Source organism: Pongo pygmaeus, chromosome 23 (genome assembly GCF_028885625.2).
Source record: "Pongo pygmaeus isolate AG05252 chromosome 23, NHGRI_mPonPyg2-v2.0_pri, whole genome shotgun sequence".
NCBI classification, from domain to species: Eukaryota; Metazoa; Chordata; class Mammalia; order Primates; family Hominidae; genus Pongo; species Pongo pygmaeus.
In genome coordinates this window covers 50,131,944-50,201,566 of record NC_085931.1, presented here as the reverse complement: position 1 = coordinate 50,201,566, position 69,623 = coordinate 50,131,944, and the positions used below count along the sequence as shown (strand labels likewise).

Here is a 69,623-nt window from a genome sequence, read left to right as displayed (position 1 = left end):
GCAGTGGGTTCCCACTCTGCGGCCCCCTTGCACCCCTGCCCTCCCCGGCCCCCATCTCCACATTCCCTGTGCTCCCTGATTGGGAATGACGTCCAGTCAGATGTCCCCACACCACTGCATGCCAGAGGCTACAGGAGGCTTCATGCCTCTTGGCCCCATTGTTTAGGCCAGGAAGCCACCCCCTCCCTCCTTGGCCAGAGGAGACAGTCTCTGGGGAGAGGGTTCCTTCCCAGAGAAGCAAATGGCCAGGAAGCAGGCCCTGGCTGGGCCCAGGACAGAGATACATGCTGGTCCTTTAAGGGGAAGGGGCCGGGGTGGGGGCTGCATCACTGGGTCCCTTCTTTGGTCATTGTCATTGTTTTTTCGTTTTGTTATGTTTTTTTTTTTGAGATAGTCTTGCTCTGTTGGTCTGGCTGGAGTGCAGTGGGACTAGCTTGGCTCACTTCAACCTCCACCTCCTGGGTTAAAGCGATTACCCTGCCTCAGCCTCCAGAGTAGCTGGGATTACAGGTGTCCGCCACCACACCTGGCTACTTTTTGTATTTTCAGTAGAGACAGGGAGGGGGGTTCTCACCATGTTGGCCAGGCTGGTCTCGAATTCCTGGCCTCCAGTGATCCGCCCCCGCTTGCCTCCCAAAGTGCTGGGATTACAGGTGAGAGCCACTGCACCCAGCCCTGGGTCCCTTCTTATCAGGAACCCTTAGAGGGGGTGGACCAGGGCCAAGGGCAGCTGGCGGCAGCAACTGGAGTTAGGGTCAGGGGCTCTTGCTAAAGCCACGGCTTCCTCCCTCCCTGGGCTTAGTTTCCTCAGCTATAAAATGAGACGGTGGGGCTGGGGTCTTTAGGCTCCTCTCATTCTGTGAGCCCATGACCCCGGGGGTGGGTCCTCCCCTGTTCATTAATAATAAGATGACCACTTACTGGGGTGTCCACCGGCGGCTCTTCCCGTGAAGCCTCACAGTGACCGGGAGGGAGGAACTCCACTACAGTCTGTTTTAGAGGTGAGGAAGCCGAGGTGCAGGGTGGTTAGGAAATGCCTAAGGTCATGCAGCCAGTGTAGGGTGAAGCTGGGGTTTTCTGGGCCACCCTAGGCCAGCAGCCGTCCTACTGTTCTGCAGTCACTGCTGTTTCTTCTTTTCTCTCCTAATCCACGTGGAGCTGAGGGGTGGGAGGTGGCTGGGGTTTGGAGTGCAAGCGGGGGTCTCCGTGGGGGGCAGTGGGAACTCGGGAATGTGTAAGTCACTGGTGCTGGTGCTCTAGTCTCTCCTGCCCAGTTAGGGCCGCACCTCCCTCTGGGCTGGACAGGGGCTCTGAAGCTAGCTGTAAACCCTCCCTGGGGTCGGGGAGTGCTCCCTGGAGGAGGTGGCGTCTCAGCTGAGCAAGAGTAAGCATTAAGCAAGTAAAGGCAGGAGGAGAGGGCATTCTGGGCAGAGGGAGGCTGTCCTCAAATAGGAAACCTCCAACCTGACTTTTGAGCTCTGGCTCCCAGGCCCATGTCCACAGTGGTCTTAGACCTCTGCTGCCCTGGGGACCCTCTGAGCTGCCCCTGGCTGCGGTGGGGCAGTCTGTCCCCCTGCAAGGGTCTCCCAGTACCCGACAGTTTTCCCACTGGACTGTCAGGCAGGTGTGGCCAAAAGCCTGGACTCAGGATCCGGGTTGCTCTGGTTCAAATCCTGCCCCTGTCCCTTGTAGCTCTGTCACCTCAGCCAAGTGACTTCATCTTCTTGTGACTTGTCTCTGGATTACAATCATTAACATCCCTCCAGCCGAGTCAGGAATGGCCAAGACCGAATGAATGTGTGCAGAAAGGACGGCCAAGAATCTCAGTGTGGTGTGTGTCAAGGTAGCCAGGTCGAGCTTGGGCAGAGGGGGTGCCATGACCGAGCTCCAATCCCTGGGGGCCCTCTGGACCTGGGCCCAGTGTGGCCAGGCCTACAGAGTGTTTGGGAGAAGTCAGAAATCCAGACTCTTGTGAAATCTCCCAAGTTTTAAGGGAAGGCCAAATGTTAGAAAACAGTTTGGGTCTGAGGAAAACCAGGACCCTGCCCTTAGAGCTGCTAGATGTCACCGTCTGCCAGCCCACCTGTCCCCAGGTGGGATGCAAATGAGAAGCCATGCAAACGAACACCTCACATTGCATATAACCAAACGCGGAGGTGGGTGAGAATGTGCCTTTCTTCCCATCATGCCTTGTGGTAGAAACGCCTGCAGGGCACAGGCTTTGACTGTCCATTGCCAGGTCTCTGGAGCCCGGACCTGGGCCTGGCACACAGTGGGTTCACCTTCTCTGTTGAATCAAATGAATGAATGAATGAAAATGATTAGAGGGAAACATGATGACGGAGATAGACGAGGGACAGAGGAAGGAGCATGGGCATGGCTGACCGGCTGAGTGGCCATGAGCAGTGTATGTCACCTCCTGGGGCTTCTCTGCTCCTCTGTAGACCGGGCATGGCTCAGGTCCTTAGAAAAGCAACTGGGTTGAGTCAGAAGCATATCACACATGGCTTGCTGACCCAGGAATTCCATGCCAGCCAAGGAGCAACCCCTAAATATGGAAAAAGGAAAGCTATCTGTAGAAAGATATCAATCGAAATATATTATTTATAGCTTCGAAAAACTGGAAATAACTGAGATTTCCAACAATGAGGGAATGGCAAAATAAACCATGGAATATGATTTGACAAAATATTAGGCAGCCAATAAAAATGAGGTTCAGAGAAGAGGAAAAAGAAATGAGATTACAGAGAGTGAAAGAACTAGAAAAGTGCCCATGATATAATGGCAGGTCAAAAAGGCAGGATACCACCTTTTTTTTCCCTTTTAATATACAGTATGACCTCAGCCCCATTTTTTTTTAAAGTCCTCAAACAAAAAACTATGGAAGGAAATACATCAAACCTTAACAATGATTGTCTCTGGGTGGTGGGGCTGTGGGTGGTGATTTTTCTTCCTTATTTTGACTCTTCTGCAATTTTTAGATTTTCATAAATGAACATGTATTGTTGCTTTTATGGTAAAGATATTAAAAATGATTTTTTTTTATGGAGTCTTGCTCTGTCGCCCAGGCTGGAGTGCAGTGGCACGATCTCGGCTCACTGTAACCTCCGCCTCATGGGTTCAAGTGATTCTCCTGCCTCAGCCTCCCGAGTAGCTGGGACTACAGGCATCCGCCACCACACCTGACTGTTTTTTTTGTATTTTTAGTAGACACAGGGTTTCACTATATTGGCCAGGCTGGTCTCAAACTCCTGACCTTGTGATCTGCCCACCTCGGCCTCCCAAAGTGCTGGGATTACAGGCATGAGCCACTGTGCCCAGCCAAGACATTAAAAATGAAAAAATAAAAATCAAAGGAATTAGGGGTGAGGATGGGGTGGATGCTATCTGTGCTCTGCCCTCGAGTCTCTGAGAGGGAGTTGGCATCAGGGAAGGTTCTGGGCTTGGAGGTGGCAGCCAGGTGTCAGGGGCTGCCTGTGTGATCCTGGGCAGATCCCTTTAGGCCTCAGTGGCACATCCTGTCAGATGGGTCCTGGTCACCTCCTTTTTTTTTTCTTTTGGAGAAAGGGTCTCATTCCTGTTGCCCAGACTGGTGTGCAGTGGCGCACCATCATGGCTCACTGCACTTTTGACTTCCCGGCTCAGGTGATCCTCCCACCTCAGCCTCCTGAGTAGCTGGGACTACAGGTTTGTGCCACCACACCTGGCGAATTTTTTGTATTTTTAGTAGAGACAGGGTTTCACCATGTTGCCCAAGCTGGTCTTTGAACTCCTGGCCTCAAGTGATCCGCCCACCAGCCTCCCAGAGTGCTGGGATTACTGATGTGAGCCACTGCACCTGCACCCGGGCCTCTGGCCACCTATTTGACAGAGCGTGTAGCAAGAACAGGAAGGGAACGTGGCTGAAAACAGTATCGTTGTTAATTCTTAGGAAGGCCAGTTCTGTTTTCAGACACCCGGAAAGATGTCAGCGTTCTTACTGGGGTGTCCCTGGGAGTATTTTTAGTCCCAGAGGTACAGATGTTCCTGACTCATTTTGGAAAGTAGAACTGGGGTGATCTCTAGACACGCATCACTCTGTGTGGGAGGGGCATGGCCAGGAAGTCAGAGTCCTGGGTTCTAAGGCTGGCTCTTCCCATACTGCTGTGTGATCTTAGACGAGTCACTCAGCCTTCCTGGGTCTCAGCTTCCCCTGTGCAATGGGCTCTGCACACAGAGGTCATTAAGGTGAATAAACTCTCTGTTTAAATGAGGCCTTCTGCCCCAGGCCCTAAGGGGCAGGAACCCAGGAGTCTGAGAGTGAGCCCCTTACCGGCTGTGGTCCCCAGAAACTTTTTTTTTTTTTTTTCTCGAGACGGAGTTTCGCTCTTGTTACTCCAGGCTGGAGTGCAGTGGCGCAATCTCGGCTCACTGCAACCTCTGCCTCCCGGGTTCAAGCGATTCTCCTGCCTCAGCCTCCCGAGTAGCTAGGACTACAGGCGCGTGCCATCACGCCCTACTAATTTTTGTATTTTATTAGAGATGGGGTTTCATCATGTTGGCCAAGATGGTCTTGATCTCTTGACCTCATGATCCACCCGCCTCGGCCTCCCAAAGTGCTGGGATTACAGGCGTGAGCCACTGTGCCCAGCCTCCCAGAACCTTCATATGTGTCCTGTTACCTTATTTCCAGCCACCCTTCCCTAGGGGAGTATGTATGTGTGTAAGGGTATGTGTGTATGGGTCTATGGAAACTCAGTTCACCATGATGGGATCACCTTGTTTCCCTGGACCTCCTCAATGGTATTCCATTGCTCGGAGGATCTAGTGGTGGGGGAGGATGGAGGCTGCCTCGGAGCAGGTGGTGTGTCCAGGAAGAGAGTGCCTGTGATGGACTGGATGCCCGTCCGTGTGCTGTGCACACACATCCCCAGCATGCACGAGCAGGGAGCATGATGGGGCCCGGGGAGTTTCTGGCTACCCTTGTCCTTGGTGCCACGAGGAACCTCAGAAAGGACTCAGTCCTGAGCACTTCCAGGCTCCCCCTGACACACGTAGTAGATGTGTGCGACAAGCACGTCGCGTCCCTGTAGACGCCTCAAAGCCTAATCATGGTGCATGCACTTTCTGTGCTTTCTACAGGCCCAGCTTTCCATGGAACCAGCGCCAGGAATCTTCAGAAAGATTCTGTGAGACAGGCACTGATTCTCTTCAGCATTTACTGATGGGGAACAGAGGCTCAGAGAAGTTAAGAAACTCACCCAAGGTCACACAGCAGCAAGTGGCAGGCAGGATTCGAACCCAGGCATCTGGATCAGGCCCACACTGTGACTCACGCATAGACTCTTCCAGCTGCTGCTCTGGTGGATAAGGAGAAGCCCAGCGGAGACCGGTGGCTTTCCACGGTCACGTCACAGATTAGTGCAGAGCCCAGGCACACTCCAGGCCCCTGGATTTGGGAATGGGTTCTTTGCCCATGAACGTGAGTGGAGCCATCTGTCAGAGTCCTGGCTTCTGTGCCCAGCACGGGCCAGGCAAGCAGGCCAGTGGAGAATGTGTCGATTGGACCTGAATAGCTTCCCTGTTCACCCATTTATCACCAGTCTATCCTGGTGCCAAGCCCTGCACCAGGCCCTGGGGTACAGAGACTAGCAAGACTCATTTTCTGCTCATAACCCAGGGACTTCCAGAAGGAGGTGACGTTGAGATTTGGTCAGATGGAGGAGGGCAGACAGGGTGTTCCGGGCTGGGGAAATGTCTGATGCATCTGGGGAATCTCCATGGTTTCTGGGAGGGTTGGGGAAAGCGAAGGAGGGGAGGTTTTGAGGGGCTGACGCTGCTGGGGGCAGGCGGGTGGGTCAGGGAGTGGGGACAGCTGCTGAGTCCACTGAGGCTCTGGAAGTTTCAGGCCCACCCTGGGGAGGGAGATGTAGTCTAGGGAAGGACATGCCCCCTACTTCTGGGTCACAGCTGGAAGGGGAAGTGGGGGCTGGGCACAGGGTCTGAGGTCACAAGGCGGGGACAGGGAGATGGTAGAGCAGTACCCCAGCTGGTCCCTCAGAGGCGGGGAGGGGAGAGGGAAGCAGACCCAGCACCCGGCTTCTCTGACCACAGCTCCTGCGGTGCCTCCTCACTCACTTCCCCAATGCGACAAGCTTGTCCCCGCCACAGGGCCTTTGCACCTGCTGCTCCTCCTGCCTGAAACAGCTCTCTCCTTTCAGCCACTTGCCTCCCCAGAGCAGGCTCCAATTTGCTCATTTGTTCACTGTCTGTTCCCCTCTTGGGACATGGGCTCCATGAGGGCAGGCTTGGTCTGTCTTTGCCACTGACTCCTGGCTCCAAGCACCGCGCCCAGCACACAGTGGGCCCTCAGCAACAGCACTGAGCACTTGCTATGTACCAGGCACGCCTCATGGGCAGTAACTCATTTAATTCTCAAAACAACCCTCTGGGCAGGGGACTAGGGGCCTGAAGCTGAGTCAGTCTCGAGATCTTCCAGGAAAACACATGATTGTGGGTATGAGAGAGGCAGGGTGCCTTTGAAGGGGCCGTGCACTTGAGGCGTGCCAGAGCTTAGGAGTCAGGAGCCAAAGGGCAAATCTGCCCCTGCCTCTGGGGTGGGGGGTAGCCCCACGGTAGATGTGAGGAAACTGAGGGACAGAGAGATTAAGTAAGTTGCCCCTTTGGCTTGCAAGTGGCAGCCCTGGGATTTGAACCCAGGAGGTCTGGGTTCAAAGACCCCAGGAGATTTGGATGCTATATATAGCTTTAACTCAATCAATATTTGTTGACTATGTGAGTGACTGGTTAGGTCTTGACAAATGATTTACCTTCTCTAAGCCTCAGTTTCCACATCTGAAGTATGGGGTGTATCTTAGGCAGGAGAGCAACCCATCTTGAGAGGCTTGACGCCCCTTCTCTTACTCTCTCACCCACTGGGTGCTATGGTTTGAATATTTGTTCCGTCCAAAACTCGAGTTTTAAGGAAACTTAATCCCCAGTGTGGCAATATTGAGAGGTGGGCCCTTTAAGAGGTGATGGGGTCAGGAGGGCTCCATTCTCACGAATAGATTAATCCATTTGTGGACTAATGGGATAATGGGTTATCATAGGAGGGGAACTCTTCTAGAAGAAGAGGAAGAAAGGCCTGAGCATGTTAGCCCACTCAGCTCCCTCACCATGGGATGCCCTGCGCCATCTTGGGAACCTGCAGCGAGCCCCCACCAGCAAGAAGTCCCTCACCAGCTGTGGCCCCTCAACCTTGGACCTCTCAGGCTTCACAGCTGTAGGAAATACATTCCTTTTCTTTATAAAGCATCCAGTTTCAAGGCCAGGCGAGGTGGCTCACGCCGGTAATCCCAACACTTTGGGAGGCCGAGGCGGGCGGATTACAAGGTCAAGAGATTGAGACCATCCTGGCCAACATGGTGAAACCTGTCTCTACCAAAAATACAAAAATTAGCTGAGTGTGGTGGCGTGCACCTGTAGTCCCAGCTACTCAGGAGGCTGAGGCAGGAGAATTGATTGAACGTGGGAGGCAGAGGTTGCAGTGAGCCGAGGTCGCAACACTGCATTCCGGCCTGGCAACAGAGCGAGACTCTGTTTCCAAAAAATAATAAATAAATAAATAAATAAATAAATAAAGTATCCAGTTTCAGGTATTCTGTTATAAGCAACAGAAAGCAGACTAAGCAAGGGTTTCAACTGGGCGGAAAGGTTCTGGTGTCCTTCATTCATTCAAGACATTTGAAGGTCTATTTTGTGCAGGGCCTGCTCTATGCACTGAGAACAAAGCAGTAAAAACAACGTTCCTGTTGGCAAGGGCTCATATAATGATGGGAAGAGGTAGACAACAGACAATTGAGATCTAACTTATCACCACCATGAGGAGGTGGGGCATTCAACAGAGAGAAATCAAGCAGAGGAGGCCGGGGACCTTGGTGGAGGGGAAGCGGGGGTGGGGAGGCCTCCCCAGGGAGGTGATGTTTTAGCTGAGAGCTGAAGGGCTGAGGGATGGAGCCAGCCAGACACCTGGGGGAAGAGAGCTAGGTAGAGGGAACGGCGCTGTCAATAGCTCTGAGGAAGGGAAGTGCTTGGTGAGTTAGGGGACACAGCCAAGAGGCCTGAGGGGCTGCAGCAGAGAGAGGTGGGGCGAGTGGGCCAAACTGAGGTCAGATAGGTTGTGGGGCAGGTCTTGTTGGGCCTGTGGGTCACTGTCAGGACTTGAGTGCCATGGGAGCCACTGGAGGGCTCTGAGCAGGGTCATCTCTGCCCTGTAGCCCCACTTGGGCTGCTGTGCAGGGGACAGACTGCAGGGTCGGGGCAGAAGTCAGGAGGCTACCACAGCCATCCAGGCAGGAGGTGACAGTGGCATGGATTTGGGTAGTGGGTGGAGATGCGAAATGGGTTGGCTTCTGGGTTATTCTGAACTTCAGTCCAACAGGATTTGCAATGGGTCATGATCTAACTAGCTACTGCTGCATAACAAACCAACCCCAAATGTAGTAGCTTAAAACAACAAGAATCACTGGATCGTTTCTCATAGTTTCTGTGGTTCAGGAATTTGGGAAGGGCTTAGCTGGGTGGGCTGGCTTGGGGTCTCCATGCAGTAGAGGTTGTAATTGGTGGCTGGACTGGGTGCAGTGGGCACTGGCTGGGCCTCTCTCTCCTCCCCTCGTACTCGCTGGGCCCCTCTGTTGGGTCTCTCCATGTGGGCTGATTGAGCTTCCTCACAGCATGGCAGCTCAGGACTCCTGAGGCAAGTGTCCCAGGAAAACCAAGCAGAAACAATATTGCTTTTGATGACCCAGCCTCAGAGGCCACAGAGCTTTGGTTCTGTGGATTCCAGTTTATCTGGATTCAAGGAAAGGGAATGCAGACCCCACCTCTCCACAGGAGAAACATCAATGTGGCATTGCAAGAGGAGCGTGTGGGATGTCAGGCATTGTTGTGGTCCCTGCTGGAAAATGCAGCCTGCCAGAGACTGACAAAGCTGAATTTTTATCCTGTCACTGTGTGTCCATGGGCAAGCTGCTCAGCCCCTTGATATCTCTGTTTCCTCATTTATAAAAGAGAGCAGAGACCAGCTGCCTCCTCAGATTGGGATTCCATATAGGCCATGCCTCTTGTGGGGATGAGCTCAGACAGGCTCAGCCATAAGCTGCCATGCTATGAGGAAGCTCAACCAGCCCACACGGAGAGACACAACAGAGTGGCCCCCACAGTACAAGGGGAGTAGAGAGAGGCCTGGCCAGTGCCCACTGCACCTGCTCTAGCTACAAAGTGCAACTGCAATTGCAACTGCATGGAGACCCCAAGCAAGCCCATCCAGCTAAGCCCTTCCCAAATTCCTGGCCCACGGAAACTATGAGAAATGATCCAGTGATTCTTGTGAACTTCTCTTCCCTACTTCCTGCCACCCACGCCTGCTCCACTCTGTGCAGCCTGGAGAAGGTCCTCCACAGGGAAGGTGGAAACAAACATGAGTGGAGTGGCTGTGCCTTGTGGCGGCATTGACTCTGTGCCATCTGCCTGGGTCTGGACTGCTTGCTCCATGAGTGCTTGTGTGTGCCTGTGCATGTGCGGGTGTGTGTGCACACTCGTGCGCTCACGGGCCTGTGAGCGCATCTTTCTCTTGCCCACACCAGAAGCTTCTCTGGTCCTCTTCTCTGGCAGGCACGCCTTAGGCTCTGAACAGCAGCCTTGGCAGGCAGCCCTGCTTAATCCTCACCTGGGCCTGAGGGCTCCTCCTGGATTTTTTTTTTTTTTTTTGAGACGGAGTCTCGCTCTGTCGCCCAGGCTGCAGTGCAGTGGCGTGATCTTGGCTCACTGCAAGCTCTGCCTCCCAGGTTCACACCATTCTCCTGCCTCAGCCTCCTGAGTAGCTGGGACTACAGGCACCCGCCACCACACCCGGCTAATTTTGTTTTTGTATTTTCAGTAGAGACAGGGTTTCACCATGTTAGCCAGGATGGTCTCGATCTCCTGACCTCATGATCTGCCCACCTCGGCCTCCCAAAGTGCTGGTATTACAGGCGTGAGCCACTGCGCCCAGCCTCCTCCTTGATCATTTTTGATGCAGCCCCTCCTTTCCCTTCCTGGGACAGGCTCCCCATGGTCACCTGTGCCCTGTGACCTCACCCTGAAGGGTTCCTCGCTCCTCCTTGGCCCTCCCCAACAGGGCCCTATTGGTGGCCCACTGGGCAGCCAGAGCAGCCTATGCAGATGCAAGTATGACAGCATCACTCTCCTGCTTATGTGAAATTCTAGAAAAGGCAAAATTCAGGCCAGGTTTGGTGGCTCACACCTGTAATCCCAGCACTTTGGGGGGCCAAGACTGGGGCGGATCACTTGAGGCCAGGAGTTTGAGACCAGCCTGGCCAACATGGTGAAACCCTGTCTCTACTAAAAATACAAAACTTAGCTGGGCATGGTGGTGGGGCCCTGTAATCCCAGCTATTCAGGAGGCTGAAGTGGGAGAATCGCTTGAACCTGGGAGGCAGAGGTTGCAGTAAACTGAGATCATGCCTCTGCACTCCAGCTTGGGTGACAGAGCTGAAAAAAAATAAATAAAAGAAAAGAAAAGATAAGGCAGAATTCTAGTGCTGGAAGGCAGGTCAGTGGTGCCCAGGGCAATTGGGAAGGGAAGGACCTGCCTGGAAAGGAGCAGAGGGGACCCGGAGTGGTGGTCATGTGCTCTAAAGTTTCTCCATTCTGACTGAGGTGGTGGCTACTCAACTGTGTCCCAGAGTTTGGACAATGGGTGAGTTGTATTGTGTGGAAATTACACCTCGCAAAGCTGACAACAACAAATCCCTCCCAGGCTCCTCATTCATTCCAGGGCCTGTTAAATGTCTTCTGTGTGCCTGGCCTTGTTCCAGGCTCCGGGGTGCAGTGTAGACAAAACAGACAGAACCTCTGTTTTCACAGGCTAGGGAGTCGGCCAAGAATATAATGACACGGGACATTACAGCAGGGATGCTAAGGATGCCAAGGGGACAATTAGAGCAGCCCAGGAGACAGGAGAGACCAAGCCCTGAGGTCTTTGACCACTTGGACCCTCTCCACGCACCCCCCACCCACCCTGACGTCTCTCATTGAGGCTGGGTCCCTTAGTGGTCTGGGGTGGGCCAGGCTGTGGGAGAGAGGGGCCCTGGTGACCTGTGCCCACCATCCAGCAGGAGGAGATGCCAGTGAGGTGGAGACACGAGGACATGCTCCTGCCAGGCATGGTGGCTCATGCCTGTAATCCCAGCACTTTGGGAGGCTGAGGCGGGTGGATCACCTGAAGTCAGGAGTTCAAGACCAGCCTGACCAACATGGTGAAACTCTGTCTACTAAAAATACAAACATTATTTGGGCATAGTGGTGCATGTCTGTAATCCCAGCTCCTCGGGAGGCTGAGGCAGGAGAACTGTTTGAACCCGGGAGGTGGAGATTACAGTGAGCGGAGACTGCGCCATTGCACTGCAGCCTGGGCGACAGAGAGAGACTCTATCTCAAAAAAAAAACAAAAAACCAAAAACCCAAAAAACAACAATGACAAAAAATACATACTCCTGCTCCCCGATCAATGGCAGGGGCGAGGGGACAAGCTGCCTCAGGTCCTGTGTGCGTCTCCTGGGCACTCACACGAGGTCAGTGGTATGCACTTACCAGGCCTGGCGCACATGTCTCACTCGGACACTGGTGCACAAACACCTGGGCTGGGCCCATGAGCAAATCCACGCCACCTATTTGGTGCCTGATCTCTTTCATGCACATCCAATGGCTTCCACACCCTGGGAGCACCACCTCTGGGCACAAACACACACAGGCTGGTGCACACACACACACATACACACAGGCATACTTGTGCACATGGTAAGAGCTCATGTTCATTGAGCGCTTACTCTACGTATTTTATTTCTTATTTATTTATTTATTTATTTTTGAGACAGAGTCTTGCTCTGTTGCCCAGGCTGGAGTGCAGTGACGCGATCATAGCTCACTGAAGACTCAAATGGCTGGGCTCAAGGGATCCTCCCACCGCAACCTCCCAAGTAGCCGGGATTAAAATTGCACCACCACACCCAGGTAAGTTATTGATTTGTGAAGACGGGGTCTTGCTTTGCTGCCCAGGCTTTTACATATTCCATCTCAATCTTCCCAACAGTCCTGTGAGGCAGGTACTATCTTAGCCCATTTTACAAATGAGGAAACCAAGCCACTGAGGGTTTGTTATCTTGCTCAAAGTCTGAGACTGACAGTGGCAGAGATGGGATGAGAAGTCAGGCTTTCTGGCTCCGGGCTCTGGTGTTTGTGGCTGTCCACAGAGACCACCAGGTGTGAGTGACCCCCATGTCCAGTGTCTCTTGCCCCGCCCCATTGGAAGCCCTGTGCCCCACATGTGCACAGCACCTCGCAGCTTGCAAAGCCTCCTCCCACCCTGTGAATGGGGGGTAGGGGGGTTAATCATCCCCGTTGTTCAGAAGCAGAAACCAAGGGACAAAGGACAGTTGCTCAAGGTTGCTCAGGGGTTGATGGCAGAACCAGGACGAGACCCCACTTCCCGGCTGCTTGTCCGTGGCTCTGGCTCTGCTCTTGGGGAGGGAATGTGGCCTCAGGGACCTCCAGGTGCACTGCCCTCCTGCTGCATAGACTCAAGAATGTTCTGGAGAGCCAGGAGCAAGTGGAACCTGGAGAGGGATGGTGCAGCCCACGCTGGGTTGGAGGGGCCTTCTAGAGAGGCGGGATGTCCAACCTGGTCTTGGAGGGGCTGTGAGGGATGGAGGGCGTCTGAGCCAGCCCCTCTGAGGGGCCCCACCAGCCATTCTTGAGACCGGCCCCTGAGTGCCTGAGCACAGCAGGTGTGTCTCATCTATGTCTGATGGGGCCTGTCCCAGCCAGGGGACAGGGACTACTGAGGATTCTAGAATCTGGACCCTCTGAGGGAGAGAAGGGCTGAGGCTGGGGGCGAGAGGAACCTGAGCAGGCTCCGTGCCTCTGTCAGACGGAGGGCAGAGCCCTCGGCACCTGTCTGGGGGTGAGGAATGCTGGCCCAGGAATTGTGGGGCCCCTCATCTCCCAGCTCTCCATCCTCTGCTCTGTGGCGAGGCTGTGCCCCGCCAGGCATTGTTCGAAGGTTTGAAAATAAAGGCTTCTTGGCCTGGCCCTGCTGGCAGAGGGAAGGGGGCAGCTCTGGCCCAGGCCTGAAAGATAACTGGCTGCAAAGGGAGGTCCCACCCAGCTCCACCTCCAGTATGGCTGGGAGCGTTGGGGGTCCTCGGAGTGTCCTGGCACCCTGGATTCTGCCTCCTGGTGAGTCTGGGTCTGGGGCCTTCTCCTCCTCCAGGGGCTCAAGCTGCCCCTTCCCCACCAGAAGCTTCCAACAATCTGGGGCTGGTGGGGGACAGGTGCTCCCCCCACGCCTTCTTTCACCTACCAGCAGATAACTGAACAGTAATGATGTCCCCATTACCCCGGTGGGGTAGGCACCACTGTCATTACTGTTAGACACATGAGGAAACCAAGGCTCAGAGAGGTTGAGTAACTTGTCCAAGACCACACAGCTGGCCAGCAGAGGAGCCATGGCTCAAGCAGAGGTCTGCCTGGCTCCTGAGTCAGAGCCTAACCATGTACCCCACTACCCCTCGCCTCCCCACTATTCCACCTCCCCTGGGCTTCCCTTCCAGGCCCTCCCTCTGGCCGGCAGAGCAAAGAAGCTTTCTGCTTCCCCTGAGTGGCCAGGGCTTGGTGATACCATGTAGGGTGCTGGGGGAGGGAGGGAGCCAGCAGAGAAGGGCTTGTGGTGGGGTGTCCGTATCAGCTTGATAAATTCTCACACCCAGCCCTCACGCAGGGGCGCTGTCTGTTTTGTAGATGAGCAAACAGGCCCAGAAGAGATGGGATTTGAACTTAGATCCGTTTCTGTCCAAAGCCTTTCCTCACACTCAGTGTCTGAAGGGCTAATAGGAATCCCCAACCCAGAACACTACCCAGCCTCTACAAGGTCCATGTGTGAACCAAGAGGCACCAAAGGGTGGGCTGGGGGCACTGTTGCTTGGGCACAAGACGGACAGCAGGTAGAAAGAGCAGGTCAGGAGCCAGGGAGCCCAGGCAACTCCAACACCCGGACGTCCCCCATCCGACTCAGCAGGCAGGGCCCTGCCTTCCTCTGGTGGCACACGGCTGCCAGCCTCCCCTTCCAGACGAGATCCGGTGATCCCCCGTCCGCCCCCGGGGCCTCTGCTGAGGCTGGCACGCTGGTGCTGGCACCGGAAAGCGACATTCCAGAGTCCCCCCCCCAACTCCCTGCCAAACCTGGATTCTTGGCAAGGCAGGAGAGCAGGGGCTTCTGGGAGATGCTCAGGGCAGGAGTGGGGGGAGAGGGCTGTGGCTGGGGAGGACTGTGGGTGGGACCAAAGCGGGCACACCTGCCCGCAGGACGTGGGAGGGACCAGGGAAGGGACAGGGCAGACCCCCCCACCCCCCAGGAACTAGGCATCTCTGGGCTGCTTCACCCCCACCCCAACAGAAGCCTGGATGGGGCGACATCACAGCCTCCAGGCTGGGAGGAGCTAGGCCGAGGACAGCATCTCAGACGTGGTGTTCCTAAAAAGATACATCCTTCTCAGGTGGTCAGGTACCCCTGACTCCCTCCTGTCGAACGTTTTCCAAGCAGAGCTCTGACTCGCTGTGTGACCTTGGGCAAGACACATGCCCTCTCTGGGCCTCAGAGACTCATGACAGGGCTGAAACAGGCAAATCTTGAAGGTGCCTTCGAGCAAAAGACTTGGGACACTTGGTTTTTATTGTTCCAAGATCTCGTGACTTTAGCCTCCTCCCTGGCCTCCCCTGTTCCATCTGTTCCATCTCTACATAGTGGCAACGGCTCTTTGTAAAACTGAGTCGGGGGCTCCCCTGCTCAGCACCCTGGGGGACGGAGTGCCTCTGGCTTCCTCCCCCTGCCCCTGTGCCTGCCCTGTCCCCTGCCTCCAGTGCACTGGCCCCTCCTGGACAACTTTCTTCTCTCCTGGGGCGTCTGCCACTCACCCCTCCTCTGGCCCCACCCAGATCTTTCAATAGTTGTTTCTGGTCATCCAAGGCTCAGCTCAAATGTCAAATTCCCTGACTCGTTTCCTAAACTTGTACCCTTCACCCACCCAGGGCTTGTGATCACATTTCTCTGATTTATTTGCTTTATAACATTTTCTCACAACTGGGGTCTTCTTGTTCATTTACTGTTTACTTGCCGATTGTCCTTTTTGCCTCTGGACTGTCAATTCTGAGCGGGCAGAGACGCGTCTCTGGTACCCAGCTCTTCGGCAGGCTCTCTCAGTCTTTCTGAATGAGTGACTCTGAGACTGTGAGTTTCTCAGAACAAGCCCGAGCTCCTGGTTCTTCAGCTCGAGATTCCTCCCTGGGGGCTCACTGCTCCCTCCCTCCATGGCCTCCCCCATCCCAGGCTGGTGGCATGTTCCTGGGTCCTCAGCTCTGGGACAGGGTTGCCTCAGGCCCTGGCTATGGGGCCCAGCAGCCCAAGGGCCTGGCAAGGCAGGACAGGGTGGGAAGGAGGGAAGGCCCATGTCCCCTGGTCCCCATGAAGCCCTGTTCCCCAAAAGCAGGAGGGCAGTCCTGGGCCTGGAAACCCCCTGGGTCTGGCTGCTGGGGCAGGCAATTCCGGGGTGACCTCATCGCCTTGAAAGGAGGGCAGCAGGGGCAGGAAACGGAGGACACATCAGAGAGACTAAATTTAGAGCATTTGATTCAGCCCGGGCGGGACAATATTCCTGGAGTCCCCATTGTTTGTGAGGGGCCAGAGGGCAGGCTGCCCGTTGAATGCTGGGTCTGAGCCATGCCAAGCTGTCTGGGCATGCAGGGGTCGTGGGTGGTGGGTGCGGTGAACCCCCCACCTGGAGAGAAAGCTGGGCCAAGGGTCGGGGCAGATGAGGTGGGGTGCGAGCTCTGGGGGTGCTGCCGTTCTGATAAGGCCAAAGGTGTAGAGGGCGATGCCTCACAGAGGAAGAGGGGTCTTTGCTCTCCTGATAACACGCCCTCTTCAGGGCGCCCCTCATAATAGCCGGGACAGGCGTTATCCTCCCCTCCTCTACCATTGCCCAGGCAGGAGTCTGAGGCTCGGCTGGGAGACTAAGTTGCCGAAGGCCACGTGGAGGATAATGCCCCAGCTCCCAGCCCAGGTCAGCAGCACCAGCTGTGCCCCCCGCCCTTTGTCCTCCAACCAGGACAGGCCCTGCCCCCACACATCGCCCTGCTGCCCCCCACCAGGCCTAGCAGCTGCGGGTGGACAGGAGAGGGTGACTTGGCCTGCACAGACTCCAGAACCCATTGCCATGGCAACCTGGGGTCCAGGCTTGTGATGCTCTGGAGATGAGCCCAGAGCCGAGGACGTGGGTGAGGATGCAGGGGCGCTGGCTTTTGCCCCCTGGCCTACGAGCACCAGAGATGGGCCAAGCAGCCCGGCCAAGCTGCCTGGGCTGGTCACACTGGCTTGGCCGGAGGTCTTCCAGGGTGTCCTGTTTCTGTGCCCACGCTTCAGGCCACGCTGCAGCGGGCGCCAGAGGAGGCTGCGGATTGTCCTGGATTCAGGGCCACCCTGGTGGGTGAAGGCTCTGCAGTCCCTGTGCTCAGGACCCTCCTGCTCCTGTCCAAGCCCCCTTCCTCCCTTCCCGCAAGTCCCATTGAGGCTCAGGGAACCCCTTGGGCCATCTGCCCTGGAAATGGGGAGAGGGGACTGGAAGTTCCAGTGGGCTGGTTCTGTCCACCACTGTGTGTCAGGCATAGGCAAAGGCCCCAGGGATGTTCAGAGCTCACCCCCGCCCTCCTTTCCTCTCTCCAGCTGCAGGAGGACCTGGGGAAGGAAGGCAGCCCCGCCGCGTATGCCAGATGAGTAAACCGAGGGTCTGAGCTGGGAGGAGGCCTGCCTGGGACCAGGCACAGGGCAGCAGCTTCGCCCGTCAGCCTGGGCCCTGCCCACTGCAGTCCCGGGCCCCTCGCAGTGGCGCCCTGAAGCCCACTGCCCTGCCGGGGCGGCGGCCCAGGCGCTCGCTGCTCCTGTTGATTTCACGTCATGACTCATGTTATCATGTTCTCAGGAGCTGAGTAACCACCTGGGTTATTTATACCCTGGCTTGGCAGGCTTCCTTCCCTCCCCCCAGAACTCGGGCAGGGAGGACGGGGTGGGGGTGGGGAGGAACCTGGGAGGGGGACGTGGACTAGAAGAAGGCAGTTGAGCACCCCCACGTCCACTCCCCTGGGGCACCACCCCCGTAAGGCACCCCAAAATAACCGTGCCTATTCCAGCATAACAGGATGGGCCTGCCTCGATGGCATGGACCTATAGGTGTTATGATGGTCTGGGGAGGGGGGAATTCCTTTCCCGAGCGAGTCACCCGTCTGGAAAAATAAAGAAGGAAAAAGCTGAAAAATTTTCCTTCCATCAAAACAGGAAGGAGCTGGGGAGGGGGATGGACAGGGAGATGAGGCTTGGAGGCTGAGGTGCATCCTCCCCTCACCCACTGGTGGTCTTCAGGGAAGGGAAGCCCCGGCGCCTGGGGTCTCTAGCCTGCTCGCCTGGGGCTGGCGCCCTGGGTGTCTCCCGAGTGGGACATTGCTGGCTGCCAGGGGGTGTTTTCGTCCTCCCTTCCTCCCGGGCCTGTGTACACTGGTTTACACCCACAATGCCTGTGTGCACGCAGGCCCCCCAGTCGCCCTTCATACCGCGTCACACAGGCACGCTCACCCTCCCTGCACGCCCCCACCAGATCCCACATGGGAAAATATCTCACTCACACTGGTGGGTGGGATGGGGGGATCTGTCTTTCTGGCTTAATTCATTCTTCCCTCTCTTTGAGCACTTTCCTGGGAGTGCTGTGACTTCAGTTCAAACCCAGCTCCACCTCTAACCAACACGGTGATGTTAGAGAAGTCACTTTCCCTCTCTGAGCCTCAGTCTTCCCATCTGTAAGAGGGGTATGATCCTTCCCATGCCGCTTGCTTCCCTCCGAGGCAAATTGTGCGTCTGAATGAGGTTTGTCCCTCAGGTGCCTCAGCCAAGTGAGAGGAGGGTAACCACAGCTCCCATGAATGGAGTGCTCTGTTTGTGCCAACCCCCTTCATTCATTTGCTAGATTAACCCCATCACCAAATGGGGCAGGTTCCAGAATCACACTCACCCAGGGTCCCACAGCTGGGAGGGGGCATGGTGAGCACCGTTGTTATCCAAGGAAGAACAGGGAGGTCCCCTGGTGCCCCAAGGGGGAAGGAGCAGAGGAAGGCCCATCCTCCATGGAACACCCCTTCCACCTGGGACCATCGATGATAACTCTGTGGCTTCAGCAGGAACGTGCCCCATGGCCAGAGCGCATCTGTGCCCGGGGAGCACGTACTATGCCCATGGCTGCAGTGGTTCCTATTAGACTCTTAGTCATTCACGCCAGCTGCCCTGTTTGCTTATTGACTTATATAACCACGGCCCCAGGGTGTTTGTACAGTCGTCTGGGTCTTCCCGTCTGTCTACCTGCCTGCCTGCTTTCGCCTGTAAGCCCCCCTAGGGCAGGGGGCTCCAGAGAGGCGAGCTGGTGGTGGAATGGCCAATTCTTCCCGAGGATAACCCCGGAGGCGTGCCATGCACACCTGCACACACTCCCCACAATCAGATTGTGTCTGGATACCCATTCTACAGACGACGACACCGAGGCTGCGGACGTTGTTCCTCCAGGCCCAGGACTCAGTTTTCATGCCTGTAAAATGGGGATAAAGTATTTTCCTCTCCCTGGATTGTTGGGTGGTTCAGTGAGCTGATGTATGAGTTTGAAACATATAAAATCACAGTGTTTAACTTTTTTAAAAGTACTTTTTTTTTTAGTACAGTTTTCAGTTCACGGCAGCAGTAAGAGGAAGGCACAGAGATAGCCCGTGGGAATCTATGGGTGAGTGAGGGTGAGGCCCCAGTGAACCGGGCAGGTGTGTTTTCATCTTTGCCCGCCTGGCAGATGGGTAGAGAAGTGCAGGGCAACAATGTTGACACTGAGCTGCCTGGGTTCAAGTCTCGGCTCTGCCCTCAGCCATCCCTGACTTTGGCAGAGCTGTTGTGGACCTTGGTTTCCCTATTTGTGAAATGGGGGTGGTGAGAGCTCCTCTCGTGCCTACGTGTCGTGCAGCTCAAATGACTTATTGCACCTACAGGTGTAGAGCCGGCTGCCCAACTGCACGGCCAAGGCTACACAGAGTTTGCTCTTATGAATACTGGTGGAAAGTTTGTGACTTTTATTTTTTTTGAAGCAGAGTCTCACTCTGTTGCCTAGACTGGAGTGCAGCGGTGTGATCACGGCTCACTGCATCCTCGACCTCCTTGGCTCAGGCAATCCTCCCGCCTCAGCCTCCTGAGTAGCTGGGACTGCAGGTGCACACTACCACACCAGGCTGATTTTTGTATTATTACTATTTTTTTTGTAGAGATGGAGTTTTGCCATGTTGCCCATGCTGGACTCCAACTCCTGGGCTCAAGTGATCCGCCTGCTTTGGTCCCCCAAAGTGCTGGGATTATGGGTGTGAGCCACTGCTCCTGCCTGTTTGTGACTTTGATACCGTGGCTGGCTTCCCATTCTTTTGATAGGCCCACCATGCTTCCTGCAGTTACAAGCAGTCTCCTCCAGCAAGCTGGGATCCCCACCAAGAGGGGTGCCTGCTCTCTGCCTGTCCGTCTCTGCTTCCCAGCTCTACCCTTCCAGAATCCCCAGTCAAACCCTTAGAAAGCGACTGAAAGGATGCCCTGATTTGGAAAGGGCTGGCTGACCCATACCTATTCCATCATTTCCCACCTGTGGACCCACCACAAGCAAATGGCTTCTGTCTCTGGGGTGGGGGTGGACCCAGGGACCCCCCCGAATCCTTGGGCCCACTGCCTCCAGCCCTGCATAACCTCTCCATGTAGTCCGTATAATTTTGTACGTATGCATCATGGCATGAAGAAGGCTGGGCAGCTGCCATCCAGGCACACAGGGAGGCATCGTGTGGCTAGGAGGTGGCAAAGGTGTGGGCTTCGGCATCACAGCCTTGGATCAAATCCCGACACTGCTGCTTCCTTGCTGGGTGGCGCTGGGAAAGCCAGCGTGCTTCTCGGAGCCTCAGTCTCCTCTCCTCCCCCGGATGAACAGGTCAGAGCACCAGGAGTGGGTCAGGGCTCAGCCAGCCTCCCTTTCCTTGCTGGTCAAATGGTAATCACTGTCCTGCCTCCTTCCTCAGGCTGTCAGCTCAAGAGCACGATTGGCCCAGGGCGAATGCTCTGCAAGGGAGGCTGTCCTGATGACGGGCTCACTCCAGGCCCAAGAGGCAGGCAGCAAAGGACGCTGTCAGGATGGGCCTTCTCTGGGGAGAGCCAGCCTTCAAGCATCAAGGTGTGGGGGGGCCCAGACCCCCGATGGGGTCATCTTCCAGCCCATCTGGCCCAGCTCCCCTAACCCCAGGACGGTTACGGTTTCACTCCAATTCCAGCCAGCTTGCAAGGCAGGTAGGTCCAAACTGCCCCGTCCAAACATCCTCTTCCTTGTCTGGAGCCTGGAGGAGCTAAAAATGCATCGGCTTTGGGAAAACAAACACTGCGCTTCCCTCGCCTTTGTATACAGGACAAGGCCCAAGGCCGCAGCCTGCAGTTAATAACCATCACTGCGATGACCAACGTGTGTGTGTGTGTGTGTGTGTGCTGCGATGACCAACGTGTGTGTGTGTGTGTGTGTGTGTGTGTGTGTGCGCGCGCGCGCGCGCGCAGAGCCTGCAGTTAATAATAACCATCACTGTGATGACCAACATCTGTGGGGTGCTCACTCTAGGCTTTATCACTTCAGGTGAATTAACTCCTTTAAGCCAGTGAGGTAGGGACTATTGTTCCTACAAGTTACAGAGGAGGAACAGGAGGCTCAGGAAGGTTAAGGAATTTGCTTAAGGTCACAGAGCTAGTAGATGGTAGGGCAGGGCTTTGAACCCAGGTGGTCTTTGACGGGAAGCCTAGTCCCTTGCCCTCTCTCAGCCTCACTTTCCTCGTCTGTACAATGGGCACATACGATGGCAATGCCTTCTCCCTGGGCGACTGTGAGGGTGAGGCAGGCAGAGGGGAAGGAAGTGCTTTGTGGACAGCCAAAGGCCCTGTAGACAGGGAGGCAGGGGATGGGGCAGCAAGGGGCATGGGGGAGCTGATGAGGGCCACGCAGAGTGGGGTAGGGCTTGGAGTCTCAGATCATCTGTGGCATGGTCTTGGACGGTTTCCAGCTTAGAGCCCCATTTCCTCTCCATCAAGTATGGAGAAGCAGAGCTGCCTGGCCCAGGTGTTGCTGGCCCCTCTCAGTGGAGGGGAGGCTCCCAGTGAACATCGCTGTCACCTTTCTGGACTTGAGGGCGTGAGTTTGCCCCTGGGATGGAACCCAACTACTTCCTTGGTATTTCTTCACCCCAGCCAGTGTCCTGGAGCCCCACACCCAGGGTGTAAGATGCTCAGAGCTTGGATAGCTCTGAGCACACAGTCTAAAAAGCCCCTAACCTTGGGCAGCATCCCCATTCCCCACAGCTATGGCCACTCTTTTTCCCTTGGCTCAGATCTGTCCTGGAGTGGAGGGTGGAGAGTTACAGCGGTGTGGGCGTCCCCACCCCTAGCTCTGCTGGAGAACCTTATTTCTCAGTGGCCTGAATGCGAAGATGGGCAGGGGCCTTCCCAGTTCTCTCATTCAAGTGCTCCTCAGACCCGACCCCGCTGAAATTCCGAGGTCAGATGAGACCACCTGCATTCAGGGTGGTGTGGCTTCAGACTCTTCCCAGTTCTGATACCTCAAGAGGGGGTGCCCCTCAGGGGCCCTATGCTTCCAAGCTTAGAGGCTCATGCTACAAGCCCCTCCCCAACTCTTTCCACCCTTTAGGAAGGGCCTGGCATCTCTGCAATAACTGGTCAGGACTCAGAAAGAGAAATGGGCAGGGTTTTAATCATTTATTCATTCCTTTAGCAAGCGGCACTTCCTGAGCAGCCACTGTGTGCTAGGAGCTGGCAGGAGGCCCTTGAACACTCTGGACTCGGTCTAGTGCTAGATTGATGATCAGGCCATGACGATGCCAGATGTGCATGCTGTGGAGCCTGGAGCAAGTGCCAAGCCTGGTGGGCCTTCTGGAGGAGGTGCCTGCTACATCCAGCCTGGCAGGAGGCAGAGGAGCAGGTGTTCTTTATTAAAAAAAAAATTTTTAGGCTGGGTGTGGTGGCTCATGCCTGTAATCCCAGCACTTTGGGAGGCTGAAGGGGGCAGATCACTTGAGGTCAGGAGATCAAGACCACCCTGGCCAACATGGTGAAATCGTCTCTACTAAAAATACAAAAATTAGCTGGGCGTGGTGGCGGGTGCCTGTTCAGGAGGCTGAGGCAGGAGAATCGCTTGAACCTGGGAGGCAGAGGTTGCAGCGAGAAGAGATCGCACCACGGCACTCCAGCCTCAGCGACAGACCAAGACCCCGTCTCTGAGATGGCTCACTGCAGTCTTGAACTCCTGGGCTCAGGGGATTCTCCCTCCTCACTCAGCCTCCTGAGTAGCTGGGGCCACACTCAGATATATATATATATATATATATTTTTTTTTTTTGGTAATTTTTTTTAAGAGATGGGATCTCGCTATGTTGCTGAGGCTGGTCTCGAACTCCTGGCTGCAAGTGATCCTCCGGCCTCAGCCTCCCAAATTGCTGGGAATACAGGGGTGAGCCACCGCGCCCGGGGAGGTGTTCTTTACAGACTGTTCCTCTGCACAGAGAAGGTACAAGAAAGGGGCCCTTAGCACAACATTCAGGCCCAGGTGTCATGCAGATTTCATGCAGCATTCAGGCCCAGGTGTCTGCTGGGCCCTCTTCTGCCACTTCTAACCCATGTACTGGCACCTGCACTGCAATGATTTGTGTCTATCTCACTGAGGGCATGGGAAGTCCCCGAGTGCCGAGGCTGGGACTCCTTCCTCATTCTGTTTCTCAGCGCTTCACGCAGGGTCTGCAAACAGTAGGCGTTCTATGATGCTGCTCCGAGTAGCCTTCCCTCTCCCCCAACTTGTACCTAAGTCAGAGTTCATATGGGTCCAGCACTTTTTAGCTGGCAGAGCAGGTTCTCGTATATTAATGCATGTGGCGCTCACCAAAGCCCTGTGTCAAAAGTGTCATCGTTGTCATCAGCATCACCTGCCATAAAACTGCATGGCACGGTGGTCTCAGCATGTGGGCTCTGTAGCTGGACTGCTCAGATTCAAGTCCTGGCCTTACCACTTACGGGCTGTGTGACCTTGAACAAGTGTCTTGGCCTCTCTGTGCTTCCATTTCCCCATCTGTAAGATAGGAATAACATATCTCACAGGAAGATGGAGAGGCTACAGGTAGAGTAAGAAAAACACTAGCTACCACATAGTCAGCTCACTAATCACGGTAGTTGTTACCATTCTATTTATAGAGGACACAGAAGGTCAAGGTCAAGATGACCCAGCTGTCCGGTGGAACAGGGTTTTTATCTCTGAGTCGTTAAACTTCAAATCTAGTGTTTGGGGGTTATCTCCTCGTCCTGCTGCCCCATGTCCCTTGTCACCCTGTCCCCTAATTTATCTGTTTATACATCTGGTTGTCCTTCTCAATGGGGCTCTTCAAAGGCAGGGGCCTGCATTACGCTGGTTCACACCTGTCTCCCCAGTGCCTGGAGCAGTGCAGGCCCACCAGTGAACTTGAAGGCTGCATGGAACGATCCACGCGCTTGCTTCCTGTTAAGGTGTTCTGCTGAGCACCTCCACATGGAGGACCTCATGGGAGCCTCCAGACCACTCCAGGAGGAGGGTAAAAATTCTCTACAACTGCACTGAGGTACAACAAACTGCACACATTTTGTTCTGATGTATGTATACACCCACAAGCCCATCACCACAATCAAAAATGACAAACATTTCCATCACCACTAAAATTTTGCCACGCCTCTCTGTTATCCCTCGCTCCTTCCCATTATAGATTTATTTTTATTTCTTTAGAGATAGGGTCTTGCTCTGTTGCCCAGGCTGGACTGCAATGGCACAGTCACAGCTCACTGCAGCCTCAAACTCCTGGGCTCAAAGCGATCCACAGCCTCCTGAGTAGCTTGGGACTACAAGTGCTTGTCACCACACCCAGCTCCAGTTTATAGACTCATCTCCAGTTTATAAAGGAGGAAACCGAGGTACTGAGAGGTTAAAAAACCTTCCTGGAGACACTTGTCCAGCAAGTGGCCACTCCAGGATTTGGACCAAGGTGATGTGTCTTCAGGCTGCCTCTCTGCCACTGTGCTATGCTGCTGGGTGCTGGTCAGCAGTGGGTGGGTGCCTGCAGTGGTCTGTAAAGACCACCTGAGGTGTCCTTCCTCCTCTGTTCCACCCTGTCCAGGTCCAAGAAGACAGTTTATGAAGAGAGAGCAGGTGTGACTCTCTCAGTGTGCTCCTGTGTGAGAAGCAGGCTGACGTCCCAAAGGGAAGGGTGCATAACAGAGACAGTACAAGTGGAGATGAGGGTGCCTCAAAGCCGGGAGGCTGGGTGATGCAGGAGCCTGTGCGTCCCGAGGGGGGTGCTGGGCCCCAGTGTGAGTACGTGTGACTGTGACTGAGACAGTGTGACTGCTGAAGGCAGGGACACAGCAGCTCCCTGACTGGGGGCGGAAGGCGTTAACTGTGTGAGGGCTGGTTGTGGGTGGGTGGGCTCTGGGCCTCGAACCCGGGGGCTGAGGGAGATAGTAAACAGCAGGGTGACTGACGGGAGGATCATGTTGGTAGCCCTGCGAAGATGCTGCAGGGCTGTGGGGGTTTGTGTGACTTTGCGGTTCAACAAATTCAAATTCAGCCAACGCTGGCAGGGCCTGTTGTGCCAGGCAACCAGCTAAGAGGAGGAGACTCGGACCCAGCTTGCAGCCGAAGGGCGCTGGCTGCCGGGTTCTGTGGGTTCACCTTGCGGCGCCTTCCCTTGCTGGCATTGAGTCCTTACAATAGCCCCATCTCCAGGTGGAGGCTAGATGGAGGGGACAGAGGGAAGTGACTAGCCCAAGGTGACCCAAGCTCCCGAGTGCCCGGGCAGGACCTGAATTCAGGCTCTCAGGCTGCAGAGCCTGCGTCCCTCCCTGCCATGCCTGTGCCAGGGTGGAAATGTCTGGTCCTGGAGGGGAGCTTGGACTCCTGGCCTTGGCTCTGGAGACATCTCCCTAGACCACGTGGGCTCCTAACCTGTCCATGGTCACTGTGCTGAGGTGCGGGACGGTGGGTCGCCCCTAGTTCTTCTTTCCCCGGGGCCAGATTCATGGACTGAGGGGTTGCTCGGCTCTCAGAGACCCCTTAAGCGCCCCGCCCTGGCCCCAAGCCCTCCCCCAGCTCCCGCCCCCCCCTCCTGGCGCTGACTCCGGGCCAGAAGAGGAAAGGCTGTCTCCACCCACCTCTCGCACTCTCCCTTCTCCTTTATAAAGGCCGGAACAGCTGAAAGGGTGGCAACTTCTCCTTCTGCAGCCGGGAGCGGCCCGCCTGCCTCCCCGCGCACCCGCAGCCTCCCCCGCTGCCTCCCTAGGGCTCCCCTCCGGCCGCCAGCGCCCATTTTTCATTCCCTAGATAGAGATACTTTGCGCGCACACACATACATACGCGCGCAAAAAGGAAAAAAAAAAAAAAAAGCCCACCCTCCAGCCTCGCTGCAAAGAGAAAACCGGAGCAGCCGCAGCCCGCAGCCCGCAGAGGACGCCCAGAGCGGCGAGCAGGCGGGCAGACGGACCGACGGACTCGCGCCGCGTCCACCTGTCGGCCGGGCCCGGCCGAGCGCGCAGCGGGCACGCCGCGCGCGCGGAGCAGCCGTGCCCGCCGCCCGGGCCCCGCGCCAGGGCGCACACGCTCCCGCCCCCCCAACCCGGCCCGGGCGGGAGTTTGCACCTCTCCCTGCCCGGGTGCTCGAGCTGCCGTTGCAAAGCCAACTTTGGAAAAAGTTTTTTGGGGGAGACTTGGGCCTTGAAGTGCCCAGCTCCGCGCTTTCCGATTTTTGGGGCCTTTCCAGAAAATGTTGCAAAAAAGCTAAGCCGGCGGGCAGAGGAAAACGCCTTTAGCCGGCGAGTGAAGACGAACCATCGACTGCCGTGTTCCTTTTCCTCTTGGAGGTTGGAGTCCCCTGGGCGCCCCCACACGGCTAGACGCCTCGGCTGGTTCGCGACGCAGCCCCCCGGCCGTGGATGCTCACTCGGGCTCGGGATCCGCCCAGGTAGCGGCCTCGGACCCAGGTCCTGCGCCCAGGTCCTCCCCTGCCCCCCAGCGACGGAGCCGGGGCCGGGGGCGGCGACGCCCGGGGGCCATGCGGGTGAGCCGCGGCTGCAGAGGCCTGAGCGCCTGATCGCCGCGGACCTGAGCCGAGCCCACCCTCCTCCCCAGCCCCCCACCCTGGCCGCGGGGGCGGCGCGCTCGATCTACGCGTCCGGGGCCCCGCGGGGCCGGGCCCGGAGTCGGCATGAATCGCTGCTGGGCGCTCTTCCTGTATCTCTGCTGCTACCTGCGTCTGGTCAGCGCCGAGGTGAGTTGCCACGGCGGCTGGGGCTGGTTCTTCATTCATTACCTTCGCCCCCACCTTCTGACCGCCCCCTCCTCTCCCTGCAGTGAACTTTGGACCCTTGCAGCCCGCGAGCCTGAAGCCGGGCGCTGGGTGACCTCCTCGGGCTGGGAGCGAGGTCCGGGGGTGACAGGCTCTAAGGGAAGGCAACAGCGGTGGCTTTCTTTCCAACCGGAGGGCGAACCTTGCTCCCTAAGCCGTTCCGTGTCGGGGGAGGGTGTGTGTGGCCCTGTCCCCCACCCCTTGGGAACCCGAGAACAAGCCCCTTCCCGGCCGGGGAAGAGGGGGTGGGGTGGCGCCCAGGGTGCAGAAGGCAGCGCGTCCTCCCGAGCCCACTTCGGCGCCAGCCTCGGCTTAGGCTCTGTCCTGCCATCGGCTTGCCCAGGAGGTGCAAGCTTGCGCACCGGTGCCATCCACGCCGACCTTTGACGGGGCTCGGGTCCCACCCTGGCTCCCGGTCGGGGTCCGGGTGGACGCCCTCCGGCACGCGCAGGGCATGCCCGGCCCCAGAGCACGGTCTGGAAGCAGCTTGTGTCTCGGGCGCGGGGTCTGGGGTGGGAGTAACAGGGAGAGAGAGAGAGAGAGACGGAGAGAGAGAGGGAGAGAGAGATAGACACGCAGGTAGGTTTCGGGCACTCGGGTAGGGGGAGGACTAGGGGCTCTGAAGGAATCCAGCCCCCGGAGCGGTGTGTGCCTAAGGCCTTGCCGTACCTGTGCCCGCGCCCTGCAAGAGGAAGCACCTCTCTCCCCCGCATGCAGGGTGCGGAGCGCGCCGCCTGCAAAAGCCTAGCTACACGGGAGATGGGGTATAAAAACATCTGCGGGAGCGCTGGGGTCGGAGCGGTCCCCACCCCTCCCAGCCTCACGTAGCCGTGAGTTGGCAAGTCTACCCGGAATCCAGGTGGGAAAGGGGGCGGGGCGGGACGACGCGCGCAGTGGAGGGGAGGAGAGGGCAGCCGGGAGCGCGGCTTGACTGGGTACCGTCCCACCTCCGCCCGGCTGCGGCCGGGAGTCCGCACCTCGCCCGCACCTCGCCGGCTCCCGGGGAGGGTCGGCCCCTGCGGCCTCCAGCCAGGCTCAGGAAGGAGGCAGCGGCGGCGAAGGGGTTAAGGCGGAGGGCTCGGAGGCCGCGGCCCGGCCTTGGGCTGCCGCCAGCGCAGGTTGTTTTGACCACGGAGGAGCCGTCGCCGTCTCCTTTTGTTCTCGGGGCTCCTCGAGGGCCGCAGGCCGCCCGCCCAGGGGCCCCGCCCTTCCGCGGCCGCCCCTCGCGGCCCGCACCCGGGAGGGAGGACGCGGGGCTCAGCCGGGCCGCCTGCAGGCCCCTCCCGACGCCCCCTCTCCACCTCTCCCGCAGCCCCCCGGGCCGCGGCCAGCTGTTGGGGAGGGGGTGGCCGGCCGGCCCCAGCTGCCGCCTCGCCTCGCCGTGGGACCTGGGGGCTGGGCCCGGTGCCAGGGCGTCCTGGGAACGGCGGCGCCCCGTGGCTGCTCTCCGCAGCCCACCCCGCCCGGGCCCCCGACTCGCTCACTCACCCCACGCATGCACACTCCTGGCCGGAGGCGATGCTGCGCTCCGGCGGGCGGGCGCGCAGAGCGACGGGCACGCACTACCGCGGCCAGGTCGCGCGCCCGCCGCTGCCACGCCCGTGCACACGCGGGACACACGCGCGCGCACCGCACACAAACGCACGGCCCCTGCATGCGCGGCCTGAGCACACGTGCGCGCACACCCACGCACGTACACAGGCACGCACGGGCCCCCGTGCACCCAGCGCCTGGTGCTCGCCCCCGCGCAACAGGTGGGCCCTCCGTGGGCCCTGGCACCTCACCACCTCTGTAGCGGCCCCATTTCCTTCCTGGCGTCCTGTGAAGGAGGGAGAAACTCCCATCAGCTCCACAGCACCCACTTTTTTTTGCCTTGTCAGCCCGACGCCCCTCAAACCTTACCCATCTGTGACTCCTTTTTTTCAACCACCTCCGCGTGGTGGAAAATGGTGGTGATGTGACTCTGAGGGGCACTGAGCTGTCCAGACCGATTCCCCCCTTCACATAAGCCTTCATTTGAACCTGCAAGACTGGAGGGACCTGGCGTGTGCAACCGCGGAGGGGGCTCCCACCCCTGGCTGTTGCATTCTCTTGGCTGATCCCAGCGTGCCCCGAGGAGGCCGCTGACAGCTGGATGTTTCCCCAGCCTCCCCTTACCATTTCCAGCTTCGTCCAGCACCTCCTCCTCCTTTCCCACAGCTCCACGGGCTCGTGTATACGGGGTGGAGGCTGTGGCACAGAAACTGCCTTTCTCCTCACTTTAGTCACAGCATTCTTGAACACATGGCCACAGGCACGATGTATGTGGCACTTTGCAGTTTATGAAGCACTTTGCTGCTAAGCCTGAGTGAGCCTCAGGCTGGCCCTGGGGGAGGGGACCTGCATGGGGATGGGACCACGCAGGGGTCAGTCCAGGAAGGAGCTGTAATGGCCAGTGCTGGGAGAGTCAGGGCAGGCCTGCTGGTGGAGGTGGCCTTGGAGCTGGCCACGTCCTGGTCGTGCTTGGACTAAGCTTTCAGCAGAGGGCAGGCAGCCGTGAGGCAGGGCTGGGCGGAGGGCCTGCTGAGGCCTCTGAGGTGCCATCTCCACCAGCTGAGCTGGCTTCCAGGAGGGCGAGTCCCACTGTCACGTGACGCGTCTGGCCTCAGCACCCTTCTTCCGGGAAAGAGTGAAGGGCCCCACAGCCCTTTGCCATCCAGCTTCCTCTGGGTTTGCTAATGGCCCTAGGGGACAGGAGACCAACTGCTGGAATCCCAGAGCCCTGGAGGTGTGCAAGGGCAGGTCAAACAGAATTTGGAGGATCTGGTGCAAGAGCCAGGAAGAGTGTGTGTGTGTGTGTGTGTGTCTGTCTGTCTGTCTGTCAGAGAGAGAGAGAGAGACTGACTGAGCAGGAATGGTGAGATGTTTATCATGGGCCTCATAAGTACCTCTCCACATCTTGTCTTCCCCTCCCCGCATTGCTCTTCTGTGACAACTCTTCCTATGTTCCGGTTTATTTCATTGTTTATTACCTGCTTTCTCTACTGGAGTGTCAACCCCATTAGAGAGCTTTCCTCCTGGTCCCCACTTGTAGAACAGTGCCCAGAGCCCTGTGGACAATCAGTAACTATTTGTGCAAAGAACAGTTAGTGCTGGGTTGGTGGGGAGGGCAGGACCTGGCCCCCTGTTGCTCCATGGCTGCACTGACTCCTCGCTGCGCTCTGCTCCAAGGGCAGCCCCCCTTTTCAGCCCTCTGGTAGGCATCAGTCTTTCAAGGCCCCTCATCTTGAGAGAGAAGCATGTCTGTCTCTCCGCTGTCTTGGGACTTGGGCTGCCAGGATTAGACAGGACAGAGGAGAAGAAACAGAAAGAAAATCAGACTGCAAAGGTTCTGTGTATCTTTAGCTGGGGCTAAGTTTCTGCCACCTAAAAAAAAAAAAAAATGAGAGAGAGAGAGAAGATTGGATTAGTGCAGAGTTCCGGAAGAACAGCAGAATTCCCTGGGCCCATCCCCTGGCTGGGATGGGGATGGTCAGTGATTGCCGTGGTTGCCAGTATTATAAATGGCTGGACTGGTTCCTCTCTTCCTGCTTTAATTTTCCTCTGCTCCTGCAAGAGGTGGGGAGGCCAGGGTGCTGGGCCCACGTGAAGGAGCAGAGGCTGAGCGGGAGGGTCCCAAGAGCAATAAAGAAGGGGAATGCTAGGTGGGAAACACTGGTTCTAATGGCTTCTGTGGTTTGCCCTGAGAGGGCTTCTTCAAAGGGGTTGGTTGGCTTTGGCATTCGATCTAAATAAGGCCTGCGACTCTCAGGCAGGCAGGCTCTGGGAGGCCTCATCAGCTTCTTCCTCTGCCAGCCACAGACAACGCCCCTGGTTGCTTGGGCCTGTGTGTCCCTCGGTGGGAACGGCAGGCGGGCCAGGGGGAGTGTGTATCTGTGTGTGTGTGCTGGGCCCAGGAGGAGGGTGGGGTTCAAGCCCCTTTGATCTGCCAGCCTGGTTGGGAGCCGATCACTCACCTGGCCTCACGCTCACTCGTGCCCTTCCTACCTGCTGCAGCTGGCGCTGGGGGCGGGGTCGGAGGAGGCTGTTTACCTTGGCTCCCACGGCTGGCTTTGCCCCAGCTGCCTCCTCGCCACGCCCTCACTCTGCCAGAAACCCCGGGCTTGAGATCTTGGGGCAGCTTCTTCAGGGTGCCAGCCCTCCTTTCCCATCTCTGAAGTGAGCTGTCCACCTGGAGGCCTGCAGAACCTGTGCCCAGGAAAACCAGGCTCCGGGCGGCTCACCTTCCCAAACCAAGAAGAGCCTGTGACTCCCAACAGGTGCTCATGCTCGTCATCCCCAGAGCATTGCATCCTGGAGCTGAGCACGTGCTGGGTGTCCCCCCACCCTCACCCACCCCTAGCCCCGGAAGGGCCCTGCCAGCCCACACGGCCCGGGCTCTGCCAGTGTGGAGGTAGGGTACCATTTCCTGTGGCCCAGCACGAGGGATAATGCAAAGTCACGCACTCTTTCATGGGCGGGCAGCTCTCCACCCACTCCTTGTCATCCTCAAAAATGTCCTGTGCTGCTGGCCCTGAGCACGTGTGCCACTCGCTGCTGCCCACAAAGGAGCCATCCGGAAAGAATTAATGATGATGACAGTGACAACTCATTAAGCACCCATTATCTGCTGGCAGCTCTGCTCTGTGCAATTATGCCTCCCAGTAACCCCGGGCGAGGTATTATTAGCCCCATTTAAAAGATGCAGAAGCCGAGGTTTTAGATTGTGACAAGATTCCAAGAATCCAGGTTGCCCTGACATCTGGAGCCCTTGCTCTTTCCTCTGCTACAGGGTTTCTCAGCCTCTGCACTCCTCATATTTGGGAAGGCTGTCCTGTGCCCTGAAGGGTGGTGAGCGGCATCTCTGGCCTCCCCCAACTTAGATGCAGTGCACACCCCAAGTTGTGGCCACCAGTGGTGCCTTCATAGATTGCCACTGTCCCCTGGGGGCCCAGTGGTCCCTGGTTGAGAGCCTCTGATGTGGGACATGCTGCAGAGTAAAGAGCCAACACAAACCTTGTGTGATGCTGAGGGCCAGTGGCCTCAGAACACAGGAGAGGGAGGCTGAGACGCCCCATGGTGGGCTGGAACAGGTGGGCATTCTGGACCCTGGGAACGACCCAGCTCTGCCACTTGCTGATTGTCTGGACCTGTTGCTGCTTGTTTAATTTTTTCTAAGCCTCAGTGTTCTCATCTGGAGGATGGAGATACAAATACCTCCAGCCTCTTAGGATTGGTAGTTTATACAGTGTTTTTCTCAGCGTGTGGCTTGTAGCTGGCATTCATAGATGTTAGTTGTGGTATTATTACCAAATCCGGGGGCTTATGGGGAGTTCTGGGCATCTAGTGGCCACATTACCAGAAGCATCTGCAGGGATGGCCTCTCCGCTCAGATTAAAGGGGACTCTAGGAGCTCATTTGCCTAGGGTTGGGGAAGAACATCCCAGGTGGCCCTCCTGGTGGAGGAGGTGGAAGAATCATACTGGACAGAACCTGGAGAAGGGTAGACTCCTTCATGCATTTGACCAGTATTTACCGAGAACCTACTATGTGCCTCTCTCTCCTCCTCAGACCCTATCCTGGGCTCTTTCACACTCAGCCTTGGAGGGTCATTTCCTATGTGTCATGGGCCTAGATCTGGTGTGTCCACTCGGCCTGTTCAGGGGTCTGCCTCCTCTGCCATGGCTGGCAGCTGCAGCCGGCTCTCCAGTGGGCAGGGAGATCTTGGCACAAGCACTAAGTGCCATTTGCTACTAGGCCTTTGGGCCCCTCCCCTGGGGGGGTTAATTGAATCTTTACTCCACAAACACTTCTTGTTCTCCTTCTGCCAGTGATCCAGGGAGGCCTGGCTAGGCACCCGGCTTTGGCGTTTTCTCTGCCCCTTCTAACACCTCCTGGCAGAATTAGAATTGAATCGAATGTTCTTCAAGCCCCTCGATTCACAGATGAGAGCCAGGACCATAGGGGCAGTGACCAGCCGAGGTCACACGGCAGTTGGTCCAAAGGCGTGGGATCCGGCTCTCAGGCCTGCCAGTTCTGGGTTTGACAGAACTCTCAGGGGAAGCGGCTTTTGCTGGTGTTCACTGGAGACCAAGCCCTCTGTTCTGTGGGTTGGGTACTTTGTCAACATTTGGAGAGCGCCAGAGGCGTGGTCTCTCTTCTGAGGTGGAAAGAATGAACTTGCTTGAGGGCTGGAGGAGGCAGAGCCCGGAGGAGATGGGGGCCGAAAGTGAGGGGCAGCGGGGCCCACACCCTCCTCTGTCTCGCACGTGCAGCCCCCGGCTGCCCGGATATTGAAGGAAAGACCCTAGTTCTCAGCCAAGCCCTGCCACCTTTTTTTTCCTCGAGTTGCCCAGCAGCCCTTAGACATTGGGCGGGATTGTAAGCTCCATGTTCAAACAAAGACATGGAGACTCAGCGGTTTCAGGGAATGATGTAGCTTTAAAAGTGGTCACTCCCACCCCCCCACCCTGAGTCTTCTGGCTCCTGGATCGATGTGGGTGGCCAGAGTTGGTCATGGCTGAACCCCTGGAGGTGTTCCTAGACTTCATGATAAGCTGGAGGAAACAGAGCTTTTGGGGAGAGCCCCCTGAGGCTGGCCACAGGGCTGAGACGACCTCTTCTCCTCTCCCTCGCTCCCCCTCCGCCATCAGGCAGTGAGAAAGCAGCATCCCTTTTGTGAAGGTAGCCTGCACCGACCCCCTCTGAGCCCTCCGACCTTCGGCTCCGGGAGTGTGGAGCGAACCAAGAAGGGCCGGAAGTCCTCCCTTCTTAATCCAGGGAAACTGAGGCAGAGAGTAGTTTAACCCAAGGTTCTATAATAATATGCCAAGTCTATTGACGCACTCTCCAGGACTGTCTGTCCAGACCGTGTAGCCCGAGTGCCCGTGCCTGCACGTGTGTGTTTGCACACGTGGAAGTCTGGTCCCAGCCTTTGAACATGCAGCGACATCTTAGGAATTTTCTTTGCTTCTCAGTGGCTGGTGGTCTGGATTGTGATTCTCAGTCTCCCATCAGCCCCTCCTCTTTCTTAGGATCTCTGGCATCAGCCCCTTGGGTCTCCTAGGACTGTAGGGGACGTGGCTGTGACCTTCCTACGGGGCTGCTCTTGTGTCATTGTGGGACCTGCGGTTTCCCTGGAGGAAGCCCGGCTCCGAATGAGGCCTGTTGAAGTGTTATCAGGTTTCGAGTGTGTTTGGCAACAGGCCAAAGGGGCTCTAAAAATAGGGTTTGGTTGGGCACAGGGCACGGGTAAGCTTTCAGGTTTCCCGGCCGTGTCCGAGGATTCCCTTTTCGCCTCTTTCGAGTGAGAGACTTCATAGATACCCCTAGGACCTGGGGCCTCCTGAGGCCACCGCACCCTGCACGCATTTATTAAGTACCTCTTGGACCCAGGAGCCTGGGAGTACAGGCTCTGTCATCCCAAAGGCATGGGTTTGAATGCAGCTTTTGCCAATAATTGAGCCTCTCTTTGAACCTTTGTTTTCCCCTCTGTAAAATGGGGGTTAGATCGGCCATGGGAAATGCTGGATGTCTTCAGCTGTCAGGTGTGGAGTGAGACTCAGGGAGAAGTCAGATTTTGGTGCATTCCCAGAACATGTAGTTTGGTGGGGGAGACAGACATATAGACAAGCAGGTCCAACTCAAAGCAAGCTGGGGTTCCTGTTGGGGGCTGAGGGTGCAGGGACTGAGCTGGGTCTCAGAGGCTTCGGCAGGTCCAGGCCCCGAGGCCTTTGTGCTCCTGATCATCAGGCCTGGATCTCCCTGTGACCTTGGAGCTTGCCACAGGAGAAAGCAAGAAAGCGTGTGGTGGGGGAGACAGCCATGCTGGAAAGCCCCCACTCCCAGCTCACTCAGCCTTTTGGTGTCTGCCCGGCAGGGGGACCCCATTCCCGAGGAGCTCTATGAGATGCTGAGTGACCACTCGATCCGCTCCTTCGATGATCTCCAGCGCCTGCTGCACGGAGACCCCGGAGGTAAATGGAATCCTCGCCCCGCGCTCCGGCCCTCCGAGGAGACTTAAAAGAGAGCCGGGAGGGGCAGGACAGGAGGCATCCCTCCTCCTTGACGTCTGGGGAACTAGAGGCCCATGGCAGCCCAGAGAGAGCCTGGCCACACCCATCCAGGGCAGGGCCGAGTCAGCAGGCGGGTTGGTACCTGGGACTTGGGGTGTGGCAAGAGAAGCACCCACGTGTGGCTCCGGCTTGGTGCCGAGGGTGGGGTGCCGGGAGGAGGGAGGGCAGGGAGAAGGTGCCCAGGGCATCTGCCGAGTGTGTCTCCAGGTGTGGGCCCAGCCAGGGAGGGTGGCACTGGAGGAGTCATCTCCCCGCCCCTCTGGCTAGGGGCCCGGTCTGTGAGGTCCCCTGGGGACACCTGGCCTCGACCAACAGGCAGCCCTGCCCGTGCCCCAGAGCTCACTCAGCAAATGGGCACGTGCTCGGTGGCACACACGTGGCGGGGCTGGCGGGCTGGATTGACAATGTATTTATAAACGCTGTCTTCAGAGCAAATTCCATTCTATTCTAACCTCTGGCCTGTTCCCTGGAGCCCTGGTCAGCGGCCCCCCTGCACCCCCAGGTCCCCTTCCCTCTGGGGTTCTGTCTCTTTGTCACTTTGTAATCCTTGCCCAGACGCTATCTACGGGGGAACAGCATTTCCTGCCTTTGTTTCCTCTCCCCGTTGGGCCCCTGGCTCCTTCTCAAAAGCATTCCCGGGCCCTTTCAATCCCGCCTGTGCTGGGGGGCGGTGAGGCAGGCAGGAGGGGGCCCCAGCTGGGCCCACCTATTGTTCGCCAGGGCCCCCACCCGATGTCTCCCACAACCCCCACCCTATGCCCGACTGGCCGCCCCTGGCCACACACAATGGGGCAACTTCCAAATTTAGCCTTTCTACCATTTCTTTCCAAGCCTTTACGCCCCCACCCTCAGACGGCCCCTCCACACCCCTGGTGGGGGTCGGGATCTTGGAGATGAGGCTTTCAATAGCAGGCCTGTTTCAAGGCAACCATGTGGCTATTTTTTCCTAATCAACTTAACCTTTCCACAAAGCGCATCTTTTCCCCATCTCCTCCCCACCAGGGACATTCCAGAGATGGCAGGGAGAAAGGAAAGGAGCCAGAGGGACAGATAGGCTCGTTGACGTAGGGGCTGTCAGGCTGGATGGAAGCGGACTAGTCATCAGACTCCCTGCCGTACCCGGGACGGACAGGCGGCAGGCGCCTTTGTCTTGGATGGGGCCAGTGGGTCGGGGCCAGAACTGGAGCCATGGGGTGCTGTGTGGGGGTGGCAGGAGCGTGTTCCCAATGCCCCTTAGTTTATTTGTGGCTCCTCACCCATGAGAGAGACAGAAGGGTCTGTCCACGCCTTAACATCCAGCTCAGAGGTCTCCCTCAGCCCTCACTTCCCAGCAGCCAATCTCTGGCCATAGGCTCTGGAAAGGACCTATGTCTCCAAGGAGTGCTGATGGGACTGAGATGGTGCCCAGGCTAGAAAAGGGAGCTGTTATTTGTGACCAGAGGAATCAACAGATGGCTGGGGGCAGAGGTGGGGCAACAGGTTAGAGAAGGGGAGGGAGACAGACGCAGATATGGTGTGAGGGGCCCGGACCTAGAGAGACCAGGCCCTAGAAGGGTGTGTGGCAGGGACTCCCCACCCCCAGCAGGCCCAACTCCCACCTCTCTTCTCCTCTTCTCTGTCTTCAGCTCCCACCCCCATCCCTCTCCCTCCCTCCCTCCGTGACTCCCGCCTGCCCAGCGCGGCCATTGTCCGGGGCTCCAGAGGGGCTGTGTTCAGGGCATGCGGTCCCCCTGGGGCTTCTGGGAATTTCTCCATTCAGCACTTCCTATGGGAACGCTGGGTGGAGGGGCACTGGAAACTGGCCTTCAGTGCCCCAGGTCCTAGCCCCGCCCTGGAGGCCGAGGAGGGTTCACTTACAGTAGCAAAGGGGAAGGGTTATTTTTAACTCCACTGACATGGGTTCTGGCCAAAAATGTGGCTAAAGAGCCAGGGATGCAGTCAGGATCCTGGGCCTGCAGCTGTCCTGGGGGCTGCTTAGAGGGTCCCTGCTCGGGGCCAGGACCCGTGCATTTATGGGGGCTGGAAGGAGGGACTGTTCTCTGGAGTGGGGAGAGGCAAACCTGCCTGCCCAGAGAGCCCGGCGGAGGGAGGCCTTGCCCGAGGTGGGGCCGCCTTGTGTCTGACTGACTTCTCCTGCAGAGGAAGATGGGGCCGAGTTGGACCTGAACATGACCCGCTCCCACTCTGGAGACGAGCTGGAGAGCTTGGCTCGTGGAAGAAGGAGCCTGGGTAAGACTGAGACACCCAACAAGGGTCCTTCAAATGAGGATGGGGGCCAGGGAAAGAGAACGGGGGTGGGCAGCCAGACGGAGGGCTCTGAGGGTCCTCTTACAACTCCCTTTCCCCCCACATTCAGGACTGAGCGAACTGAGAGAGTAAAACCATCCTTAAATGCCTGTGTTGAGTCATCACACCCCCTCGCCCCCACACTATCTGTTTTCTAAATATAGTGCTGCAAAGCTCATTCGTTCCTTATTTCAGTCCTGGAGGTAGATATTATTAACCCCATTTCACAGAATTGGAAACTGGGGCCCAGAGAGGGTAAAGAACTAGGTGAGGTCACACCGCTAGGAAGCGGTAGGGCTGAGATCCCAACCTGCTCCCCTCACTTGAACCCAGCGTGGTCCCTGATGGGCTATGTGTCTCTCCTGTGGCGAAGGGCTGTGGCCTAGGCTGGTAGACCTCGAGCAAAGCCTGGAACTTCCTCCTGCTCCCTTGCGGAGACCTAAAGGAGACCGTAGATCATTAGGTCCCAGAGAAACCCTCCCAGGTGAGGCAAATGTCTACTCAAACCCCTCCTCCTCTTTGACACCTGGAGTCCCCAAAACACCGCAGTTAGAGGCTGGAGGAACGATGGATAAGTCAGGTGGCCTGGGCCGGGCACAGTGGCTCACGCCTATAATCCCAGCACTTTGGGAGGCCGAAGCAGGCAGATCATGAGGTCAAGAGATGGAGACCATCCTGACCAACATGGTGAAACCCTGTCTCTACTAAAAATACAAAAATTAGCTAGGCGTGGTGGTGGGTTCCTGTAGTCCGTGCTACTTGGGAGGCTGAGGCAGGAGAATTGCTTGAACCAGGGAGGCGGAGGTTGCAGACCACGCCACTGCACTCCAGCCTGGCGACAGAGCAAGACTCCGTCTCAAAAAAAAGAAAAAAGTCAGGTGGCCTGAGTTCCACCCCCAATCTATGAATGTGGGCGGGCGGGATATTCAGCTCTCAGAGCCTCCTGTCCTCTGTACGTGGATAGCAGCGGTAACCTCAGTGCTTGCTGTAGGCCAGGCTTACTCACTTTACACCTTAGATCCACATGGGAGGGAGATGCTGTTATTATCCCACTTCATAGAGGAGGAAGCTGAGGCTTTGAAAGCAGCAGTGATGCAGGAATCCACGACACTGTAAGACAGCAGTGCACATGTGGTTTCGAGCTAATATGGTACCTGCATAACAATCACACGTTGGGCAAGCCCATAAATGTGTAAAATCATAAAGAAGAATAAAATAGTCGTGTGCCAGCAGAGGGAAGCGGACATTTACTAAGCACTTACGACATGCCCCACACTCTGGATTTTCTCACTTGAAACCTACAGTGGTTCCTGGGTGTAGATCTCATAGATCTCATTGTCCCATTTTCAGATGGGGAAACACAGGTTTAGAGCAGCTCAGCCATCTGCCCAAATCCCATGGCTAATGACAGCCAGGACTTGAAACCTGAACCCTGGGGTTGAAGGGCGTGAGAAAGAGCAGTCCTGGGGGCACCCGCTGAGTTCCCCTGCCAGGTGGGGGGACTCTGGGCAGGCCCACGCTCCTGACCCAGGTTCCCTCTCCTCCCAGGTTCTCTGACCGTTGCTGAGCCGGCCATGATCGCTGAGTGCAAGACGCGCACCGAGGTGTTCGAGATCTCCCGGCGCCTCATAGACCGCACCAACGCCAACTTCCTGGTGTGGCCGCCCTGCGTGGAGGTGCAGCGCTGCTCCGGCTGCTGCAACAACCGCAATGTGCAGTGCCGCCCCACCCAGGTGCAGCTGCGACCTGTCCAGGTGCGTAGGCTCCGCGGCCCCCCGAGGCTGGTCCCGGTGGTGGGTGGAGACCACCCTTCTGGGGCTCATACCTGACCAGGCTTCCTTGACTGGGCAGAGTGGTGTGTCGAAGGACATTCCTGATTTGTTCCTGGGCTCTGTCCGGAGAGGCCCACTCTTGGGAAGCTCTTCCTAGGCAGGTGGACTGAGGCTGACCATGAGTCCTCTGAGGTGGCCCAGGCCACTGTAGCCAAAAGCCAGAGACAGACCCCCCGGGCTGGGCGAGGTGTGGAGCCAACGTGAAGTAGGGATGTCACCTCCTTTACAAGGACAAAATCGCAAAACGTCCCTTGAAGAGACGTATCCGCAAACATTTGTCTGACACTCAGAATGTTTTGGGCAGCTGCTCAGGTTCCCCCAAAGCTCTCCCTATTCAGGGCTGTCTTGAGAAAGGCTCAGGTGGGTGGCCCTGCATCTTTGACACCTGCTTGTCTCTCCTTGACAAGCTGTGTCTTTAATAAAGAGAGTGCAGAGAGGCCCACCAGGTGATAGACACTGCGGAGCTGGGGCAGGTCCCCTGACAACAGTGGAATGCTGACCCTGGCTTTCTTCGGAGGGACGGGGGATACATACACTGGACTCAGGGAAAATTCTAGAGTAGAGGCTGTCTCAGGGAGCACCCTGGTCTCACCCTGGTTGGGGCAGAGTCAGAGAAGCAGCTGCTTCTGCTTGTGGAAAGATTCCCGCACGCCCCAGGCCAGCCTCGCCCACAGGCTAGGCAGTGTGCCCTTCTCTAGCTCAGCACCGGCCCTTGCCCAACGCTCTGCCTGCTTAGCCGCACTTCCTTCTCCTGCCACCGGCCCATGGCCTATCCTCCTGCCGACCTTCCCTCCCTAGCTTGGGCCCCACGCCTGAGACTATGAATGTCACTCCACCCCACTGCCCACTCTCGTGGTATCTCCTGTCCTCAATGCTTCCAGCTCTATGGATGGACACCTGACATCTGACCTCCCCATTCCCACCTCCCTCCTAGATGAAGCCACCCCCCACTTCCTTCCAGACAACCATCTCCCGCCTCTGCCGCAGCCCTGACCTTGGCTGGCGCTCCAGGAATGAGGATACCGCAGGCCCCAGCTCAACCCGGAAATGCCTTTCTGGCTGTCCCTCTCTGGGGGCACTGAGGAGGGCCCCAGGTCGGGAGGGCTTGTTTTGATGGAAAAGCTACGAGAAGGGCAGAGGTCAAGGTCCTGCTATTGTTTGGGCCAAAGTGTTTGCCCCACAGCCTGCTCTCCGGCTTTCGAGGAAAGATTGCTGCAGGGGACACCGGGGTGGGAAGCGCAGGCCATTCGGGTTTCCCGGGCTCCCGGCTGTGTGGTCTCTGCAGAGGCTTTTTGTGACTCTGTCCTCCAGGTGAGAAAGATCGAGATTGTGCGGAAGAAGCCAATCTTTAAGAAGGCCACGGTGACGCTGGAGGACCACCTGGCATGCAAGTGTGAGACAGTGGCGGCTGCACGGCCTGTGACCCGAAGCCCGGGGGGTTCCCAGGAGCAGCGAGGTAACCACCTTTCCAGGCTCAGCCCTGAGCCCCCTTCCCCTGCAGCAGCTGGGGGCAGGGGCCGGTCTTAAAAATGGAAATGGGATCAGGCCCGCCCCTGGTTAAATTCATGGGAGGCTTTCTTTCCATCTTGCTGAGAACAAGCCAGGTTCCTCCCTGGCCTGAGAGCCCTACATGAGGATTAGCCCCTGGCTGGCTCTCTGGTCTCTGCCAACCAGTACCCTTCACCTGTGCCACCCCCGCCGGGCAGGGCACTTTCAGCAACTAATGAAGTTTCTGCCTCAAGGCTTTAGCACACACTGCTGTGGCTGAAGAACACTTCTCCCAGCTCTCCACAAGCCTAGCTCCTTCTCTTCATTAGAGTCTCAGCTCAGAAGTCACCTCCTCCTAGAAGTCTGCCCTGACCACCCCGTCCAGAGCAGCCCCATTTCCAGCCTTGCTACCACAGCCCCCTGCTTTGTTGGATGTGGGGATGGGATGGTGGAAGGAATCTGGGCCTAGATGAGAGAAAGCTCCGCGCACATCAACTTCAGATAGTGATCAGCTTGTCCTGGGGATGAGAAATCAAACTAATTTCTCGTATCCTTGAGCGGGGGAACCAGGACCAGTGGGGAGAAGCCACTGGAGAGAGATTTTTAGCTCCATATGCAGAACAGCTAGCTGGTGATCAGTCAGGGGTGCAAGGTGGAATTGGCAGCATCATGAGGCATCTCTACAAAAAATACAAAAATTAGCCAGGCATAGTGGCACACGCCTGTAGTCTCAGCTACTTAGGAGGCTGAGGTGGGAGGATCGCTTGAGGCTGGGATGTCGAGGCTACAGTGAGCTGTGATGGCACCACTGCACTCCAGCCTGGGCAACAGAGTAAGACCCTGCCTCAGAAAAAATGATTGATATGATTAGATGAGCATTAAAAAAAAATCATGTAAGTGATAATTCTTTTTCAGTAACTTTCTATTGTTAGGGACAGGACAATCCTTTCATTCTCATTTCTTATTAACAAGACCCTGAAGATGGAGCCGTTTCTTGGCATCTATGCCTTATTCCCAGAGCTGAGCTGAGTCGCTGGATGCCATGTAAAGGCTGATCATATGACAGCTTCAAATTGACGTGTTGTAAATTATTGAGTTAACATGGAGGGTGATTTCTCTATTAAGGGAAAATTATATATATATATATATATTTTTTTTTTTTGAGACAGTCTCACCCTGTCACCCAGGCTGGAGTACAGTGGCACAATCTTGGCTCACTGCAATCTTTACCTCCTGGGTTCAAGCAATTCTCCTGCCTTAGCCTCCCGAGTAGCTGGAATTACAGGCACGTGCCACTACACCCGGCTAATTTTTGTATTTTTAGTAGAAACGGGGTTTCACCATGTTGGCCAGGCTGGTCTTGAACTCCTGACCTCAAGTGATCCACCTGCCTCGGCCTCCCAAAGTGCTGGGATTACAGGCGTGAGCCACCACGCCCAGCCTCTTTCTTTTTTAAGAGACAGGGTCTCTCTCCATCACCCAGGCTGGAGTACAACGGCATAATCATAGCTCACTGCAGCCTTGAACTCCTTTCTGGGCTCAAGCGAGCCTCCCTCCTCAGCCTCCCGAGTAGCTGGGATTACAGGCACGTGCCACCACGTCCAGCTAATATTTTAAGTTTTTGTAGAGATAGGGTCTTGATTTGTTGCTCAGGCTGGTCTCTAACTCCTGGGTTCAAGTGATCCTCCCACCTCAGCCTCCCAAGGTGCTGGGATTACAGGCATTGAGCCACCACGCCTGGCCTTCTTTATGTTTCGAATGAGTTACTTCATGTATTTGTTTGACATAATTTTCTAAACCAGTTTCTTGGGGGGCGCATTATACCAGTGAAACGTAGATGGCGTAAAGTCCCGTCATTTTAGTTCCGGTATTTTGGTTGAGTATGACGGTGTTTCTGTCACCTGTCCATGGACCTGGCTAAGGCTTGGTAGTGTGGCTCTCTGTGATACTGTGGTCAGTGTCAGACCTCCTGGGCTCAGATCTGCGTGCTGTCACTTGAGCTGTGTGGTGACCTTGTGCTTGCCTGGGCTTGGTACAGCCCAGTGTCCTGCTGATGGCCCAGGCTCTGGGGAAGAAACTCCCTGGGCCCTTCAATGGCCCTCCTGGTGTCTTCTGTCTGAGGGGATCTGAAGCCCATCCAAGTCCCTGAACTGCTAGAAAATCTGCCCATTTGCAGAGATGGGATAGCTGCCTCGTGGGAGCTGGTGTCTGTAAGGTGGGAGGTCAGGTGTCAGATCCCGACAGGCTGGGAGAGCTCAAAAGGCTCCCAGGAAACGGCTGGCCTTGAGCTCAGCAGACACAGCTGTCCCTGCCAGGGCGGCCACCTGGGAACCCAGGAGGGAGAGAGGTGTATAAGAGCTCCCCTTGACTGAGGCTCGTAGGCACTGTCGTTTGTGCTGAGTGGTTGGAGGTGTGAACTCTAGAGGCAGATCCCTGAGTTCAAATCCCAGTCTCTCTGCTTCAGTTTCCTTATCTGTAAAGTGTGGGTAACAGCACCTGCCGTGAACGGAAATGAGCATAGAGCAGCCCCAGGTGCATGGTGAACACTAGCTGGGGGGTTTCTGGCCATTTCCATGTATTGTCTCCTAATGCTAGGAGGACAGGGCTGCTGTCTTCTCTGCTTCAAAGATGTGGAAATCGGCTGGGCTCGATGGCTCACGCCTGTAATCCCAACACTTTGGGAGGCCAAGGCGGGTGGATCACTTGAGGTCAGGAGTTCAAGACCAGCCTGGCCAACATGAGGAAACCCCACCTCTACTAAAAATACAAAAATTAGCCGGGTGTCATGGCGCATGCTTATAATCCCAGCTACTTGGGAGGCTGAGGCAGGAGAATCACTTGAACCTGCGAGGTGGAGGTTGTAGTGAGCTGAGATCGCACCACTGCACTCCAACCTGGGCAACAGTGAGACTCCGTCTTAAAAACAAATAAATAAAGATGTGGAAATCGAGGCACAGGGCATTTAAGTGACTTGCTCCAATGTCCACAGTACATGGGAGAGCCCAGATTTGAGCCCAGGTGGGTCAGATCCGCAGCCTGAGTTGTGGCCCATCCCACTCTACCGCTTCTCAGAGTGGCAAGGGGCAGGTAGGTGACAGGCACAACTGACCTGAAGGCCCAGCTTCACGGTGGGAGTGTGATTCTGGCCCAGAGCCCAGTGGCCTCCACACCACATGATCGGACAGGGTCGAGAGGTTGCGAGGAAACCTCAGTAGTAGGTCAAGCTAAGGAAAATAAGAAAAAGAAAGGGAGTCATAGCAGCTGCCATGTGCTGACCACTTCATACTCGGAGATTTTTATTATCTCTCCCAGGTCTGGGGGTTGACTGGGCTCAGCTGGGCGGTTCTATTGACCCCTCTACTGGTTGCAGTCAGCTGGCGGCCTGGGCCGTGGTCACCTGGAGGCTCAACGGGGACAGCTGGGCCTCTTTTCCTCTCTGTGTAGTCCAGGGCCTCTGGCTCTATAGGGAGAGCCAGTCCCCACCTGGCCTCTCCATGTGGCCTCTCCAGCAGGGTAGCCAGACCTGTTATGTGGCGGCCTAGGGCCCCCCAAAGCATGAAGGTGAGAGCTGCCAGGCCTTCTTAAGACCTCTGCCTAGAACTGGCACGGCACCACTTCTGCCTCTTGTTGGTTAACCAGATCCAACTCCAGGCTAGATTCAAGGGGCAGGGAAATAAACTCTACTGGTCAGTGAGCAATGACAAATAACTTGAAGCCATATTTAATCTACCCGGCTCTGTGTCCGGTACTGTGCAAAGAGCTTTGCCAGCATACTGTCATTTATTCCTCCCACCAGTCCTATGAGGTGGGCAGTCTTATTACCCCCATTCCACAGATGGAGGTGCCAAGACTCAGAGAGTTTCAGTCATTGTCCCCAAGGCACATACAGCTGGTGAGCAGTGGAGCTGGGATCCAAACCCAGGACCCTGGTCCAGATTCCCCTCCTGTCCCTTTCCTGAGCCCAGAAGGTCCATGGCAGGCCTTGGTCAGTGGGGAGAGACCACCTCAACGGTCCACATGCTGACGTCTTTCTTTTTCTTGTGCAGCCAAAACGCCCCAAACTCGGGTGACCATTCGGACGGTGCGAGTCCGCCGGCCCCCTAAGGGCAAGCACCGGAAATTCAAGCACACGCATGACAAGACGGCACTGAAGGAGACCCTCGGAGCCTAGGGGCATCGGCAGGAGAGTGTGGGCAGGTGAGGGCCGGGTGGGGAAACTGAGGCCCAGAACCCTGTGTTTCCTTCTCTGTGGTCTGTGGATGGGGTCAGGGGAAAGGATTTTTCCATACAAAATCCAGCCTCTGAACCTTGGTCCTCTCTGTCCAGTTATCAGCTGGGGCAGGGTGGGTGGTGGGCTTTGGAGACCCCAGCCCAGCTGTGTCCCAGCATGCCCTAAGAGAACGGGAGGTCTAAATCTCAATCTTCCCAGCCTCTCAATGCCCCCAGCCCTGAGCATTGCTGGAAATCAGGGGTGGCTAGTTGACCCCAGCTCCCTGCCCCTGGCATCGGGGACATATGAACATGGGATGGACCCTCTAGGCTGTCTCTGACCCCCGTGTCTCTCTGCTTGGCCTGCAGGGTTATTTAATATGGTATTTGCTGTATTGCCCCCATGGGGTCCTTGGAGTGATAATATTGTTTCCCTCGTCCGTCTGTCTCGATGCCTGATTCGGACGGCCAATGGTGCTTCCCCCACCCCTCCACATGTCCGTCCACCCTTCCATCAGCGGGTCTCCTCCCAGCGGCCTCTGGCGTCTTGCCCGGCAGCTCAAGAAGAAAAAGAAGGACTGAACTCCATCGCCGTCTTCTTCCCGTGACTCCAAGAACTGGGGATAAGAGTGTGAGAGAGACTGATGGGGTCGCTGTTTGGGGGAAACAGGCTCCTTCCCCTGCACCTGGCCTGGGCCACACCTGAGCACTGTGGACTGTCCCGAGGAGCCCTGAGGACCTCTCAGCATAGCCTGCCTGGTCCCTGAACCCCTGGCCAGCTCTGAGGGGAGGCACCTCCAGGCAGCCCAGGCTACCTCGGACTCCGTGGCTAAGACCACAGACGGGCACACAGACTGGAGAAAACCCCTCCCACGGTGCCCAAACACCAGTCACCTCGTCTCCCTGGTGCCTCTGTGCACAGTGGCTTCTTTTTGTTTTCGTTTTGAAGACGTGGACTCCTCTTGGTGTGGCCAGCACACCAAGTGGCTGGGTGCCCTCTCAGGTGGGTTAGAGATGGGAGTTGGCTGTTGAGGTGGCTGTAGATGGTGACCTGGGCATCCCCTGCCTCCTGCCACCCCTTCCTCCCCACACTCCACTCTGATTCACCTCTTCCTCTGGTTCCTTTCATCTCTCTACCTCCACCCTGCATTTTCCTCTTGTCCTGGCCCTTCAGTCTGCTCCACCAAGGGGCTCTTGAACCCCTTCTTAAGGCCCCAGATGATCCCAGTCACTCCTCTCTAGGGCAGAAGACTAGAGGCCCGGGCAGCAAGGGACCTGCTCATCATATTCCAACCCAGCCACGACTGCCATGTAAGGTTGTGCAGGGTGTGTACTGCACAAGGACATTGTATGCAGGGAGCACCATTCACATCATAGATAAAGCTGATTTGTATATTTATTATGACAATTTCTGGCAGATGTAGGTAAAGAGGAAAAGGATGCTTTTCCTAATTCACACAAAGACTCCTTGTGGACTGGCTGTGCCCCTGATGCAGCCTGTGGCTTGGAGTGGCCAAATAGGAGGGAGACTGTGGTAGGGGCAGGGAGGCAACACTGCTGTCCACATGACTTCCATTTCCCAAAGTCCTCTGCTCCAGCAACTGCCCTTCCAGGTGGGTGTGGGACACCTGGGAGAAGGTCTCCAAGGGAGGGTGCAGCCCTCTTGCCCGCACCCCTCCCTGCTTGCACACTTCCCCATCTTCGATCCTTCTGAGCGCCACCTCTGGTGGCTCCTCCTAGGAAACCAGCTCGTGGGCTGGGAATGGGGGAGAAAAAGAGAAAGATCCCCAAGATCCCCCAGGGGTGGGGTCTGAGCTCCCACCTCCCTTCCCACCTACTGCACTTTCCCCCTTCCCACCTTCCAAAACCTGCTTCCTTCAGTTTGTAAAGTCGGTGATTATATTTTTGGGGGCTTTCCTTTTATTTTTTAAATGTAAAATTTATTTATATTCCGTATTTAAAGTTGTAAAAAAAAAAATAACCACAAAACAAAACCAAATGAATCCGCCGGAGGTCTGTCTGTTGGCATCGTGCGTGACAATTAACCTTTCTGCCTTGGCAGGATGTGCCGACAGCTTGCGGCGTGTTCCTCTCACTCTGGGAGCCTCAGGCGTGATCACACACACTGGCGTGCACACACACACACACACGCTTACATATGCGTGCACATACACGCAGGCCTGCGGCTTGGGGGAGGCCTCTGTCTGGCGGGAAGAAGAGACACACAGGCCACTCTGTCGGTCTTGGTCCTGGCGCAGCTCCTGACACGTGGACTTGTGCGTGTCTCTGGCAGTGACGAGAGATGGGTTTCTGCAGCCTGAGGGTCTCCATAGAGGAAGTGGATCCTCAGCATCGTGGGGTGGGCTGGCTGTGGGGAGGGAGTGCCCACTGCGGGGAACACTGGAGGAAGTCCCAGAGGGGATGTGGGATTTAGAAGGAAACAGTGGAAAGCCGGGTCTGTGGTCTGGTCTCGGCTTAGCCCTTAGCCAGCTGTGTGGCCTTGGGCAAGTCACAGACCCGCTCTGGCCAGAGAGGATGAGGAAAGGTGTGTGGGCTCTAAGATCCTGTGTTCTGCGCTTTCTCTTGCTCATGAAGACTTGGGTATCAGCCCACAAAAAAGAGGCTAAATGTATTCTAGGTCCCACCTGCAGCGTGGACTGGGGCTGAGAGGGACCCAGAAGCTAAAGATCTGGCTCATAAGGGCAATCTAAAACTAAAACCATTTTGCCGCCTGAAATAGTGAGCTCCCTGTCACTGGAAGTGTGTAAGCGAAAACTGGGGAACAATGTGGCTGAGGTTAGACTGAATAACATTTGGGCTCCCAGCAATTGATCGATCAATGGACTGATTCGTTCCTTCACTCACTCACTTTCTTGAATCTCTGACATGTGCCTGTCACGGCCAGGGGCTTTTATAGTCATTTGATTTGAATTCATCCTGGGGTTCCTAGCCCTGCCCTTGAGGAAGTGGAGTCTACCCATGGTGGTAGTGGGCCGTGCACATCAGAGGGATCTGTTTACCTGGCAGCTCCTACCCCTGCCTGCCCAATCCTGACTGGGGCCTTCCCTTCTCCCCTAAATCCCCACTGTTCTCAGTTTCCGGGGCACAAGAAAAGGATCTGGCTGGGAGGAGGAAGAGACAGCTCCACCAGGAGACGGACATCAGAAGTCAGCTGGCGAGCCCAGTGCGTGCAGCATCCTGGCAGCTACCACCAAGCTGGTCTGTGCCATGGATTACTGCAGGCACTTCCCAGGCCTGGGTGCCCATTTCCTGGGTGCCATCCCATGCAGCAGCCCAGCAGAGTCTGTGGGCCTTCCAGAGGCCCGGTGGGCTTTTTCAAGGTCTTAAAGTTGCCAGGCTAAAATGGCATTCTTCCAGAAACCCCTTTGCTGGAGAGAAAGCATTCTTTTCTTCATGCCTTTCCACTGCACTGTTGGCTGTAATACAGATGTGATGTCTGGTGCTCAAGCAGCCATGTTGAGCCATGAGGTGAAAGCCAAATGCTGAGGATTATGGAGCAAGATGGAAGGCAGGGTCCCCAATGCCTGGGCTGCCTCGTTCAGGAGCTTTCACGGAAGAAAGAAAGAAACTTCTTTCTGTCTGAGCTACTCTGGTTTTGGGTTTTCTGTCCCTTGCAACTGAACCTAATCCTAATAGCCCCGTTTACTTTGGGAGAGAGAGGACATGGCTGCTGGGCTGGTCCTTTTCTCTCCTACCCTCCTCAGGCACTCAGCTTCACCTTGTGAACTCTTAGGAACTCTCCTCTGTTCACTCAGATCCTCATTTCCCCAAGGTGTCTTCTTGGTCCTGGCCCTCAGCCTTCAACCAGAGCGTGGAGCTGTAGCTTTCTTTGGACAGCAATTTTTGCTTTTGTAAAATAATAAAATATGAAACATTTACTGCTACTAAAGTAAACTATCCATGAACTCCTAGTACACATAAGACTGTTTTTGAGGGATGAAGGAGATAACAGACAGGACAGTGACAGCACACAGGCTTAGGGAGGGCACGCAGGCTTAGGGAGGGCATGCAGCTGCTGGTGGCTGGGTCCAAGCTCCACCCTCTCCTCCTCTGCTGACACCATGTCTGATGTGTTTCCAGTATTTTAAAGTGTCAGCTCAGGAACCCCAGAACCCCAACACCTGTCCATGTACTTGGGTGACAGCCTTGACCCGGCCACATTGTTACTGATGATCCTGGGGAAGTCCCTGCTTCTCCCCAGTCTCAGAAGAGCTGTGACTCACCCCTATGCTGCCTTCAGGCATCCATGCAAGTGACACCCATCCTGTCCAACCAGCCCCTGCCCCAAGCCCCCCTTTCTCACTCTGCTGTGTTGATCTCTGTAGCATCTGGCCTCATCTGGCTCACTCCACATGTACATCTCTCTGCATCTCCCTTCTCCACTCCCCATGGAAACTCCACCTGGAGTTACCTTGTTCACTACTCTGTCCTCAGAGCCTAGAACAGTGCCTCGTACCTATTAGGCACTCAACAAGCCTGTCAAATGAAGGAACATACAAATCTGTTATTGGAGCAATCAAGTATGGTGGCTCCAAGTCACAGCCTGCCTGGCTGGTCTTCATCACACACACTATGGTGTGGCTGGAAAATGCAAGACTCTGAGTGTGTCACTAACTGCAGATAAAATATTTCAACTTCTTGGCAAGCTCCACACTTAGCACGCCCTCTTCCTTGATTGGGAAATCCTGGAGGGTTGGGATCATGTTTAATTCACCTTCTAAGTCTATCTAGCCATTATCTCTCTCCATGTCTATACTTCTTCATCTACCCACCTGTCCATTCACCTGCCCGCCCACCCACCCATCTGCCCATACACCCACCCATCTGCCCATTTATCCATCCATCCATCCACCCATCCATCCATCCATCCATCTACCTGTCCATCCATCCATCCATCTACCTGTCCATCCATCCATCCATCCACCCGCCCATCCACCCACCCATCTACCTATCCGTCCGTCCATCCATCCATCCGTCTACCTGTCCACCTGTCCATCCATCCATCCATCCATCCATCCATCTACTTGTCCATCCATCCATCCATCTGTCCGTCCATCTGTCCGTCTACCTGTCCACCTGTCCATCCATCCATCCATCCACCCATCCATCCACCCGTCCACCTGTCCACCTGCCCATCCATCCATCCATCCATCCACCTGTCCATCCATCCATCCATCCATCCATCCACCCATCCATCCACCCGTCCACCTGTCCACCTGTCCATCCATCCATCCATCCATCCACCTGTCCATCCATCCATCCATCCATCCTCTTTCTTCCTCCCTTTTCTATTTTTCACCCTCACTTACTTCCAGGCTCTGTTGTTGTCACCTTGTTCTATTACCTCTGAGGAGCTTGGTGCCACAGAGGAGACAACATATCAGACCCCCATTGCTCACTCCTTCTGTGTGACCTTACGGAACTGTTGCACAGGTTAGAGATGTGAGGATTGAGCACGCCCCTGGCACATATTTGGCCTTTGGTCAATGGTAGGAGTTGTCATCTTTTTCCTCTCAGCATCCTGAAACTGGCTGATCACAGCATGGTGGACTAAAGATGGAAACAATGGAAAGAATGAACACAAAATCACAGAGAGATTAAGAGCTCAGCTGCAGTCAGTGTGTGCGTGCATACTCAGGCACTGTCCCGTTATTCTACTCAATTAAGCTGATGATACTTGTGATGTGGGGCAAGTGAGCCCCAAATTGGGGCTTACCCCAGGAAGGTTCTTGGCTTTGCTCAGGAAAGAATCCAAGAGTGAGCTGATGGGGGAAGCAAACATCTCTACGGAAGTGGCAGTGTTACAGTTCCGAGGCTGCTCCTGCAGAGCAGGGCTACTCCATGGTCAGCGTGCTGAGGGTAGCAGCTCAGGAGCAATTATGCAGTCATATTATACCCACTTAATTATATGCAAATTAAGGGACAAATTATGCAGAAATTTCTAGATAAAGGGCAGTAACTTCCAGGTCATGGGTCGTTGCCATGGAAAGGAGTGGTAATGTCTGGGTGTTGCCATGGCAATGGTAAAGTGACAAGGCACACTGGAGGGTGTGTCTTATGGAGAGGTGCTTTTGCCTCTTCCCTGTTTTAGCTAGTCCTCAATCTGGTCCAGTGTCGAGTCCTGCCTCCTGCCTCACTTCCAGTCCTCCTGTTACAGATGAAGAAACAAGGGAAACAAGGGCTCAGCAAGATTCACCCCCACCACCAGCTTCCCGGTACACAGTTATTTCTCCTGTAAATGTGGTAAATGACCAAGTCCACAGTCCCCCTGTGGGGAGATTCACGGCGCAGATTCCAGGTGTAACGTCAGGTCTTCCTTCATTGAGGGAGGTCTGGGTTTGCAAACTAACTCGGGTCTGGGACTGGGGGCGGGACTGCGTGCCTCTGTCCGGGGGACAGTCAGGGAGGGGGTCTCAAGTCAGACCCCTGTTTACCAAACCCAGGCCTTTCTGGTTGTAAAAGCCACAGGTCCTTGTAGGGTCCCATCCATTTTTGCCCTTGGGAACTTGTGATCCATTAGATCCACCAATCCCTGTTGGTCAGGCTGTTGGGACAGCGACCTGGTCCTGTGCCTGTTTTTTCTTTTTTAATTATTGTTATTTTTTTATTATACTTTAAGTTCTAGGGTACATGTGCAAAATATGCAGGTTTGTTACATAGGTATACATGTGCCATGTTGGTTTGCTGCACCCATCAACTCGTCATTTACATTAGGTATTTCTCCTAATGCTATCCCTCCCCCAGCCCTTCACCCCACGACAGGTCCTGGTGTGTGATGTTCCCCACCCTGTGTCAAAGTGTTCTCATTGTTCAATTCCCACCTATGAGTGAGAACATGCGATGTTTGGTTTTCTGTCCTTGTGATAGTTTGCTGAGAATGATGGCTTCCAGCTTCATCCATGTCCCTGCAAAGGACATGAACTCATCCTTTTTTATGGCTGCATAGTATTCCATGGTATATATGTGCCACATTTTCTTAATCCAGTCTAACATTGATGGACATTTGGGTTGGTTCCAAGTCTTTGCTATTGTGAATAGTGTCACAATAAACCTACGTGTGCGTGTGTCTTTATAGTAGCATGATTTATAATCCTTTGGGTATATACCCAGTAATGGGATTGCTGGGTCAAATGGTATTTCTAGTTCTAGATCTTTGAGGAATCACCACACTGTCTTCCACAATGGTTGAACTAATTTACACTCCCACCAACAGTGTAAAAGTGTTCCTATTTCTCCACATCCTCTCCAGTATCTGTTGTTTCCTGACTTTTTAATGATCACCTTTCTAACTGGCATGAGATGGTATCTCATTGTGATTTTGATTTGCATTTCTCTGATGACCAGTGATGATGAGCATTTTTTCATGTGTCTATTGGATGCATAAATGTCTTCTTTTGAGAAGTGTCTGTTCATATCCTTTACTTTTTAATGGAGTTGTTTGTTTTTTTTCTTGTAAATTTGCTTAAGTTCTTTGTAGATGCTGGATATTAGCCCTTTGTCAGATGGGTAGATTGCAAAAATTTTCTCCCATTCTGTATGTAGGTTGCCTGTTCACTCCTATGGTAGTTTCTTTTGCTGTGCAGAAGCTCTTTAGTTTAATTAGATCCCATTTGTCTATTTTGGCTTTTGTTGCCATTGCTTTTGGTGTTTTAGTCATGAAGTCCTTGCCCATGCTTATGTCCTGAATGGTATTGCCTAGGTTTTCTTCTAGGGTTTTTAATGGTTTTAGGTCTAACATTTAAGACTTTAATCCATCTTGAATTAATTTTTATATAAGATGTAAGGAAGGGATCCAGTTTCAGCTTTCTACATATGGCTAGCCAGTTTTCCCAGCACCATTTATTAAATAGGGGATCCTTCCCCCATTTCTTGTTTTTGTCAGGTTTGTCAAAGATCAGATGGTTGTAGATGTGTGGTGTTATTTCTGAGGCCTCTGTTCTGTTCCATTGGTCTATATCTCTGTTCTGGTACCAGTACCGTGCTGTTTTGATTACTGTAGCCTTGTAGTATAGTTTGAAGCCAGGCAGCATGATGCCTCGAGCTTTGTTCTTTTTGTTTAGGATTGTCTTGGCAATGTGGGCTCTTTTTTGGTTCCATATGAACTTTAAAGTAGTTTTTTCCAATACTGTGAAGAAAGTCATTGGTAGCTTGATGGGGATGACATTGAATCTATAAATTACCTTGGGCAGTATGGCCATTTTCACGATATTGATTCTTCCTATCCATGAGCATGGAATGTTCTTTCATTTGTTTGTGTCCTCTTTTATTTCATTGAGCACTGGTTTGTAGTTCTCCTTGAAGAGGTCCTTCCCATCTCTTGTAAGTTGGATTCCTAGGTATTTTATTCTTTTTGTAGCAATTGTGAATGGGAGTTCACTCATGATTTGGCTCTCTGTTTGTCTGTTATTGATATATAGGAATGCTTGTGATTTTTGCACATTGATTTTGTATCCTGAGACTTTGCTGAAGTTGCTTATCAGCTTAAGGAGATTTTGGGCTGAGACAATGGGGTTTTCTAAATATACAATTGTGTCATCTGCAAACAGGGAAAATTTGACTTCTTTTCCTAATTGAATACCCTTTATTTCTTTCTCTTGCCTGATTGCCCTGGCCAGAACTTCCAACACCATGTTGAATAGGAGTGGTGAGAGAGGGCATCCCTGTCCTGTGCCAGTTTTCAAAGGGAATGCTTCCAGTTTTTACCCATTCAGTATGATATTGGCTGTGGGTTTGTCATAAATAGCTCTTACTATTTATTATTTATATTCTTATTATTTATATTTCACTAATCCCTGTTGGTCAGGCTGTTGGGACAGTGACCTGGTCCTGTGCCTGTTTTTTGTTTTTTTTTTAATTTTTATTTTTTAGACAGAGTTCCATTCTTGTCACCCAGGCTGGAGTGCAATGGTGCGATCTTGGCTCACTGCAACCTCCGCCTCCTGGGTTCAAGCAATTCTCCTGTCTCGGCCTCCGAAAGTAGCTGGCGCCTGCCACCACGCCCAGCTAATTTTTTGTATTTTTAGTTGAGACAGGGTTTCGCCATGTTGGTCAGGCTAGTCTCGAACTCCTAACCTCAGGTGATCACCCTCCTCGGGCTCCCAAAGTGCTGGGATTAGAGGCATGAGCCACCACACCCTGCCCTGTGCCTGTGACAGTGATGCACCCACACCACCCCTGGCAGTCACTGCCGCCTCGGGCTTCTGCCATCTCAGGTCTTGGTTTCCACTCCAGAAATCTAGATGCAGGCCACTGGCCGGACACCTTCCCTGGACACTAAGACATTCTGAAGGGTGTTGGGCCCTCTGCAAGGTGGCTTGCCGTGTGGGTGTAGGGCCGGTACTTTGGGCCCTCAGGCATTGTGGTAAAGGGTCATCCATGCTCAGTCCACTCCTCTGGCTCTGTCATGCCTTGGCGTCTCTGTCATCTCCAGGTGGGGGGGCAACCTCTGCGTTGGCCTTCACCTCACCTGCCAGCCTACAAAGCAGCAGTAGAAACAATCAGGGCCCCCCCCACCCCGCCCCGTTGATGAAGTTGGCACCTTGGATGCAGGGCCCCCTGTTGGTGGAGCAGCATGGATACATTCAGCCCCATCCAAAGCTGCATTCTCTCCTCCTTGGCGTGTGTCCTCAGAACCCACTCACACATCTCCCCCAGATGTCTGATGATAGGAAATGACATTCTACACAGGTTTTGGTTGGAGACTGCTATTTAATCTCGCCCCTCAGGGCCTCCTGCCACCTGACTCCAGCTGAAGACTCTGAGGATGGGGGCCACATGAGGGTGATTACAGGGTTCCTGCTTCGGCAGGACCAGCCGCATCAGATAGTGAAGAGGGGCTGCTCAGCTGGCAAGGGGACTCGGCGGGGAGTGAGGGTTCAGGGCGTTCTAATCAGCCAGAATCCTCCCTAGAGCTAGTGAGGCCATGGCGTCACTCATGATGTAATTTACCATTCTGTAGGCTCGAGTTTTGAGTTTCATTTTTGGCTGCCTCAGTCTTACGACAGTGAGAATTAGGAAACATTTTTACTGCAGTCATAGAAGTCCTTCATTTTCTTTCTTCCCTTATTTTTTATTTTTATTTTTATTTTTGTTTTTAAGACAGGTTCTTGCTCTGTCACTCAGGCTGGAGTGCAGTGGTGTGATCAAAGCTCACTGTAGTCTCGATTTCCCGGACTCAAGACATTCTCCCGCCTCAGCCTCCCAAGTAGCTAGGACTACAGGTGCACACACCATGCCTGGCTGATATATATATATTTTTAAACTTTTTAGTAGAAACAAGTAAAAATGGGGTCTTTACTTAGTAGAGACGGGGGTCTCACTATGTTGCCCAGGCTGGTCTCAAACTCCTGAGCAAAAGTGATCCTCCTGCCTCGGCCTCCCAAAGTACTGGGATTACAGGCATGAGGTACTGCACCTGGCCCAGAAGTCCTCAGTTTTTGATCTGGGTCTTGAGCCAAGAATTTAGGAATTTAGGAGACAGGCTTCTGCATCTCTAACAGTACAGTGCTGTGAGAGCCCATTCAGTCTAATTCCTCATTCCTTTCATTCTTTTCTAAGGCAATGAATTCTCAATGAAGCTTTGTTTTCAACGGGCTCTTCCTTGCCTGTGACTCCAGGTGGCAAATCTGACATTCTGCTTCCCCTGCACGCCATGGGCTTCCAGATCTGAGCCCTTATGATGTGCTGAATTTTTACTGACTTCAGCCCCAAGCTGTCCAGATAACCAATTCCAGCTTCTCCGAGCTTCCTCCAATATCCACTGCCTGTAACCACTCCTGACACCAACTTCTATATAAGGCAAGGTTCTCAGTTGCAGGCAACAGAAACCAGCTCCGGTTAACTTATGAAGAAACAGATGTTCAAAGAATGGATATAGAAAAGGATATTCAAAGAATTCCAGGTGACTCATGCATTGCTGAGCAGGCTTGGAGACCTGGGTTTCTGGTATGCAAACAGGATCAATCCTCTCCGATGCAGCCTGAGGTCAGTGCTCTGAACACCTGTTTGACACTGCAGCCCCTGTGACTGGCACCTTCCAACTGAATACCCAGCACTGGGCGCTGTGGCTCCACGGCTCAGCCAGGGAGACGCTCTGCTTCTTTGCGGCACTAATTTTGTTGTTCAGTCTTGAGTTGGTGTGCCTGATTGGTGAGCCTCACAGACTTCAGCTGTGTCTGAGAAAGGGCGTAGTGGGGATTTTTAGTTTCTAGGTGGGCGGGCGGAGGGTGGTCCCTGGGTCCACAGCCTACAAGGTGCGGTTCAGACAGTGTGTGGTCAAAACAACGAAACGTAAGTGGAATGTCTTTCATTCTGTACCACGTTTCTTCCATTTCTTCCAGCTGAGCACAGGATGAGGCTGCCTGCCCAGATAGCTGTCCCTTCTGACTTAGGATCTCTTTGGCTATACATTTAAGGATGAAGAAGTGTGTAGCTGTTTTACCTATGACTGGATTCCCAGATCCTAGCTCAGTTGCAGACACACCATGGGCACTCAGTTCATGTTGTTAGGTGATGGAACATGTCTTGTGGGGACAGGACTAAGGGTGAGACACCTGCCCCAGGTGCAAAGGTTAAAGGGGCACCAAAAATTCTCAGTGATCAAAATAAGTCATCATTTCATGCAATATGTATATATTTTTTTGAGGCAGAGTCGCCTTCTGTCACCCAGGCTGGAGTGCAGTAGCGTGAGCTCAGCTCACTGCAACCTTCGCCTCCTGGGTTCAAATGATTCTTGTGCCTCAGCTGTCTGAGTAGCTGGGACCACAGGCACGTGCCACCACACCTGGCTAATTTTTGTATTTTTAGGACAGACGGAGTCTTGCCATGTTGGCCAGGCTGGTCTCAAACTCCTGACCTCAAGTGATCTGCCTGCTTCAGCCCCCTGAAGTGCTGGAATTACAGGCGTGAGCCACCACGCCCAGCCTCATGCAGTATTTTAAGAAATCAAAATTAATGCAAACAAGTTCACCATGAGCTAGGCCAGGCGTGGTGGCTCACGCCTGTAATCCCAGCACTTTGGGAGGCCGAGGTGGGCAGATACTTGAGGTCAGGAGTTTGAGACCAGTCTGGCCAACATGGTGAAACTCCATCTCTACTAAAAACACAAAAATTAGCCAGATGTGTTGGTGGGCGCCTGTAATCCCAGCTACCTGAGAGGCTGAGACAGGAGAATTGCTTGAACCTGGGAGATGGAGGTTGCAGTGAGCTGAGATTGCACCACTGCACTCCAGCCTGGGTGAGCGAGACTCTAACTCAAAAAAAAAAAGAAAGAAAGAAAATTTACCATGAGCCAAAATTTCAAAATTTCACTTCAAGACAGGAGCTAAAATGAGCACTTACACAATGCCTCGCTCGCCTCACTCTAATCTTGGCTTTGTCAGATCCTGTCTTGTTTTAAAATGTTGTGCTCTGGGTGGGGGCCTGGCTTGCCTCACCCCAGCCCAGGCCCTGCTGACCCAGCTCCATGTTCACTGTCCTTTCTTCTTCCTTCTGTGGTCTTGGTTTTGGGTCCTCACTCTCTTTTGACCCAACCATTGAGAAACTCCTCTGGGGTTCCCTCTCCTCACCCCGGACTATCCCACTATGGGCCACGTCACTCTCTGCGGCCCCCTTAGGCTTCTTGACGCACAGTAGTCAAGCCACTCCCTTGCATAACCTTCCATGGCTTCTGACCCCGGGCGAGGCTCACACTCACCAACAAGGCATGCAAAACCCTCTGTGGTCAGCCTGGGGAGGCTTCTTCCTCCCAAGCCTCCCCGCCTGTCACCTGCCGTCCTCCTCCATATCCAGGCCATGCCTTTCTCCACATCTATACTTCACTATCTTCAAAGTCAACCTCAAATTCACTAGAAAACCGCCCCTGGAGGAATGTAAAATGGTGCAGCCACTGTGGAAAACAGCAGGGTGGTTCCCCAAAAACATTCACACAGAATTACGATATGACCCAGCAATCCCACTTCTGGGTAGATACCCCAAAGAACTTAAAACAGGGTCTCGAAGAAATATTTGCACACCCGGGTTCACAGCGGCATAATTCACAATAGCCAAAAGGTGGAAGCACGGCCGGGCACGGTGGTTCACGCCTGTGATCCCAGCACTTTGGGAGGTTGAGGCAGGCGGATCACCTGAGGTCAGGAGTTCGAGACCAGCCTGGCCAACAGGGTGAAACCCTGTCTCCACTAAAAATACAAAAATTATCCGGGCGTGGTGGCGGGCACCTGTAATTCCGGCTACTCAAGAGGCTGATGCAGGAGAACCACTTGAACTTGGGAGGTGGAGGTTGCAGTGAGCCAAGATCGCGCCACTGCACTCCAACCTGGGTGACAAAGCGAGACTCTGTCTCAAAAAAAAAAAAAAAAAAAAAAAAAAAAAAAAAAAAGTGGAAGCAACCCATGTGTCCACCGAAAGATGAATGGAGAAACACAATGTGGCATATAAATGGATACATATGTGTTAGTCCATTTCTGTATTGCTAGAAAGAAATACCAGAGGCTGGGTAATTTATAAAGATGAGGTTTCATTGGCTCACAGTTCTTCAGGCTGTACCAGCATGGCGCCAGCGTCTGCTCCTGGTGAGGCCTTACAGACGTTACAATCACGGCAGAAAGCAAAGGCGGAGCAGGCACGTCGCATGGTGAGAGCAGGAGCACGAGAGAGTTGGGGGCGGGGTTGCCACAGACTTTTTTTAATTTTTTTTTTCTTTTGAGACAGAGGCTTGCTCTGTCGCCCAGTCTTGCTCTGTTGCCCAGGCTGGACTGCAGTGGCGCGATCTTGGTTCACTGCAAGCTCTGCCTCCTGGGTTCACACCATTCTCCTGCCTCAGCCTCCCTAGTAGCTGGGACTACAGGCGCCCGCCACCACGCCCGGCTACTTTCTTGTATTTTTAGTAGAGACGGGGTTTCACCGTGTTAGCCAGGATGGTCTCGATCTCCTGACCTCGTGATCCGCCCACCTCGGCCTCCCAAAGTGCTGAGAGTACAGTCGTGAGCCACCGTGCCTGGCGGGTGCCACAGACTTTTAAACAACCAAATCTTGTGCGAACTCGCTCATCACCAAGGGGATGGTGCTAAACCATTCATGAGGGATCCGCCCCATGACCCAAACACCTCCCGCCAGACCCCGCCTCCAACACTGGGGATTACATTTCTTTCTTTCTTTTTTTCTTTTTTTTTTTTTGAGATGGAATCTCACTCTTTTTGCCCAGGCTGGAGTGCAATGGCACGATCTCAGCTCACAGCAACCTCCACATTCTGGGTTCGAGCAATTCTCCTTGCCTCAGCCTCCTAAGTAGCTGGGATTACAGGTGCCTACTACCATGCCCCGCTAATTTTTGTATTTTTAGTAGAGATGGTGTTTCACCACGTTGGCCAGGCTGGTCTTGAACTCCGGACCTCAAGTGATCCACCTGCCTCGGCCTCCCAAAGTGCTGGGATTAAAGGCATGAGCCACCACACCCAGCCTACATTTCCACATGATTTTGGAGGGGACAAACATCTAAACTATATCAACATACAATGGAATATTATTTAACCTTCAAAAGGAAGGAAATCCTGGATATGCTGCAACATGGAAGAACCTTAAGGACATTCTGCTAAGTGAAAGAAGCCATTCACAAAAGGGCCAATGCTGTATGATTCCATCATATGATATAATTAGAGTAGTCAAAATTATAGAGACAAAAAGTAGAATGGTGGTTGCCAGAGGCTGGGAGGGGGAAATGCGGAGTTAGCGTTTAATGGATACAAAGAGTTTCAGTTTTACAAAATGAAAATAGTTCTGGAGACAATGGGGGTGATGGTCATACAACGTTATGAATGTACTTAATACCAGGAACTGCACACTTAAAATGGTTACAATGGTACCTTTTTTTTTTTTGAGATGGAATCTCACTCTTGTCACCCAGGCTGGAGTGCAGTGGCCCAACCTCGGCTCACTGCAACCTCCGTCTCCCGGGTTCAAGCAATTTTTCTGCCTCTTCCTCCTGAGTAGCTGGGACTACAGGCACACGCCACCACACCCAGCTAATTTTTGTGTTTTTCATAGAGACAGGGTTTCACCATATTGGCCAGGCTGGTCTCGAACTCCTAATCTTGTGATCTGCCTGCTTCAGCCTCCCAAAGTGCTGGGATTACAGGCATGAGCCACTGCATCTGGCTTACAATGGTAAATTTTATGTTATGTGTATTTTAACACAGTAAGTGCAGCCGCGGTGGCTCATGCCTGTAATCCCTGCATTTTGGGAGGCCGAGGCAGGCAGATTACTTGAGTTCAGGAGTTCAAGACCAGCCAGGGCAACATGGCGAAACTCCGTCTCTACTAAAAATACAAAAATTAGCCGGGCGTGGTGGCGGGTGCCTATAGTCCCAGCTACTCGGGAGGCTGAGGCAGGAGAACTGCTTGAATCTGGGAGGTGGAGGTTGCAGTGAGCCGAGATCATGTCACTGCACTCCAGCCTGGGCAATAGAGTGAGACGTTGTCTCAAACAAACAAACAAACAAAAATACAATAAAAAATTGGAGAAAGACATAAGAAAAAAAAACCCTGCTCCTGCAGCTCTTCTGGCCAGAAGTGAGGTTTTTCTTCTCCGAATGCATTCAAACATTCTACCCAAGATTTCCTTGAATTAGGAAGGCACTGGGTGCCAAAGTCTGTCTTTGAGGTCAGGATCTGTGCCTGCACCTCCTAAGGCCTGCCTTGGTGCCTGGGGCCTGCAGACACTGGACGGATGAAGGAACAAATAAATGGCAGGGGCTCAGCCCATAGCTCTGGCCAAAGCTCTCCAGTGCACAGCAGCCACATGGAGCTCTGCATGGTGCAGTCACCTGTCAGCACCTGGGCACTCAAGTACCCTGACCTGTACACTCAGAGCCAAGAGACGGCAGGTGCAGGTGAGGCGGATGTAACTGACACCCGGCAGCAGCCCCGTGCATTTGAGGCCTCTGGTGACCTGCAGGCAGCAGGGTGGTGAGGAACCCAGGTTTGGGTCTAGGTGCCAGCTCTGCCGTTTGCTAGCTTTGTCTCCTTGTCTGCTAAATTGGCAGAGAATCGCCTCAGCTTTATGAGATTGTGTGAGGATCAAATGGGACTATGCATGGGAACTGCTTCCTGTGGCAATTTTTGGGAGGGCAGACCCTGCCCAGCAGCCATCCCTCTTTATTTTTCTTGCCAAACAGCGCCCTGGTCTGCTTATGGAACCAGCTGAAATGCTGTGATCGCAGTGCCGGAGGCTGGTCTCATCAGTCCTGGGCATCTGATTCTCCTGGACCGATGGTGGGTCTGAGTGTGGCCATATAACGGCATTCTGACTAATGAGACATGAGAGGAAGTCTGTGGGGTGTGCAGGGAGGGTGACAGTGGGGACTCATCCTCATCAGAAGACAGAGACTTCCAGGGAGACAGCCCTTTCCTTGTTTCCCTTCTCCCTGCCTTGAATGCAGATGTGACAGTTGGTGGGTCAGCAGCCATTCTGTAGTAATGAGATGATAAGGATGACGAAGAGATTACAGGAACTCCAGCCCTGCCATCATCAAGGCAAGTGTTACTGCCTCTTGATTTCTTGTTATGGAAGAAAGATTAATGCCTATTTTTCTTCCCTAAACCACTATAAATTGGATTTTTCTTTGACCTGCCACCAAACACATTCCTACAGAATTCACTGCCACACAGCCGAGTAAATGTTTGCTTTTATCTGGCTTTTTACAACTCTCTGAGCTTCCCACCATCTAGAAGATGAAAGTAGGGTGGGTGAGGTGGCTCACGCCTGTAATCCCAGCACTTTGGGAGGCTGAGGCGGGTGGATTATTTGAGGCCAGGAGTTCAAGACCAGCCTAGCCAACATGGTGAAACCCCATCTCTACTAAAAATACAAAAATTAGCCAGGCATGGTGGCACACGCTTGTAATCCCAGCTACTCAGGAGGCTGAGGCAGGAGAATCGCTTGAACCCGGGAGGCAGAGGTTGCAGTGAGCCAAGATTGCACCGCTGCACTCCAGCCTGGGCAACAGAGGGAGACTCTTGTCTCAAAAAAAAAAAAGAAAGAAAGAAAATGAAAGCAGAGACATCTGTCCCCATAGACTGTTGTGAGGATTAAAGGAGCCAGGGGCTGTGAAATTACTCTGTAGACTGTGAAGGCCTCAGCTGAGGAGGACTAATGTGGCCTTTCTCCCGGAGGCCAGGGCTCCCTTGAATGAGGAAGAAATAAACTTCAGCCAGAGAGAACAAAACAAGAGGCACGTTTCACAGCAGAGTCCTGGGCCCAGCTGTTGGGCAGGCCTCACTGCTCCCTCACCTGTTTCTGGGGCAGGAGACGTAGTTGGAGGGCAGCATGATGGTTGGTTAAGTGCTCGAACTCTGGAGCCCAGCTGTCTCTCCTCCTTAAGCGAGGCCACAGACTGTGTATCCCCTCCTCGGACCCACACAGCTGCCCACGTGCCCTCGTCCCCTCATCAGAGCACTCGTCTCCACCCTAGGTTGTCATTGCCTGTTTGCCTTGTGCTCCCTGAGACAGGGACTGAGGGTGTCCTCTTCACCCTCACACCTGGCACAGTGAACTTGACCTTGAGGCTGGCCAGACTGTGGCAGAGAAGTGAGCGTGTGGGAGAAGGCAGGAGGCAGGACAGGCAGGACCATGTCCTGGGAGAAGGGCGGGGCAGGCTGGGGAGATGAGGGTGCAGGGGTGAAGGGTCAGATAGTGGCGCCTTTGAGTGCGTGAGAGAGGAGGGGCTGGGTGCCCTGGGTTCTGGCAGGATGGCAAGACCACCTCTCCTCTCCTGAAGAATCAGGCAGTGACTTGGAAGCTGGTTCGAGCGATTGGAGGAGTGACAGCAGGACCATGAGCCTGTGGGATGGTACCTGCTAGGTACCAAGTCCTGTGTTCGTTCTGGGGATGTGGCTGTGCCCCGGACAAGGATCCTGTCCATGGAAACTCACAGCCTAGAGGCGGAAGAGGGCAACGGAGTGGATGGAGAAATACACCCCTCACACTGAGGTTCAAAGGTGGTAGGTGCCGAAGGGCACTCACTGCAGACCTACTGTGCGCCAGCACTAGTGAGCCAGGATCTCTGTTCTCTGGGAGCTCAGCTGCAGGAAACAACACTGTGTGTGCATGTTTGCCCCCCCTTCTCTGTGGGTCTGTGGTGAGTGACCGCTGTGTGTTCATGTGTGTACAGCTGTCTGTGGGTGTGGCTGGGAGCTTTTGCACCTGTGAGTATGTCTGTGTTTTGCTGGCAGTATTGTGTGTGTGTGTGTGTGTGTGTGTAGGAAGGGAGCAGGCATCTGCAGCAGAAGCTGAGGTCTCAGGTCTTGGGGGGCTTCTCCCACACACCTGCCCCTTGGCCATGGGGTGGAGTGGGGTGCCCTGAACGCCCTGATACTTTGTGGGAAGAAGGCTGAGCACAGTGGGAATGTTTGGTTTCCTGGGTGAAGGCAGAGCTGGCCGTCTTCCCATGACAGATGTAGGAATGTTTCTGCTATTCAAGGCGGAAGTAGGGGTGTGGGGGCCGCCTGAGGCCTGCCCCAGCCCTGCTCCAGGCCACCTGTCTATGGCCTGGGAAGCAGCTGGGCACTGCTAGGGAGAAGCTTCCAGACCCAGGGCTGACCCTACTCTCCAAGCCCCATCTCCCCAGGAGTCTCAGGTCAGGCCCAATTCACCTCCCTCCCAGCCCCCCAGGAGAGGAGGGGAGAATGGAGTCCAGGGTTCAGCCCAGAGGAGGACTCCCATGAGGAGGGGGCTTCTCCCATGAGGAGGGGGCTTTGAGGAAATGGGGACATTGGGCATCTTTCCCTGGCAGCTGAGGCAGTGCAGCAACAGGGGAACAGGGGGCAGCATCCTTAGAGGTCCCCCTATCAGTCAGCCCACCTGCAGACAGCCTCAGGGTACCCTCATTTTCTTTTCTGAGTCCTGGTATAACAGAGCTTCAGAAGAGTCAGCAATGGCAAATTCCTCAAATGGGGAAACTGAGGCAGGGGTGGGGTGCCAACTTGCCCAGGTCGCCCCACCCCCAGCAGTCCTGACCCCAGACCCCCAGCTCTCCCAGTACACCTGCCACTCACTCCATGGAGGTTACGGCCTGGGTGGGGTACAGTTAACATGACCACCAAAATCAGCAGTGACCTGGCGTCCATCCTCTGGAAGCCAACTGTCCAGAACCCCCAGCCCCTCCCTGGTTTTCAAATCCTGCCTTGCCCCTTCCAGGCTTCCGTCTGTGAAGCCAAGTGACTCTTCCCACTCTGTCGACACAACCTTCTCAGGGGCTGAATGTAAAGAACCTAGTGAAGGTTGAGCCTAGTGGCTCATGCCTTCAGTCCCAGCACTTTGGGAGGCCAAGGCTGGTGGATTGCTTGAGGCCAGGAGTCTGAGACGAGCCTGGGCAACATGGAGAAACCCCATCTCTACAACCAAAAAAAAAAAAAAACGACAGCGTGGTGGTACATTCCTGTAATCTAGTTACTTGGGAGGCTGAGGCAGGAGGATCACTTGAGCCCAGGTGATTGAGGCTGAAAAAAAAAAAAAGCATAGGTTGGGCGCGGTGGCTCATGCCTGTAATCCCAACACTTTGGGAGACTGAGGCGGGCAGATCACCTGAGGTCAGGAGTTCGAGACCAGCCTGACCAACATGGAGAAACCCCATCTCTACTAAAAATACAAAATTAGCTAGGTGTGGTGGCACATGCCTGTAATCCCAGCTATTCGGGAGGCTGAGGCAGGAGAATTGCTTGAACCCGGGGGGCGGAGGTTGCGGTGAGCCAAGATCGCACCACTGCATCCCAGCCTGGGCAACAAGAGCGAAACTCCGCCTGAAAAAAAAAGAAATGCCTGGGTATTTGAAGACTTCGTATCTAGGCCAGGGAAGTGTTCGGGCCAGGTGGTTATTGGTGGTTGCTGGCTGCAGTCTGAACAACCCACATCCCCCACGAAGCCACTGGGAGGCTGTGGGTGGTGAGTGGGGGGTGTCCCAGGGGTGTGGTGTCATGGTATTATGTTTGTGAGGGCGTCACTTTCCCCCACTGCATCTTAGTGGCTTCCTCCCCTCCAGCTGGAACCTGGGTCCAGCAGGCAGGGGAAGAGCCCACAGGGAGGGGAGCTTGTGAGAGGAGGAGGGCCTTGGTGACTTGGTGCTGACGTGCCTTGTTTTCCGGGCTGGCACAGGCAGGACACCCTGGATCCCTGGCCCTGACCCTGATTGTCCCTCAGGCCCCAGCTGGACCCAAAGTCACTTTCTTAGGTTTGGCTTTGATACATCTCTTCTCCCTCTCCCTTTTACCGTCTCTCCCCTACCCTGAAGATCAGAGAGGAGGGAGGTGCCTGTGAGTCACCCTCTGACTCACGGGAGGGCACAGCCAGGGTCTGGGTCGGGAGTGTGTGCACTTGGCCAGCGTGCATGTGCATGTGTGTGTGCACCGTCAGCATGTGTGCACAGACAAGTGTTCATGTGTGTATGCTTGTGTGCATCTGTGCATGTTTTGTTGGGGGGCTGAGCTGGGGGAGGGGGAGAAGACATGCCTTGGTTTTCTCACCTTTAAAATGCATGAGCTCTGGCCGGGCGCAGTGGCTCACGCCTGTAATCCCAACACTTTGGGAGGCTGAGGTGGGTGGATGACCTGAGGTCAGGAGTTCCAGACCAGCCTGGCCAACATGGTGAAACCCCATCTCTACTAAAAATAGAAAAAAATTAGCAGGGTGTGGTGGCAGGTGCCTGTAATCCCAGCTACTCGGGAGGCTGAGGCAGGATAATCACTTGAACCCAGGAGGCAGCCGTGTCAGTGAGCCGAGATCATACCACTGAACTCCAGCCTGGGCGACAGTCTCAAACAATATAAATGAAAAAATAAATAAAAATAAAAATAAATAAAATGCATGAGCTCATGAAAGCTGCCCCAACCCGAGGGGGCCACTAAGTCACAGCCAGGACAGGGTGCTTACCTGGAGCAGGTGCATAAGGCTCGGTTATATTGAAAGCGTGAAGAAATATCAAATAGGGGTAGCAAAGCTGTGCTGCATTCTAAATATTTTACATTGATCAAACTAACACTTCTGACACAACTACCATGCAACGGCCATTTGTAGACCCGTGTTTGGGTCTACAAAATCTTGAAAGTTGAAGTAGATCTTTCCTGAATACGAGGCCCAAACTCACAGACCTCCTGGCCTCCGGAGGTTAACAGGACCCTCGGAGTGCAACCAGGAGGCCACAGAGGCTGTGAATGAAGGGAAGGCGGGGCGGGGCACTGGCTGCTCGAGCTAGGCTAGGAGCACCGTGGCAAGGACCTCTGTGTCTGTTGCGTTCGTCGCTCTTCCCTCGCCATCTAGAACAGTGCCTGATGCACAGTAGGCTCCCAACACAGATGGATGGATCAATGATGACTGACTGCATGTCCCAGATATGGAAGATCTCAACTGGGCCATGGCTGCGGGGATGGCGGGAGGGCGCTGGACAGGGAAGCCTGGTTATCATGCCCTCCTGGAGCTGCTGAATGCCCCCTTTCCTCCGACTTTGACCAAGTGAAGATGGGTGGAGAGCTGACACCTGGGTTCTAATCCGGTGATAGGACAGGTCACTTCCCTTCCCTAAGAATCAGTCCCCTCCCTTGTCTGTAAAACAGGGATGCACTATGTTCCACCTTTGTGGTTTCTGGGCAGCATCAGATCATTCTCTGAGGTCTTCTCTAGCTCCAGGATCCAGAGAAAAGGCTTGGGATGGCTGGGCGCGGTGGCTCATGCCTGTAATCCCAGCACTTTGGGAGGCCGAGGCGGGTGGATCACTTGAGGTCAGGAGTTTGAGACCAACCTGACCAACATGGTGAAACCCTGCCTCTACTAAAAATACAAAAATTAGCTGGGCATGGTGGCAGTTGCCTGTAATCCCAGCTACTCAGGAGGCTGAGGCAGGAGAATCACTTGAACCCAGGAGGCAGAGTTTGTAGTGAGTTGAGATTGTGCCATTGCACTCCAGCCTGGGTGACAGAGCGAGACTCCGTCTCAAAAAAAAAAAAAAGAAAGAAAGAAAAAAGGAAAAGGAAAGAAAAAAAAGGCTTGGGAGAAAGGACTTCTGGAGTAATAGGGGACTTGGAGACAAAAGGAACAGAGGAACAGTTTGTGCCACGAAGACGAAGCATTTCCCAGACGCAGGGGTTTTACAGTAAGAACCCACGGGGAGCATCTGTGCAGTCCCACGTGGATCAACACACGTGGCCCATCCTGACAGTTTTCAAGCCAACCCCACAATTTGGTCTCGTGTATTCAATCAGCTATACCTCCCCTCCACCAAGCTAGGCGCCGGTCAGCCCTGATTTTTTATCTGAACACAAGAATGTCCAAGAGTGATGTTCAAATGCTGTAGCAACATTTATATCCAGGGTTCCTGGCTTTTCCCTGTGTTTCCCAGCCAGGTGGCCCTGGACAGACCCAAATGTTCAGCCACCACAACTGCTTCTTAGAGAACCCATGTGGGTTCCTGGTGACTTAGGTACCCACCCTGGTCCTCTCAGACCCTCTGTGTCCTCCTCCACCCTGGAAGTCGGCCAGGGCTTGATGTCAGGCTCACCAGTTTATATTTTCTGTTATCAACAACAGTTCCTCCTTCTCAACCTTTCTTTCTTTCTCTACTTCCTTCCTTCCTTCCTTCCTTCTCTCTCTCCCGTGCTTGCCCTTCCTTCCTTCCTTCCTTCCTTCCTTCCTTCTCTCTTTCTCTTGCCCGCTCTCTCTCTCTCTCTTTCTCACTTTCTTTCCTTGAGACCGAGTCTCATTCTGTTGCCCAGGCTGGAATGCAATGGTGCAATCTCGGCTCACTGCAAGCTCCGCCTCCCAGGTTCAAGTGATTCTCCTGCCTCAGCCTTCCTAGTCGCTGGGATTACAGGCGCCTGCTACCACACCTGGCTAATTTTTGTATTTTTAGTAGAGACGGGGTTTCACCATGTTGGCCAGGCTGGTCTCGAACTCCTGACTACAGGTGATCTGCCCGCCTCGGCCTCCCAAAGTGCTGGGATTACTAGGTGTGAGCCACTGCGCCCAGCCCCTTTTCAACATTTCAAACATTTGCCTGCCTTTAGCGTCTGGCTCCAGTTCCCATTCTCTGAGTTTCCTCCAAGATGATGGCAGTGGTTCCTGGCTCCCTGGCTGCGTCTGGATGCTCTCGGCAGCAGCTCGGTCTGTGGAAGCTGGGCATCCTCTGTAGCTTTCAGGGAGTGGAGGCTAAAGGGAGGGGAAGAAGAAGGTGATTCTGACTGAACATTGTTTATTTTGATTGCAGATATTTATTAAAATGGAAAGGCATTGTTTAATCTTCTGTGCCAGTGAGAATCCTTCAAGCTGCCTACAGCAAAGACTGCTGGGAAGCTGAGGCCGGGGAACGTCTGAGCCTAGGAGTTCAAGGCTTCAGCGAGCTGTGATTAGGCCACTGCACTCCACACTGGGTGACAGAGGGAGACCCTGTCTCAAAAAAAGAGAGACTCTTAGCCACATTTCCACATTTCAATTTTTTTTTGAGACAGAGTCTCACTCTGTCACCCAGGCTGGAGTGCAGTAGCGTGACCTCGGCTCACTGCAACCTCTGCCTCCCGGTTTCAAGCAGTCCTCCTGCCTCAGCCTCCCAAGTAGCTGGGAGTAGAGGCTAATCTTTGTATTTTTAGTAGAGACACGGTTTTACCATGTTGGCCATGGGTAGTCTCCAACTCCTGGCCTCAAGCAATTTGCCCGCCTCACCTCTCAAAGTGCTGGAATTATAGGTGTGAGCCACCGTGCCCAGGCTTTTAGATTTCAATTTATTTATTTATTTATTATTATTATTATTTTTTGAGATGGAGTCTCACTCTTGTTGTCCAGGCTGGAGTGCAATGGCGTGATCTTGGCTCATTGCAACCTCCATCTCCCAGGTTCAGGTGATTCTCCTGCCTCAGCCTCCCAAGTAGCTGGGATTACAGGTGCCCACCGCCACACTCGGCTAAGTTTTGTATTTTTTAGTAGAGACGGAGTTTCGTCATGTTGGCCAGGCTGGTCTCAAACTCCTGACCTTAGGTGATCCACCCGCCTTGGCCTCTCAAATTGCTGGAATTACAGGCGTGAGCCACCGCACCTGGCCAGATTTCAGTTTAAATTGTACTGTGGATATAGAATATCAGATCTTTTCTTGTCTTCGAGAAACTTTTTTAAATTAAATTTTTATTTTGAGATAATTGTGGATTCACACGCAGTTGTAAGAAATAACACAGAGTGATCTTGTGTATCCTTTACCCAGTTTCCTGCAATGGTAAATAACATCTTGCAAACCTATAATAAGATGTCACAACCAGATTAACATCGACTCGGAACATTTCCGTCACCACGAGGATCCCTCCAGGCATCCTTTTATGGCCACGCCCACTTCCCTCCAAGCCCGGCTCCTCCTCAGCACCTGGCAACCCACGGCTCCGTTCTCCATTTCTGTAATTGTGTCATTTCAAGAATGTTATATAGGCCAGGCGCGGTGGCTCAAGCCTGTAATCCCAGCACTTTGGGAGGCCGAGGCGGGTGGATCATCTGGGGTCAGGAGTTCCAGACCAGCATGGCCAACATGGTGAAACCCCGTTTCTACTAAAAATACAAATATTAGCCGGATGTGATGGTGGGTGCCTGTAATCCCAGCTACTCAGGAAGCTGAGGCAGGAGAATCGCTTGAACCCGGGAGGCGGAGGTTGCAGTGAGCCGAGATCGCGCCACTGCACTCCAGCCTGGGCGACAGAGACAGAATTTGTCTGTAAATAAATACATAGAATGTTATGTAAATGGAAGCATACAGCGTGTAAACTTTTGGGATTGGCTTTTCTCACTCAGCGCAGTTCTCTGGAGGGTCATCTGGGAGTCGTGTGTATCAACAGTTCATTCTTTTTTATTGCTGAGTAGTTTTCCATCGCCTGAATGTTCTACAGTTTGTTTAACTCTTCATTTGTTGAAGGACATCTGGGTTGCTTCCAGTTTTGAGCTATTATGACTAAAGCTGCTATAAACATTCCCATACAGGTTTTTTGTGTGAACATAAGTTTTCATTTCCCTGGGATAAATGCCCAGGAGTGCAACTGCTGGGTTGTATGCATGGTTCTTGCACGTTTAATT

General features: G+C 54.5%; 1 protein-coding gene and 1 long non-coding RNA gene across 4 annotated transcripts; both read left to right on the top strand.

The window, feature by feature from the left end:
• Positions 1–26,402: 26,402 nt before the first annotated feature.
• Positions 26,403–46,517, top strand: PDGFB (platelet derived growth factor subunit B). 3 transcript variants are annotated; one of them, XM_054470474.2, is made up of 7 exons: positions 26,403–26,532; positions 34,508–34,604; positions 36,843–36,932; positions 38,538–38,743; positions 40,133–40,277; positions 44,356–44,506; positions 45,037–46,517. In XM_054470474.2, the coding sequence occupies exons 1-6, from the start codon at positions 26,470–26,472 to the stop codon at positions 44,478–44,480; spliced, it is 726 nt and encodes a 241-aa protein (XP_054326449.1). In that variant the 5' UTR covers positions 26,403–26,469; the 3' UTR covers positions 44,481–44,506; positions 45,037–46,517. The 3 variants fall into 3 exon arrangements, with proteins under 3 accessions (XP_054326449.1, XP_054326448.1, XP_054326450.1); XM_054470473.2 differs by having other exon boundaries at positions 44,888–46,517; XM_054470475.2 differs by lacking the exon at positions 26,403–26,532 and adding an exon at positions 26,729–27,469 and having other exon boundaries at positions 44,888–46,517.
• Positions 46,518–50,577: 4,060 nt separating this feature from the next.
• LOC129023587 (uncharacterized) lies at positions 50,578–61,161 on the top strand. Its single transcript, XR_008496852.1, has 3 exons — positions 50,578–50,754; positions 55,097–55,522; positions 60,976–61,161. It is a non-coding gene; the product is annotated as an uncharacterized LOC129023587 (long non-coding RNA).
• The last annotated feature ends 8,462 nt before the right edge of the window (positions 61,162–69,623 follow it).

Bases quoted from the DNA above. Each gene is read 5' to 3' on its own strand.
- PDGFB (XM_054470474.2), top strand. From the start codon at position 26,470: ATGAATCGCTGCTGGGCGCTCTTCCTGTATCTCTGCTGCTACCTGCGT. The intron at 26,533-34,507 runs GTGAGTTGCCAC...TCTGCCCGGCAG, and splicing joins TGCGTCTGGTCAGCGCCGAG to GGGGACCCCATTCCCGAGGA. The intron at 38,744-40,132 runs GTGCGTAGGCTC...TCTGTCCTCCAG, and splicing joins TGCAGCTGCGACCTGTCCAG to GTGAGAAAGATCGAGATTGT.